Source organism: Spea bombifrons, chromosome 4 (genome assembly GCF_027358695.1).
Source record: "Spea bombifrons isolate aSpeBom1 chromosome 4, aSpeBom1.2.pri, whole genome shotgun sequence".
In the NCBI taxonomy this organism is placed as follows: domain Eukaryota; kingdom Metazoa; phylum Chordata; class Amphibia; order Anura; family Pelobatidae; genus Spea; species Spea bombifrons.
The window spans coordinates 69,523,854-69,595,692 of NC_071090.1; the positions used below are offsets into that span (position 1 = coordinate 69,523,854).

Consider the following 71,839-nt stretch of genomic DNA (forward strand, 5'->3'; position numbering starts at 1 on the left):
ATAGCATATTATTGTTTTATATATATATATATATATATATATATATATATATATATATATATATATATATATATATATATAAGAAAAATGCTATGTGGTGTTATTTGTATCCAATGTATATAATCTACATCATACCAAGTAAAGATCCATATCCAATACATTCATAGCCAAGTTTGGTTTCAGCTTTCTGAATGAACTGAAAATCTACTTTCCACAATGTAACTTATTCCTGATTCCACCCTAAAAAAATCCCATCTTTTGTTTAGAAATGATGTAAAGACCCTGTGATCACTCCATATTCTATGTACACAAGAGAGGGGAGCGTTTCCATAGAGAAACTATCAGAGCCCCTTCCATAAATGTGACGGGGGAGTGCTGGTGGGGGGAGCAGACTTTCAAGTCACAAGAAGCTTCCTGATGTTTTTCTTTATCCTCAGAGGCAGAGAGAAGACAACTTCACTCATCAGATCTGCCACATCCAGGTGAGTGCATCACACTACTTCTCACACTTCAAGTTCTCCAGCTACCAAATGCAGCTGACACCAAATCCTTCTTTCATTCTTTATGCCATGGACTGTACTTAGAGTACACTTTGGGGGATTTTTGGAGCATCTATGCCAAGTCGGGAATTATTTTAGTCTCTACTATAATATACTGCTGTATAATAATAAAGTACAATGCTAAAGTAAGGACTCACAATATATATTATATAATTTAAAGGCAGAAATGTGCATAGATAAGACTACAAACAAAAATACACAATTCGTACCATTTTTAACAACATTTATGTAGCATTGATTTAACCTACAGAGCACCAGGAAACAAACATAATTAATTGGTGTATTTTGAGACGAGGCAAAACATCATTTAAATGATGAAAAATATGTGTGGATAATTTTTTCTAAACCAGTTAAACTTTGTTCCGATTCCAAATTGCAGGATTTGTGTATTGGTGGTGTTAGAAGTCTGGAGCACAAATACTGAGAATGCTAATTAAATATCCAATATGACTTTTTATAGTGCCAGAACACTTATTTTGGAAGTGTTGCTATCTTTGTTTCCCAGCTGGGTAAGAGTCATCTAAGGAAATCTAAGCTTTTTAGATACATTAATCATTCTGCTAGTATGTTAGCTTCTTCTGCTGTACAGTATCTGGTCTCACTGATAAAGTTAAAGATATATAAAGACACTGCCTGTGAGTAATGGGAGTGGTACTAGCATAGGTTCAAATCCAATAGCATGTGTTTATGGAAACAAATTCTTATGTATGTTAATCCTTTGACTGCTAGAGGGGTAAACATAGATTATTTTAAATTTAGCACATATCAGGCATTAAAGGGTAAATAACAGTTTGGTGCATTGAAAGTCAGCTATTGAAATATTGGTTATAATTGCATCACATCTATAATACAAAAGGACATTCCTTAACATCAACATCTTTATAGGGAATGGAAAGTGCATTCCACCCATAATTAATATTAAATATCCAGCAAAATGTTCTTTTGTTGTGAATAATTACTGTTTAGTTAATATCTTAAAGCACATTAATTATCATTTAGCAGCTCCTACCCTGTTCTGTAGCTTATTTGCTGTTTGAGTAATTCTCCATGTGCAATACTGTACCCAACATTCAGAAGTTGTTTGCATTTTCCTAGATTTTAAAAGCTCTCTAAAGGGGTGTCCTGTGTAGAAAATGGCATTGAATGTAGATAAAAGGGATAGGATAAACGGGAAATTTGTAGAAGATACCTTTCTATAACTATGTTGCTTTTTATGTTTATTTAAGTAAATATTGTACTATCCATATGAGTTTCTAAAGTTGCAAGTTCTCTTGGGGGCTGAGTGTTTGCCATATAAATAATAATAATAATAATTGTAATAATAATGTTGTTAGCAAAAATATAATTTACATATTTTCATGTAAGTTCACTGGTAAATTCAGTTCATTCTTATATTATCACTTATCTCTGTTGGACAGACCTCTTTGTTGTTGATTGCAGTTTTACTTTAGGGTTGTTCATGTCAAATATCATGGTAATAAGGATTCAATCAAGTTATTTATTTTTACTTATTTTTCTCAATGTAATCAATCCTGTTTCCATAGCTGATTGTTCATTTCATACCTGGTGCTATGTATCAATAGGGAAAGGACAATCTGTAGCTCTGGAAGAACAGCACTCTTACCCATTAAATTAGCAGAAAAAGCTTCAAGGTGTGGAGCCACTGGGCTTTGGAGGTGGAAGCCCAGATACAGGTGTAACCCCCTTACATACTGTCCCTATTCTACCCAAGATGTATTTTGAAGTCTACATGGATCCATATGATATGGTGAAAAGCACACACAGTATAGTCTATGGTGGACCCAAATTAAAATCTTGCAGAACCTGTACGTGATATGCACAACATGGGACGGAGGGTACTACTCCACTTTTGTTGTTGTGCAACTGGCCTCCAGGTCCATATTGGTAATTACGTGACGACTTTGAGGCGACAATTCAATATATCTTACATTACAGTGGCATGTTTCTTCTTATAACTATTGCAATGGGGTTCAAGCTTTTACATCATATAACATAAGATTCATAAACAGTTTAAAATAATATTAAATTTCCACATTTATAGTATTTCTATGTATAGATTTAAATAGGCTTTAAGTGTCTTTATATAATTAACATGTTCTTGATCAGTTATGTGTTCTTAAAAAATCTAGCTGTGTAATATTTTACTGATAGCTGCAGTACATGTTAAAAATTATGTTTTACATAAATATAACAAGAATATTTGCCATTTGAGTTCAATCTCACCGTAGCCCTGCCTTACCTTAACGAATACCTTAATATTTAATAAGTAGTGGTTTGATAAATAGTGTTTTGCTAGGTTTAAACAGTCATTAGTATTACATGCATGTTTATTGTGTTACTTTTAATTATAAACTGATGGTGCATATTAATATTTGCTCACAATCTCACACCGGCTACTATCATTTGCAAAAATATTTGATTACATGTGAGAATATATTATATGAAATGTAACAGTGCATGCAAAAATGTTAACTGACCTAGAGTTATAATTTAAAATAATGTAGATAGTAGAATAACACTCCAAGTCATTATTTTCCTGGATGTACCAGCAAAAAGCCACCTCTGGACCCACAGCTATTGTATACTGCATTTCCATTATGCTAACCTTGGCATGTGATGTTGCTCCCATCAACATCTGGCAACCACAAATAGCTGCCAAAGATTGTTTGTCAGCAAGTATATCAAATATACAAAATATAAAATATTAATATATTGATTCTTATTCAATTGCCCAAAGAGTGTCAGTAATATTTTAGGTTATATAAGTATATGGACAGGTCTTTACAAAGGTTTTCTATGATTTTGTGACCTCTTCATAGTGTGCATTTCTCTTTATATAGACACGTGTAACTTTTTGGGTTGCAGGACACTTAATACACACTATGCAGTTGATCTCCCCAATTGGCCCTGTTCATACAGGCACCCACAGGGACTTCTTTTGCCTTCTAAGGTATCAGAAATACTAAGGCCAACCTTTCCTATAATCCTTTGGTCTCATAGTGGACCACCTCCCCCACACCATGATGACCACCAAATCAACCTTGTGTTCTCCCACCACTGTGCCGTTTCCCAGTTCTCCAACATTCACTTCTCTCTATCAGACCACCAACTCCTCACATTAAACCTCACTTCCTACCCCTTCTTCACCCAACATACCTCAACAAGCCTCAGTGACCTTAACCAACTACAACTTCACTGCAGTAAGCTATACACTAGGCTTACAAAAAAGCAAAACATCAGCACACACCCGGCAAATATTTAAAAACACCTTTCTGAAGCATACATATTTGGGATTCTGTCACGCTATATTGCTTAGCTCGCCACTACACAAAAGTTCCCCAGTTTTGGTGAGTCCTGTCTAACTCAACATGTCTATATTGCTTACCAAGAAGCTGAATCAGTGGGAGTGCACTGAAATATTCATGCAATTTAAAGCCCACTCTGGACACCATTTATCAGGCACCTGTGTGCTATGTGGGGTGCTTAACCCTAAGGTTTGGTCAGAACCTGCAAATAGGCGTAAAAAATAGAGAAAGGGAAGCACATCCTAAATGTATGCACATTCAGATTCCGGCGTGCTGCTGAACTGACTAACATGTACACACAACAAAGCAGAAGATCAGCGCACACCCATCAAATACTATTTTAAAGCACTTATCTAAGGCATAAATATTGAGGTTCCTCACTATATAGCCACTTATTGCTTAGCCCATGGCTACATGGCTATATTGCTTACCAAGGAGCTGATTCGTTGGGAATGCACTGCATTTTAACCCACTCAGACTCTCATGCAATTTAAAGCCCTTTCTGGACATACTAGGCTTACCAGTGGATACAGTAGGTTCAGCTGATTGTGTTTCCACCTAAGCCATAGCACTTCAGACAGACACACCACCTCCAAAGATGCTCTCATATTGCTAAGTATCTGTGGAGGAAATCACTGTTACCTTTTGACTTCCTACACTACAAAGTCATGGGCTGTTCTTATGCCTCTGCTCTCCACCTCACCTGGGTCTCCCCAGTGTCTCCTGACCTTTACAATCTATGTACCCAAGGCCTTGCTAAACACTTTAAAACTAAAATAACACACTTAAATGTAATTTATATCTTCATTCATAGCAGTGTTTATCTTCCCTGCCACTGTCTGTTGGTATGTCTCAGGCCTTTCTGTTACACTAAACTCCTCTCTCTCCTTCACCCCTCACATGCACTCCCCAAGGCCTGCCACTTTGAAAGTTCTAAATGACTTGCCTCTCTCCTCAACCTTTATCACTTCTTCCCACTCACATATGCAGCATTTCATCCTTTTACGCCTATTCTCTGGAATTCCCTATTTTACTATTTCAGATTGTAATGATTGTAGTATTTTAGGTAATTGAATTGCAAACCATTTTATATACACCTGTGTTAAAAATTAAGGTTAAGAAGGACCATTGTATCAAGCCCTATATGTGTGCCAGAATATTCCAGTAACATATGTTAAACATGGATAAGATATTTCAGCTTGTTCATAAATATCTTAGTGCGTTTGCCATTTTATTAACATTATTATGACTTTTACACACTAACTCTCAAACACTTTAAGGCAGTGTACAAAACATGCATAAAGACATTAATTAGAGAATTATTTATAAGTGCGTAAAATCGTTTCAACATTTTTGCAGTGCTCTATTTTGTATGATAAATGGAATATATATATATATTTGGAAAAGCAGCAGGATTATGTAGTGCTTAGTGAATATAGTAATATAAAATATGTCTTATAGCCACAGAGAAATAATTTTGGGTATTTTTTTTACATGAATTACATATTGAAAAGCACTCTCTTATCTTCTTACCTGCTGAGTATTTTCTTCATATACAATATAAGTTATCCACTAGGGGGAAACATTTCACTAAAAAAAAAAAAAAAGTTTCTGATGGAGCATTTACATTTTCGCCTGTAACATGTGCTTTTTCTTTGTCAATAAGTGTTATTGTTTAAAATTAGTTTGCCTCATGGAAGAAGATATCGGCTGCAGCCTGCTACAAAAGAATGAAGCACAATGTCCCTTTCCCAAGGACAGCTCTAGTTTTTTGGGGTATTTTCCATCACAATAATATAAATGTACATGGAATCTGTATCAAACTTGCATAGGTCTCTCCCCTTCACTAGCAAGCTTCACTATTAGGCTAGCATTAAGCTGCATGACACATCGCCAATGGGTTGAATCTTTAAAGTATCTGCGCATGCATAAGATTTGCATGGAAACACACATTTCCCAATTTAAGTTTGCATCACTAATCCAGAAATAAAAAAGGAAGCTTCTGATTATGTCTGGCTCTTGATTTTCAAAAATTTGACATGAATAAAGAGATTTGTATAACTTCAATGTAGTTTTTATAATACTTTCCACGAAATCTGAGTGATGTCTACCCTTTGTGGATTGTCTTAAAAATATCTGATCCTTACTACACTTTTTATTCAACATGTCCCATGAATGCATTTTGTTGGTGCAAACAAGGCCGGGATTCAAGTATATTTTACTTGCATCTCAGTGAATGGCTACAAGCTGTTCTAGTAAATATGGTACCTTTATTGGCCAACTGAATGGATGAAATACATACTTAGGACTACTTAAAGCTATTTATGTCCCCTTTCCTTTTTTTATTGACTTGCGTCCATCATTTCTTGGAGCTCATGTTTGTTCTCCTCTGTGGCTGCCATGCTCACTACAGAGCTCCGGGATATGACGCCATTGGTCCGCTTAGCCACAGCTCTAAACATCCGAAGTTAAACAAAAGTTTTTTGGTGATTTTAAATGTTCTGTACAGTCATGATCTTACCCATGTCTGTATAGAATAATGTTAGAAACAGTGACTGTAATCATTATTGTTAATATGGATCGTTGAGACATTTAGGGGGTTCATTCTGCTCCAACTACTCTGATGTTAGAGTACTACAATATGACTTCTGTTAGTGACCACATAGAAACATAAGATCAAAAGCTATGTAGAGGTGTTATTTGATAAAACTTGGTTTCCAGAGCGGCAGACCAGATTACATTTTACATTATATTTCCTAACTCAAGCACCATGAAACAAACCTTTTGCACTTCATGTGCACTTATTACTTTTTATTCATAAATCTGCAATCGTTTGAGCCATAACAACAAATCTTTGCAGAGCGTCACTGTCATTTTGTTCAAATATAATATTTGAAAGGTTGGGAAGGTGCAGCAATATCTTTACAAATTATCTTCCAGTTGTGCTTTCATTGATTTCTGCTCAATTATTAGCAATCATAAATAAGTGCTACATCTTTTCAGCATAATTTACCATTAGGCCATAATAACGATCAGTGAGAATATATAAAATAGATATTGCCACTGCTTTTCTTTTTTAAGCATTTTTTTTTGTAGAATTGTTCTTCATAGACAGGTTAAGCACAATAGGCAGTTGTGAAAACGGAAGGCATGGTAGACATCAAAAATGGGTGGAACACATTACATTCTCACTCCAGCAATTTGTGTAATTGGATAGGTTTCTTATCAGCCAAGAAGGCCAATGGAAATTTCAAGTCTTTGCAGTTTAAGGCCAATGGTCCTATACACCACTTTAGGTAGCTAGAACTCAACTCGGGCAAGTAATTGGCAGACATGGTAGATAATTCATTTTTCACCAAGTTGTTCAAAGTCTTGCCAGGTTTATTTCCAATGACCTCAACAGTGACCAAAATGTTTAGCTCAACTCAGTAGGAAACTCGATGGCTGTAAGTTAGAAACATTGGTTCTATCCTTCAAGTCCAACTCCCACCCCCACACCCCCGAGTTTATAAGGAAATTCATTAGTCTAAGCTATGTCATTAGGCATCAACATAACCATCTTGCTTGTAACTTCTAAAAATCAGCTGTTGCTAAAGGGGTCTTGAGTTTTGTTGATTTCTAGAACCATTGGCATGTGACATGTTAGAGCTAAATAATTGCTTGGTTGAATGTATCCTCAAGTTGCCTTATTATCCAACTCTGAATTACAAACTGGTGACGTCAATTACCAAGACCAAGGGAGTTCGAGCCAGCTTAACTTTAGCAAATACTTGATAACTTCATATTACGTTCACTGACACAAAAGTGTTCTCATTGCCAGCTGATGTATTTATCTGATCAGCTGCAAGCCAAGATGACAAAAACGTGGAAAACCTAAAGTCACGTGTTATGTGTTGACGTGAATAAATAATAAAGGTGAAGAAATATATTATTTCCCAAATAGGACCGCAGCTACCCACAAAAAGACACTCTTCCTCAAAGTGTAGAAATACAGGCAAACAAAAAGAAGTGTGGGGCGCAGATACATATAAGGGAGAAAACAACTAAAGTAAAATATAATGGTATCTTTAATAATAAAATATAAATATAAGACAAACTAAAAAAGTGCAGTATGTAGGTAAAGAGTCAATTTGACCAGCAAGATGCACTTACATTTAGTCCATGCACCCAAAGTGCATAATGCGTGTATATAGAAAACCACCGATTGTGGAATATAGACAAAGTTCAAATAAGTCCTTCCAGATCCTTCCAAACGCGTTTCGCCGACTTGGCTTCTTCAGTAGAGGTATACTCAGTCCGGTTTTTTAGTTTGTCTTATATTTATATTTTATTATTAAAGATACCATTATATTTTACTTTAGTTGTTTTCTCCCTTATATGTTTCTGCGCCCCACACTTCTTTTTGTTTGCAAGCCAAGATGAGCTTGAAAAAAGGACTGAATGTAAAAAAGAATTCATCTAGAGGACGGTTTTACTTTTATATACTCATCATCGCTGTCGAGGTGGAACATTTTATACCTCTTTCATTGGATTTCACTTCACAAATCAACTTTGCTTGCCTGTTCCAGTGAATTGTCGGCTCAGGTTAAACCGCTTGTAAACATTTGTAAAACTGCATTTCATTTGCATAGGCTTTCTTAAATTGCGTGTTAAAATTCTGTTGGATACTCAGAGACACTGAATGTAACAAAACATTTTATCTCCATAAATTAACTTCTGTCCTGAAAACATGAGGAATGGTCCTCTAATTTAGTTTATGGTCACATGACCCAAAAAGAAATAATTCTTCATGAGGAATGATTTATAGGTTAAAGACGGAAAGCATTTTATTGTATTTAATGTGCATCTTCAAGGCTCGACAGCCAACATGCAGCTTGATGTGGCATCAAGTTAAGTCAGGTTCTCATTGTGTTTCTTTTGTATTCTTTTAGGTGCAGGGCGGAAGGATGCCTCAATCCAGGCTTCTCCTGCTACTGCTCATACTCTGTATGGCCCGGTTTAGCATTCAATACAAGTTATATGAAGCAGAGTCCATTTTCAGCTGCCTGAAGGAAGCCCTTGAGGAGGCCAAGAGGAGAAGTTTAGAGGAAAACTCTGTGCTTATAAAGAGAGGCTATGAATTTGAACCAAGAGACGACCTTTTATCCCAAGAGGAAGAAGAAGATGAAGAAGATGAGAAAGAAAAAAGGACATTTCCTGCTGCACGTTACAGATACCTTTCACAAGCACAAGTAAAGGGTAAAGTCTATCAAAACAAGGCAAAAAGTGACCGTCGGACCAAATTCACCCTTTCATTGGATGTGCCCACAAACCTCATGAATATTCTGTTCGACATTGCTAAAGCTAAGAATATGCGCGCAAAAGCGGCAGCCAATGCACAGCTCATGGCCCAGATTGGTAGGAGGAAGTAAGACTGGCCAGGCCCTGTGTGGGCCACAAGGAAGGGTAAACAAGGTGGCACAGGACTAGTGTCGTATCAGACTCTTCCATTCCCACACATGGCCGCATCTTGGAACATTTCTTTGTACAATATATTGCTATATTCTGAGTCCTTCAAAGCTGCATTTAATTCCCATATGTCTATTCCCAAGGGGTGAAGTTTCATCCCAACTTTAATCTTTTTTTTTTCAGATTTATTGCTTTCATTTGCCCTTTTTAAAATCTTTGTGTTTTGGCTTTATCCAGTCCTGATGGGTTTTGATCTTTCTGATTTATACATTTAATTTACTTTATGTTTGTAAATTTTTCTTCCTTTGCAGGAAGATTTTAATGCAAGAAAAAAAAAAGAAATTATTAAAAAAAATGTTAGCATCTCTCACTGTGATGTTTTCATTTTTAATTAAAATAAGTAATTTCAGAAATCCTGCACTTTTTTGTGTGGTTGGTCTTTCAACATTTAGGAGAGGAAAAAACTAGGATATGTTTTTGAGTAACTAATTTTGAATGGATTCTATCCCTGAATATGTCCCATTATCAGTCAACCAAATACCACCCCAGCACCCTAAGGCACAAGATTTCCCATGCCCCATGTCCCATATTAAATACTGTGGTGGTACAATACCTGTTTAGACAATATATTGATTGTCTGTAGTGCAGATAATCTGGTGGGTTATACAGTGAGAGTCATATTTGAACAAGGGAAACCTTACAGCTGGAAATTGAATTAGTCTATGAATCAGGACAAATACTTGTGCTACAATATCAGATATCTTTTTTTCCCCAAGATTTAGATAATTTTTAATTAAATTATTTAGTCTTGGCACATTTAATAGATTTGAAGAGGAAATTGTAAAAATATCACACCCATATAACAAGATTCTTAAATGTACTCTTTATTTTTTTCTATCTCAGTGTAGCTATTTTGAAGACATATAATTTAAAAGGAAGGGATTTTACCCCAGAAGAGTTGAGCACTGTTGCAGATTTGGACACAGCTTACATATTTTATCAAATTTGTGCCACACTGTTATTTCCCATTTTCCACCATTACAGAGACACACGGACCAAAACGGCGAGGGGCCCCAATCAAATAAATAAAAACGAAGCAGATGGCTACAAATTTTCATCTGTATTTTGTTGGGTTTTTTCACTCTCACTCGCTCTCTCTCATGCACACTCACTCAATCTCACAAGCTCTCACTCTCTTTCTCACACGCTCTGTCAATGTGACCTTCTCCCTTACTCCTCTTTTTGTTCTTCTCTGGTGGTGCACTTGTCCCAGCTCTCCGCAGCATTATTCTGGCCTGGTGTAGTAGTTCCACCACAAGAGAGGAGCCTCGAAGCATACTCTCTTCCCTGATTGGAGGAATGAGGAGCAGCTGTACCCATGTTGTATGCTGATGCTCCGGCTTGTCGTGGAACTACTCCTGCAGGCCAGAGTAAGGTAGGCAGACCCATGCTGATCCATCTGCATTATTCTGGCCTGGTGGAGTACTTCTGCAATAGAGTGGAGTCACGGCACACACCCTCTTCCACAATTGGAGAAAGAGAAGTGGTTAACAAAGAAGGTAGGGAGATATTTAGAGAGTGTGAGCAAGAGTGAGAGAGTGTGAGAGAATGTGAGAGAGAGCGAAAGAGCATTAGAGAGTGGGACTGTAAGACAGTGAATGAGAGTAACAACAAATTTAGTTTCTGAATCAAAGAAGCCATCCAAATGTCATCCAAACTGAAAGGGCAGGAAACAAAAATAGTTATCTGAAAGCAACTGAACTAAAAACTAAACGAAAGCTTTGTCTGTATTGTTTTGGGTCCATTTGCGCAAGTGTACTAATAGTCATACAAACACTGGAAAATTTAGGATAAGGGAAAAGTGTGTTTTGTAAAACAAGGACGAAAATTAGGCAACCTGACCTGGGCGACATTTAAATATTCACACTCATTTGTTTAAAGGCTGCTTTACCCCACAGAATGCGTACTCACATGGCTACTGGCGCAGGATACAAGGAGGTAAATCCAGGACGCGCAAATTTGCCACTTTATTTTGGGGTTGTCCAAGTGTGTTTGATGTAAATTTCACACTTGAAATATTGGTGACTGGTTAGCACAAGGGGTAAAATACTATTTTATGCTACATTTCAAATTATCTATAATCCTGATTCCTTTATCTTTATACGAAATAATGATCGTGTTTTTTTCCATAAAACTTCATTATAAATACATAAATGACCTGTTACTTGTCTGGTATAGTGTATGAGAGAACTGACATCTATCCAACATTGCTTTTTATAAAGATATGCTCCATCCTCAAATAGTCAAAAGAATAGAGGAATGATGAGGATGCAAATACTCAGTTCTCAAACAATGAATACAGAATATAGGAAGCATGTTACCACGTCCTGCAAGGGTTGTAATAGAATTTAAACACAATCTTGAAAAACCCTGGAAATTTCTTTGATGAAGGCAAATATTTTTAAAATGGAGACTCAAAATCTGAAGAATGTAACACTAAATAAATAGTAAATGTTTTGTTCCACTAAGCTCATTAATTACCTAATAAACCTTAGCATGTCTGTCAGAGTAGGAGGAAAAACACCTTCCCACCTTTAGGACATACTAACACATACTGGAATAAAAGAGTATGTAACAGAATGCATACCTGGGAACTCCCCAGGTTTCACCTAGAGTCTCCAAGTGAAGCCCTGTTTCCTGTAGTCTCCGAATCAGCTTCTACTTTCTCAAAGCAGGGGAGAGTTGGTTGGCAACTTCCACTAGTTAAGATGGGTTAAGATGGCACAAACTGTAATAAATAGTTTTCAGAATGCGCTCAGGGCCGTTTTCAATATTAATGGGACCCAGAGTAAGCATCTTTTGCCTCACATCTTACCATCCTCACCGCATCATATATATAAGTTTTTTTGGTTTAGCCCAGTGTTTGGTTTAACATTGGAATGTTGCATTGACATCATAAATGGTTTTTCAATCAATGGGAAATGTGTAATTTACATATCAAGCCACCAGGTGATTTCATAAGCAGGAGGCACCATAGACATACTCAAAGGCAATTTTTCTAATACAATGTATTGATCATTTTTCATTTTTTTTTTATTCTCAACATTCACAGTATAAGCAGTCTTTAAAAATATATAAATTAAAATTTACCACACAAAACCCAGTCTCATTCAAACCCCATTCAATCTCACAGAATAGGCCACTTCTTACATACAACAAAGTACCAATGAATTTCATCTCAACCAGTTGTGCCCCACAAACAAACATTGCTCTAGGCCCCACGTTCCACCAACATCTTCTCCCTAATTTAATGTGCCATGTAAACACTTGACTTCACTATATCATAATCTTACCCATCACAATGGTATTGAACAACCACTGTGTAACCAAAATGTCACCCTTACCATCTTTGCATTGAATTCTGACCCTCCCAAAACCCCCAAAACCAAATGTGAAGATAAAAACTTTCTCTGCCAATGTACAGAACAAACCAAGTCCTTACTCCAATGTCATCACACCCTTTAGACAGGGGTGCACACTGTACCACACGTCACACTATTGCTAATCACAAATTACCAACACTCTATATTTGATTTGTTTCTCAAAACAAAATCCCACCCCAGAAGGGTGTATAATGCCTCCTCTGGCATTGAAAGATTTAAAATCAAAATAAATGGAGGGAACAGTACGAATGTGGTATAGAACGTGTTCGTCTTTTTTACTTGTATGTATGTTTTGTTTTCTTTTGTATACATTTATATATTTGGAAAATAAAGAGTTGGAAACAAATAAAAATAAAATGGAGGGAACAAACAGAAACCAGCCAATCCGTTCTAAATGCAGCTATGGGAGGGAAGCCAGTAGGATGAAAGGTGGGATCTAAGGGAAGCTAGCCATTAGGATGAAACACAAAGAGTAGACAGAGTTAATGACCAATAGGGTGACAGGGAGAAAGGACACAGAGTCAATAGCCGATAGGGAGAAGGAAAACATTGGTAAATGATAGGAGCTAAGGGACCCTGGGCTATGCCCTAATGAAGGGGTGTAATGGCAAGTGAAAGGAAAGAGTAAAATAAATTATATTGTAAACCAGCATCCTTTCATTTACCCTGGCTCAATTTATTTTAGGAATAAACTGAGAGAGACTTTGTCTCCCCAACTGTAAAGGTTGTACCCCCTGATGGTGGCTCTGCTAAGGTCTGCTAGCCACAAAGCTACTCCCCAGAAAGAAGCAGAACTCTGAGTAGCCTACTCGCTATTTTGTTGCGAGTATGCTGTATTTGTTTTAATATTGTATATAAATATACTGTAGGTTTATGAATATAATTTCATGCAGAAATCCCACCTTTCTGACGTACATAACTTACGTGGGTACACTAAACACGAAAAAAGGAAATTATGGTTGAGCAAACATTGAAAAAATACTGTGAAATGGGAGCTGTGGGTTCCAGCATTTTCCCTTATATGGAAGCTCCTCTTCACTTAGTACGGCATAGCCAACGCTAACATTCTGAATTCCTTCGTAGCTGATCTAATTGCCTAAGAAAAAGATCAGTAATAAAAAGATGAGATTTTAAGAATATGGCTTATTGGGGATGGTGTGCACAAATCATTACACATCGGAATAAGGAGGAAAGCAATTATTGAACTCCTTTTTGACCCAACAACTTTTAACACCAATCAAATGAAAGTTCTTATTGAGTTCCCTTTACACTTATTAATTACTACAGCTTTCCTGCTTTGTCACAATGAAGCAGTGACCCTGGTAAAGCTTAAGGTTAATATTGCACATTCTGTATAGGAATGTAATTAGAATTCTCATTGCAGGGTGCCCTAATGTGAAGTATTAAAGTCTTCTGGACATATTACACTAAGACATTATGGAAATATATCCTGGGCTGTACATCAACAATTTAAGAGTATTGTTAGTCGTGCCTTGTTTGATCTTCCTAAATATTTTGTTATTTACACTGAAAAGTCTGGGCAATGTTTATTGAAGCAGAGAGTTCATTTTCTATGTATAGATCTCTATGTCTTGTATGTCTTTGCAAAATTAATTGGAACAATTCCACAAATTAGCACGAAAAATACAGTTTTGTTTTTCATTATTTATATATGCTGACATCACCATCTGCCAAATACGGTGCTACGGAAAATGATAGTGCTATATAAAACAATAAATAATAATAATCATGAGCTACAACTGTGTAACAAATAGAATTTGCTGATTTTAAATAGAGACAGCAACTATAGCCCAAAAGCATTTTAATATTAAAATAACTATATGATTAAGGTCTGTTAGCCTAAATTGTCAACTGTCAGCCTGGAGGACACAGAAACATGAAAATACCTATTATTGGTGCATGAGTATTTATTTTAATAGATGAGTGGACCAAGCAAGGTCTGAATATAATGTACAATAGTGGAATAAATAAACCAAGGTAGTGCTATATTCTTATAGATTGCATTCTTAAGATCACTCTTGTGGAATCAATTAAATTGATGAAAGGTTATTATGATTTATGACATTATGAGTGATTTAGAGGCAAGAGCATCCCAAGTATTGAGTACAATACATCAGTGGTGCATCTGCCAGTACTAGACTAGGTGCCCATTTCCTTCTAAACCTCAGTAGGCATTTTTTTTCCTGTACTGAAATATATAGTAGCCTATAACAGGTAACATGAGGAACATGATGGGAGTACATATCCTAATCCATGCAGGGGCATACATCTGCCGTGAAACTGGGGGCAGATTGCTCTACTGGATGATCAAGCCCCCCAGTGTGCTGCTGCTCCTCAATGGGCTGGTTACAAGTGATATCTCTGATCTCCCCAACTGGGTTGGTTTTACACGATAGAGAACTGTGCCAAGCTGGTGCAGCATCCATATTATGCAGTACCTTGCTCTGCATGCCTTTTAAGAGGTGGCACCAACAGAGGGGGCACTGCCCTGGGGCAAAGCTCAAAGTTAATATATTTCTTGCAACAACTCATGATTTAGTGAATAGACCTAAGATTCGGGGGTGTTTCCCTATCTGATTATTGGCAAATACAAAATACATACCAAATTATAGGTGTACACACCCCAGAACTTGGATAATAGCCAGACATAGCCTGGGTATTCTTCTCTCTGAAAGAAATCGTTGAAACATCCAATAAACTTTTTGTGTTTTGTGTAACTGACGTACTCCTGAAGCCTTACTTTATGTCAGGTAAAGAAGTTAAAAAGAAAAAAAGAATCATAAGAATTTCCGGAAAGGAAATCAAGTTTGTAATAACAATAAAAATCTCCAATTAATTGATTTAGAGCATATTAAATGTATTACAATGAAACTTCCCTAAATAGTTTGACATACCACCACGGATGACATTTTAATTATCCAAACCACCTGCCTGACGAAAATAACCCCATGGCCCGCTCTGCTCCCATTGTCAGAGGTGACAGATTTGTGAATTAAACTTTAACGCAGGCCTACGTAGAGGGTTTGCATTTTAATGAGGGAACCAAGCTGCAGGGAAAACATCGGTGTTTAATTGTGTAAACACCTGTTTTGTTTTATGAATGCCCATTAACTTCTCAAAAGGGTGCTGAGTAATTTTGACAGCTGCAATATCACTTGTCATATCTGCTGTGATAAAGTACAGTGACTAGTTTACAGGCAAATACCACATACTGCCAAAATGTGCTTGGAAGCTCCCGGGACAGTGTAAGATACAAACAATGGTGACTTTTCTCTATGAGCCAAGATGTTAAATAGAACGGTAATTTGTCAGACACCCTGAAGGGTAACTATAAAGTGATGGGCCTCATGGCAACACTGAGCCACTGAATTGGCATTGTTTGTTGACCATTGAGTCGCTAACTCTTTGGCCTGTTCTATGTGATTTTGACCCCCTGCATACAATATGTATAGTGTCAAGCATTGTATCTACCTCTAAGGCAGGTAGAACATTTAGACATTGCCAAGTTGTGTCTGAACTCGATCCTTGCTCCTTGTATCCTGATATCCTTTTCCAGCTCCAAGACTGTTCTACATAATTGGGAACTTTTCCAGAGTAGGCTACCCAGAACTACCCGTCTTCTGTATTCATATCCTGTATATTGTGCACCATTTTAGCAGCCGTTCTTTGAACTTTCTGCAGAAAATCGACAAACTGACCAGAGATCTGCAAAAACCTATGATCTTACGTTGCTATCATTGCCTCTTCCTGTACAGCTCAACTCATACTTGCAATTCCCATACCTCGCAAGAGTGACTGCATACCTTCAAATCACCCAAGTCAATTTACTCCATTTTTACTGCTATTACAGTACCTTTAAAACTATATTATTGGGATTTGTCTTCCTAAGAACATTATTATCAAGCATATAGATGTTTCCGTAGGATGTTGTAAACTTTTTGGGGGCCAACCAACTTTATTTGTTATAAAGAATGTTTTACATGGCTGTGCCTTGTATCCTGGTTGAGTTTATTTGTATTAGATATAAATAAATGTATATAGCATAACCCTTTTTCATGCTATGCTACAGTATTGGATGCATACTTATACTTTTTTGATTTGTCATTTGTTATGGTAGCATGTAGAGACAGTTGGAAGGAAACGTTTTAATAAATAATCATGCCGTGAATGAAGCCCGAGTATCAGGAAAGTCAAACGGAGATATAGTTTTAGGCTGGAGGTAAGAGATGTGATATGATAGAAACATTGAAATGTGGACATTTTAAAAGGATGATATAAAGCGAGGACAAAAAGCTATAGTCTGAAATTAGAAGGTCAGGCTTTAATACAATAAAATAAATGATTTCCGTGAGGAATTTCATATTCGGAGGCTTAAATACTTGTTTTTAGCAACCTTAATTGTAGGAAGTGCTTTTCACCATAAGGACAGAAATCTTCAGCAACTGAGCATCAACAGCACCAAACGACTTTGTTGCACAAAGAGTTGGCCAACAGTCAGATAAACTATTCCAGTAGACAACAGTATAAAGGTCCGCATTCATCCAGTTCAAAATTTGGGAAATGTGATTGCTGTTTTCAAAATACCAATTATTAAAGGTTGGACCAGGATTGTCCTTAGTTAAACTACCCACAATGGAGTCATGTAGTCACAAAAGCCACAATGTGTGTTTACATAATTTTGTCTTATCCTTATTTGACATCCTAATAGATTGTAAGCTCCCAAGACCTCAGGCACAGACAGGTACATGGAACAAACACTTTTTTTTACATATTTTTGATACTAGGTACAGTGAAACGTTATAATGAGGTCACTTTACAGAATTGTATATTTTTGTATAGATTGTATCCTATAGAATGTTTATTGCGCAAGAGCACCGCGCCACTCATACTCCTTGCAACGAAACTGTTCATCTTGTGGGCGCGTTTTACAAGCAAGGCGGGGTTAAGTAATTTGACTGACAGAAGAGTAGAGCCTCACACAACATGGGGGGCGTAGCCCAATGGACCCGAGGCGTGGTTTTTGCTTGAGTGGCAGGCGTAGGTCCGGTGTGGCGTGTAGTGTCTTTACGTTGCGCTCCAGTACCGGAAGAATTAACCGTAACGCCTGGAAATGATCAAGAAATTTGATAAGAAGGATGAGGAGTCCGGTAACGTTACGTCTCTTTTACTGTTTCATTCATAATGGCGCTTAATATGGGGCTGGCTTTAGGGTAGGCCGCAAAGCCGCGATCTTTCCTGACACAGGAAGCCGCTTACGGCCAACATGATCAAGGAGCCGACTGTCAGAACAAGATAGACACAGATTACTGCATACCTTTTCGTATACGGGCTATTAAACTAAAACATGATATCTCTGTTCTTTATTAAGTTTATATGGTAGAAATACTTGTATTAGTTATATATATATATTAGTCCTTAAACAAATTTACTGTTTAAATCCCTAACCTAATGTATATGATGACAGATCATCCAAACATTTAAAGTTAGTGATTGGTTGATAATACAATGATTTAAAAGAACTCTTTAAATTAGGCTTAAGCTGATCACTATTATGGTTTAATTCTGCTATTTGTAGCCAAGAAATAATGTCTCTCTAAATGACTGTGTGTGTGTGTGTGTGTGTGTGTGTGTGTGTGTGTGTGTGTGTGCATCAAACAATTGCTATAAAAAAACAACAACCAATGTTTTAATTTGCATTGATTGGGATATAAGCCTAATGCACCCTTATTGTCTTTAACGTCCACCAGGAAGCGGGACCAATCCATACCAACATCTGGAGAAGAGTGCTGTCCTGCAAGAGGTAAGGCCTGTCATTGGTGATGTCTTCCTGCGCTTGTTACACATTTTCACTTCCTACCAGAGATAGAAAGGCCTGGAAGAACAATGGAAAAACTGTTTTTTGTTCTGTTTTTTCCCAAAGTCGTTTTTGTTTTTCCTGAAAAATTGAAACAAAATGCAGTGTGGAATATCTTCTTTTACAATGATAAATAATATATGTTTATGACATGACATTCAAACTTTATTACATGAAGACCATATACAGACCTTGTTGTTCCATTTGCAACAAAGAATAAAGTTTTAAAAAGCAAATTTAGTTTATTATTTACTGAATATGCTGTACTTTTATCTCAATCATGATACTTTCATGTTCCCAGTGTAACAAAATAATTTTACATTTCTACTCCACTCTGCATTTTTCTTTCAATTTTTTTTTTCATGGCTTCGAAATTTCTAGAAATTTTAAATCTCTACTCCCTACGATCGCCTTTTTCCCCCATACATAACCTTGTTTAGTCACATAACACGTGTTTCTCTGGCAACAGCATGAAGCATACAAAGCTGCAACTAATTTACCTTGTGTGGTTGGAGATCCTTGCACTTATGTTTCATCTCATGATACGTATTTTTAGAACTGATGGCTGCCTACGCATTCGTTAGCCTAAACTGGAAATATAAGCGATTACACTGATAGAAATACACTTTATAAATAATTATGCTAAATGTTTGGTTAAAAGAGCCCTTTGCTTGTTTTTTGCAGGCTCGATTATTCAACGAAACTCCTATCAATCCAAGAAGATGTCTCCATATCCTAACCAAGATTTTGTACTTGTTGAACCAGGTAACATACTTGATATGAGGATGCAGCCATGCATAGTTTTAATCCTATAGCTATTTGGTATAAGATGCTTATGAGTAGTGAGTATTAGGAGTTATCATAGGAAACATTGAACCAAGAATTATACAAGCAGGGGCGTCCAACCTGCAGCCCTCCAGCTGTTACAGGACTACATCTCGCATAATGCTCTTTCAACGAAGGGGCTGGCTGAGGAGTATGGGAGATGTAGTCCTGCTGCAGCTGGAGGGCCGCAGGTTGGACACCCCTGACCTAAAGGAACTATTACCAGAATTATTTAAAATATGTGTGTGTATATATATATATATATATATATATATATATATATATATATATATATATAGTAGGGTATCTAGGCTTGTGATGGACATTTCTGTTGCCTCCAAGAAAAGAGCGGTGTAAATTGGGTTAACATTAGTCAAAATAATTTGACATTCTGGAAGAAAACAGCCTTTGCTCTTTTCACCGATAAACAGGACTCGAGAGTAACTACAATGGGTTAGTTACATACATCTGATACATCTTGATTAAAACAAGAACAGTGTTTCCTTTTCAAATTGTTCAAATAGAATCATAATGAATCCCATTGTGTTTAAACACACAGCAATGAATGGAAATATTTTAGCGTTGCTTTGTTTTAATTACTCGGTTTATTCTTGTCTAAAAGTTTTTTTTTCTCTGCTTAGGGTGAGCACTTTGGAACAATGGAAGCTACTGAAGCATTTTTTGCAATGACCCGATTATTTCAGTCAAACGATGTAAGTTACTTTACACTTCAACAAAAGGCTGGAGTTAGAAACATTTTTCTAATGTATCAAGAACCCGGTTATATAAAATGTCATTTTTTTGGCCTCACTGAGACGTGATGTAATGTTGTCCATGCACACATTCAGACCTAAATTAAAGCCCCCATTATAATAATCTCTATACACAAGAATGCCCCCTTTGCAGGAATAATACCAGCAATTCAATTTACAATTTAGACAAAAAGTGTTCTGGTTAATTTTTGTTATTTTGTTGTGAACACTGTGTGCTTGTCACTATATGTGGTTAATGTATACAGTGTAATTCTTATACACAGTGCTAAATGTAGAGTGATCAACAGGAACATTTCATTGGTTTACGCGGCTATTGCTTCACATTTAGCACTTTACCATATACACTGTAATTGAGCTTTATAACTTTTTTTAATTCCAGCAAATCTTGCGGCGGATGTGTTACCTTACTATTAAAGAAATGGCCAATATCTCAGAGGACGTCATTATTGTCACTAGCAGGTAACTCATTTCATGAAGCTGATTTTTTATATTTTCTTATTTTATAGTAGTCAGTCATACACTGGCCTGTGTATTTGTATATATGTGTATAGATAATACGTGTGTGTGTATATAATAAATATATATTATAAATAAGCACTTGCATACAGACATTAATATTAACTATTAACTATTAACTATTATCAGTATAAACACCATGACACTTCTGTTTTGGGTGTCGGGGTTCTCAGAAAAATGATCTCATAGTATGTGACGCCGTTGACATTAAGGTATAAAATTATCCGTCATCTAAACAATTGAATAGATACTATGCGCGGTCTGTTACTTTTAGGAAATTAGAAGTACGTTTGGGAACCCAAATTCTTAATACATATTTCATGGAAGGAAAAAAACTTAAAACAAAGGCACTCTTTATATTCTTCCCATTGCATGACATTAGAGAACAGGACTTAATATTCCTAGTGTGTCATGGTTGTCTTGCACCAGCAGAGTTAACAATGTTAAATACATATACATGTGTGTGGGGAATGGATCCTCTTTATCACAGCGTGAGAGTATTCTTTTTGTGATAAAATAACTTTTACTACTATACTAGTTATTTGAAGCTGTGTCATTTCTGTATTAATGTCTGAATTTGAAGTAGTTTTTTTTAAACTACACTTAGCAGTTTTAACTTGAGGTGAAATTGAGAACCTTAAGTACCTGTACTTTTTTCCTAGACACTTTATACTTTTTTTTCTGCCTCGTGGCAGAGGTTGGGGCACGAGGCCAGGCAGTCTGCACTTTTGAGGTTGCTTATAATCTATTTATGAAACGTATCCTTTGTTAATAAATCAAAAAAGCCTGTACATGTTTGAAGTCTGGAAACAAATATAATTGATGCAGTTTTCCATTAACCTACGCAAAGAAAGTGATTTTATTAACCTTTTGGCAAATTTAATTGTAACAGCCTGACCAAGGACATGACTGGAAAAGAAGATGTTTATAGGGGTCCAGCTATCCGAGCACTCTGCAGTATCACTGACGTAAGTATTTGCCAAGGTTGGAGATATTAAGCTCGGTGTCAAGTTGGCTTTATTATTTAACTTTTAAAAAATATATTTGTTTCGACTGTTTTTATTTTAAGTGGATATACCTTGCAAAACACTCAATATTGCATTAAAGGAACATTCCATCTATCATGTGCACTTTAACTGCATGTACCGTTTAACCTCTCATGTAGTCTGTTTTGTTAATGCACGAGGGGGTTCTGAAGAATCCCCCCTTATGCATTTGCTCTTTTCCACTACCACCCCAGCTAAATGCCTCCACGTGATATACTCCAGTCGGCTCCGGCTCGGGTGAATGCTGCGTGGCTAGGATCCCAGTGCGCAAATGTGCAACATGCAGCCATTGATTTCAGTGGAAGCACTTTCCGGCCACAGATTGACTGCTTCAAGCAGGCAATCAGTAGCAAGAACGGTCAGATCATCTAGGAGGAGGGCAGCTGTTGCTGCAGGATAGCCTCTTCTCTGTCAGCTAAGTGTTATTTTATTTTCATTTTGTAAGAGAGTTTATTAAAGTACTCCCAGAGGGAGAGGAATTCATCATTTACTTTCCCACCATTAGTGACATTTTAATCTATTATGTAATGAAGTTTCGTCTTTTAGGTTCTTTATTGGGGTGTCAGGGACATTTAACACGCCATATTAAAATGTTTAAAAAAATTTAAAAAAAGAGAAACTCATATAGCAGATTAAAAAAAAAAGTAATTAATGTAAAAAGCGTATCACAGTTGAACAATGTTATATAACAGGGTTAATTCATTTAACATTCTGGTGTACATGTGTAGCAGTCAGATCCTTCACATTTGATGCATTCTGTGCCATTTTCCGATCTCCAAGTGCCTTTTTAGTAGTGAGAACAAACTTTATAGATAACATAGCATCATTGTTTCAGTACTTGCATAAATAAATAATAAAGTTACCATTTATTAGTCTTTTTGCAACAAATATTGCATATATGTTCCGTAGGACAACTTCTAAAGCTTATAAAAGTATGATGGGAGTTCCTCACTTGAATAGTGTGTTTCTCATTGCCTGGGTAACAGTTTATTAAATATATTACTGTTCATCTACGTTCCTCTACTGCTTAATCTTGGCTAGCTAAAATCAGATTTTTTTTTTTAATATATGGTGTTGACAAAAAAGGCAACAGCCACTGGGGCCTTTATCATCTAATATCTGGGTGCTATTTAACGGTTGATCAGTTTTTTGCAGGAAAAAACGCTGAGCTTTGACGCACATAATTACAGTTTTAATTATATAGTCCTTTCATTTAGTGCATTATTATTAAGTATTTTTTCAGAGCAGAGTTCATGGATTGTGTTCTTTTTCTTACAGGCCACTATGCTGCAAGCTATTGAGAGGTATATGAAGCAAGCCATTGTGGATAAGGTTCCCAGTGTATCCAGCTCCGCACTGGTGTCTTCATTAGTAAGTAGACGTTCCAACATGTGTGGTCGGGGTCAGATATGTTTTCTTGTTTTAACATTTCCATCTGAGAGAAGATGCATACACTCCATGTTTTCTGAGATAGTAGACATTGGAATGACTAGTAAGATTAGTCTCAGAAAATGACAGCATTCTTTTTTTTTCCCCACAGCATATGATTAAAGTAAGCCATGATGTGGTGAAACGCTGGATCAACGAGGCTCAGGAAGCTGCATCTAGTGACAACATCATGGTACAGGTATGTTTTGGGAATAGTGTTATTATTTCTGTTAAACATTAAATAAAATCTAACACGAGTGCATCCTATTAAGAATAAGCTAAATAGCTGGAACGTTGCTTCGCTCAGACAGGATGCCCATTGGGCCCAAATATGCCCAGTGCTCTGCACTTTTCTTCTTTCATAATGGGTTGTCATTGATTTCACTTTTTTGCACAGTATCATGCACTGGGACTCCTATACTACTTGCGAAAGAACGATCGGCTTGGTGTTTCCAAGATGCTTAACAAATTCACCAAATCTGGACTAAAATCTCCTTTTGCTTACTGTATGTTAATACGTATCGCTAGCCGACTTCTGGAGGAATCTGAAGAGGGGTGAGCTCATTTATTAACTAATAAATTATATGAAGGCTTGTTTTTGGAACATTTTCTTTGCAGAATATAAATGTTCCATATGTTGTAAATTTTATATAGTTTTATATATAAACATCATTTTATATAAATGTTGTAACTTTTATATAATTTTTAAGGTAGAATTCTACCTAGCTTGATTTCCTCGCTTGCATAGACATCTACGTCTGTAGTCTTATGTGTGTTTTTTTTTCTTCTTCTTTAGACACAACAGTCCTTTGTTTGATTTTATAGAGAGCTGCCTTAGAAACAAACATGAGATGGTGGTTTATGAAGCTGCCTCTGCCATCATCCATCTCCCTAACTGCACAGCAAGGGAGTTGGCACCTGCTGTATCTGGTATTGTTATTATTATTTATTGTTTTATATAGCGCCATCAAATTCCATAGCGCTGTACAATGGGTACCCAGCCTTGTGTGTACAACTTAGGGATGCTCTAGTGTCCCAGGGACCGCAGTAACACAATGCATTATGGAAGTACTATGTACTTTACCTTGTTCAAATTGGGGGGGAAAGATACTTATCTAAGGAAGAAACTGCAACCCTGCAGCTGCACTCCACCTCCATGGTCTGATATTGCCCTCTCTCATGTAATTATTTTAGTGGATTTGTGGATAAGAGGTGAGGTTGACAGCACATAGAACATTTATTATTGATACATTGTGTTATAGTCCCTGTTTTACACCTAAGGGGATGCTTTTTGAACTATTAATATTTTCTTATTTAAAATATCATTTAAACCGTTGACTAATAACAATATATCTTCCCTATTTTCAGTCCTGCAGCTTTTCTGTAGCTCTCCTAAACCTGCTTTGAGGTATGCTGCTGTGAGGACGCTTAACAAGGTTTGTATCCTCTTACTAACAGTAAAGTGCAGAAGTATGAAAACGCCAATTGTTTATCTGTTTGCTTGTGGGAGTATTATTATTATTTATTATTTTTAAAATAATAAGTCTAACGGAAAAATAACCTTTCACCCATATGACGAAAATAATTAATTGCTGGCACCAGATTACGTATTAAGATTGCATAAACTTGATGATCATAATCCTAATAATGGGCTTTTTGTTTTAGGTGGCAATGAAGCACCCATCTGCTGTTACTGCATGCAACCTGGACTTGGAGAACCTAATCACAGACTCTAACCGTAGCATTGCAACACTGGCTATCACCACACTTTTGAAAACTGGAAGTGAGGGCAGCGTGGACAGGCTCATGAAACAGATTTCAACCTTTGTGTCTGAAATCTCTGATGAGTTCAAAGTAAGAGCCTGCATGGCTATTCTCTGGCTTGTGTATATTTAATGTTTTGAGAAATATATTTTTTATAAGTAGTAACCCAAAAAGGTGGAAAGCTCTTTGCTGTGTGCTGTTAATACGCTGATACCCACTTTGCTGGTCTGTAAGAAGACGCATTACTTCATATAAGTGGTACCATGATGCTTAAAGGTGCACCTGTATTTATTCATAAAATTATGTGGTACTGTCTCCTTTTTTTATTTGTAATATCTTTTCAGCTAGGATTTCTTGGGTTCATCAGCCATAACATTGAAACTAACTCTTTTTCAATACTGCACTGGAATAACTCTTGTGATTTGAGAATAGCAACTTCGTCTTAATATATGACCTGTGTTTTTAGGTGGTTGTTGTGCAAGCTATCAGTGCCTTATGTCAGAAGTACCCACGGAAACATACTGTAATGATGACCTTCCTTTCAAACATGCTCAGGGATGATGTAAGTGCTTGCATGTCATTCTGTATGGCTGTTTCTTATCCAGTCCTTTCTAATGGGAATTGATGGTAATGTGACGAAGTAATCTGAGGAGGTAACAATCTGACCAAGTATATTAATGTGCATAAATGCATTTTCAAAATATAAGAAATCTAAGATGTCAATTATGAGCAATGACTTCAACTTTTATCTTTGAAGGCTTCTCGCTCTTTGGAAATATTTAACCCTGTGTAATCTGTGCTGTCTGCAGGGGGGATTTGAGTATAAACGTGCAATTGTTGACTGCATTATCAGCATCATAGAGGAGAATCCAGACAGTAAGGAGTCCGGATTAGCCCATCTGTGTGAATTCATCGAGGACTGTGAGCACACGGTACTGGCTACCAAGATACTTCACTTGTTGGGCAGGGAAGGCCCAAGGACACCCAGCCCATCAAAGTACATCCGCTTTATCTTCAACAGGGTAGTTCTGGAGAATGAAGCTGTCAGAGCAGGTAAGAACAAAAAAAAATATATATAATATAATTGGTTGCAAGCATGGGATGAACTGGCATACCGTGCACCTTGATGTCTTTTCTTCTGCCTTTACTTTTCTAAGCACTTGGAGCTCTGTGTATTCCCAAAGTTAACATAAGGGGGCCGCACCAAAATTATGGAATAACCTTTAATTGTCAAGGTTTGCACATTAGATGATTACAAACAAGAAAACAAAATCATCAAATGTAAGTTACTGGGTCAGGAATGTTCAGTAACAGCAGACACAGCTCTCCTTCAGAAGAGTTGGTTCCAGATACTGCAGCTACTTACCGCATTGGCTCGGATATAGGCCGCCCCCGTATATAGGCCGCACCCTAAAAGTTTGGTGCTTTTTTAAAGAAAAAGTTTTTTTCTTTAAAAAAGCACCAAAAAACATGCTGCCACTCTGTCCTCCCCCCCCCGAGATATGCTGCCACTCTGTCCTCTCCCCCCCCCGAGATATGCTGCCACTCTGTCCTCTCCCCCTCCCCGAGATATGCTGCCACTCTGTCCTCTCCCCCCCCCGAGATATGCTGCCACTCTGTCCTCTCCCCCCCCCGAGATATGCTGCCACTCTGTCCTCTCCCCCTCCCCGAGATATGCTGCCACTCTGTCCCCCCCCCTCCCCGAGATATGCTGCCACTCTGTCCCCCCCCGAGAAATGCTGCCACTCTGTCCTCTTCCCCTCCCCGAGATATGCTGCCACTCTGTCACCCCCCCCTCGAGATACGCTGCCACTCTGTCCTCTCCCCCTCCCCGAGATATGCTGCCACTCTGTCCCCCCCCGAGATATGCTGCCACTCTGTCCTCTCCCCCTCCCCGAGATATGCTGCCACTCTGTCATCCCCCCCCTCGAGATACGCTGCCACTCTGTCCTCTCCCCCTCCCCTGCCACTCTGTACTAACCCCCCCCCCCCCCGACTTACCAGAGCAGACTCCCGGGTGTCTTACGGGGCCGGAGGGGGACATCTATGCACATCGTGTATACAACTCCCGGTGCCGGCACTCAGCGGAAGTGCCGGAACCGGAAGTTGTATACGCGTATTGCGTAGATGTCTTCCGCCGGCCCTGCAAGACACCCGGGAGTCTGCCCTGGTAAGTCGGAGGGGTTAGAATGCATCGTGCGCACGTTCACCGGAAACGGCGCATCACCGCTGCCGGTGAACGTCCGTGCGATGCGCTTAGACAACCTCCCGTGCCGGTACTCCCCCCGTGGGAAGTGCCGGCAGGGGAGGCTGTCTGAGCGTATCAGACAGTAGGATACAGGTCCCCTGCACCGCTGCGGGGGATCTGTATCCTAACCCCGCTGCCTGCCCGGCGCCCGGGACTGCATGTCCCGGACGTCGGGCGCTAGACCCCGAATATAGGCCGCACCCCCACTTTAAAGACTTAAAGTGGGGGAAAAAAGTGCGGCCTATATTCGGGCCAATACGGTATTTTTGAATAAAAATGTGTAGATATATGATATTGTGTATAAATACATAGATATATGTGTGTTTGTTTCTCTTCACAGCTGCAGTGAGTGCTCTGGCAAAGTTTGGTGCCCAGAATGAATGTCTCCTGCCCAGCGTCCTAGTTCTTTTACAGAGGTAATAAATCACAGTTGTAGATAGTAGTTACATACAGCCATGTATGAAAATGATAGATAAGGTATCAATGCCTGGTGGATGGAATGCCACCTAATGTCCCTGCAATGACGGAAATACAGACTTAAGTCTCTGTCATATGGCTTGTGGTGGTTTTTGGGAGATGTAACACCTGCAGGTTTACTTGGCTATAGAGTGCAAATATTTTATATCTCTATGCTGTATTCTGGTTTGTGCAACTGACAATGCTGTGAACTAGTCGAATTTCTCTCTACTTACCTGTCTGTAGGTGCATGATGGACAGCGATGATGAGGTGCGGGACAGAGCAACATTTTATTTCAACGTGTTGAAGCAGAAACAGTTAGCGCTCAATGCTGCCTACATTTTCAATGGTTAGTAACGAAATGGGAAAATGTTGTGACTGATTTTATGTCCAAAAGTGAAATGAGTATTACATGCTACAATATTAGAGTATCTCTATATAGTATCAGCTGGGGCTTTTGTGCTCCCAAATTTCTTAAAATAACATAAGTGGAAAATGTCTATGGCCTATGACAGACTTCTTAAAAGTAGCATTCTAACCCCTGACAGTTTATACAAGGATATCCGTATAAACAAAATGTATCCTCCCTTACGTATTTCTTTATTTTATTATTCCAGGCCTGACTGTTTCTATACTTGGGATGGAGAAAGCCTTACACCAGTACACTCTGGAACCTTCAGAGAAACCATTTGACATTAAGAGTGTTCCCTTAGCCACTGTTCCTTTTATGGAACAAAAAACAGGTACAGTGAACTGTTAAATTTATGTTATTATGTAAAACAACAACTTCAAGCAGAAAGTATTGTAGTTACACAGAAAGTTAATCTTGCCTGTATTTTACCATTGCGTTGCATTGTATAAACCAAATAGCTAACCAAATACAGTACTTATAGCACTAAACTTGCAGGTACTGCATGTGTGTTCACTTACCAGTGTCATGTTTGCACAGATTGATATATTTTTAGACTTTGATGTGTTTCATTTATGCTGCTTGAAAAAGGTTTTGTCTTGCTTATGTAACAAAATGCTCCCCAAAAGGCATCATACAAATAAACTTTACATACCAAACAAGTATTCAAGCATCACAGATGGTGCTAGGTTCCTTATGGCTTTTGTTTAATGTTAAACAAGTTTGAGCAACAAGTGGAGAAATGATAATATTTTATAATAATGCAGAGTAATTGTGTTCTTGTTTTTTCTTCTTCTTCAGATCTGGCACCCATGACTAGTAAGCAACCTGAGAAAGTGGTGCCTGCCCGTCAAGACATCTACCAAGGTGAGTTTACTGGGCAAAAATTAAACACACACACACACCATCTTGTCCTCCATTGAAGAGTTACTCGGTAAAGATATGGGTTTCTGTGCCATTGGTGGTAGCATGGCAAACGAAACTGTATATATTGCTTTCTCTGCTTGGTTTTAATGAGACAAAAGTCGTTAAAACAGGGCTTGACAAATTTGTTGTGAATCTAGGCGCCAGGTAAAAAAGTTAGGAGCCAGGATTTTTTTAAACTAACAGTTGGTCAGGAGGGATCCGATCATCATCAGCCCACTTACTAAACTCACAGCGTTTGACCTGGAAGCACCCTGGACTTTCAGGTCAGTGCTGTTTGTTTTTTTTTTTTCATTTTTTTAACTCTTTCGATGCTGATGTTCCATTGGAGCACAGCATTGACAGATATTTAGTCCCCACAAGCTTGTGGGGACAAATGTTAACCCCTGCATTGCCACGGATGTGTCATACACAATTGTGGCATTGAAGGGGTTAACGCTGCACTGTTGCTCTCATGGAGTGATCAGGCAGCAGGGGGTGTTGGGGCTGGTCTCCACACTCATGGCGAGACCAAAGAACCCTCTCACCCTGTCCCTGAAGCTGCCTCTGGCAGCTGGGAAGCAATTGCTGGTCTATAGACCAGCCACTGCAGGGGGGAGTCTATGATGACTGCTGTAGGCTTCTATGCCTACAGGAATCATCAAAGGGCTTGTGGGGGCTCGTTTTTTTGCTGGTGCTGGTCTGGGCTTCCAGGCAGACCACCGGCAGCAGAGCCCCTTACAAAACCAGCCAGCCATTGCAGAGGGAGTCTCTTTGATGACTGCTGTAGGCTTCCATACCTACAGGAGTCATCAAAGGGCTTGTGGGGGCTCGTTTTTGCTGTTGCTGGTCTGCCTGGGCTTCCAGGCAGACCACCAGCAGCAAAGCTCCCAAAACGGGAATTAACCCCTAAATGCCGCGATCGCGGCATTGAAGGGGTTAACGCTGCGCTGTCGCTCCCATGGAGCGATCAGGCAGCTGTGGGGTGTTGGGTGAGGTCCCCAGACTTGTGTGGGGACCCAATCAACACACAAACCCCCTTCCCTGAGGCTGCCTGTGGCAGCTGAAAACACGAGTGCTGCTTTTCCAGCAACCGCGTTTTCAGCCTACAGGATCACTCCGTGGGAGTGATCTCAGGCTCGGGGGCGGGCTCGGAGTGGCTGTGCTGTCTGCCCAGACTTCTGGGCAGACATCAACAGCGCCCCCGTGTGGTGACTAAGCCTCTTACATCCACAATTTTTTCTGGATGTAAGAGGCTGAAAAAACCTAGGCGCCAGGACAAAATTCTCTGTCGCCATGGCGACCTGGCGCCTGGGATTTGTCGAGCCCTGCGTTAAAATATATGCAAGCCATTTAAGTTGGGTGATGCATTTGTTTGCCTTATCTGTCCATGAACAGCTCTGCAGAGCACTAGTTGGTTGCTTATTTACTCTTTGGTATTATACTTTGTGATTTTTCTCCTGTCTGATAATGATTGTTGCACCCCTTGTCTTCCGCAGAACAACTGTCTGCCATACCTGAATTCAAGAACTTGGGTCCCCTTTTCAAATCCTCTGAACCCGTACAACTTACAGAAGCAGAAACAGAGTACTTTGTGCGCTGTATCAAACATGTATTTGCAGATCATATTGTATTCCAGGTAAGCATGGCCCTTCTCACATTTAAATCATCTGATCTTTTTATTTTGTTTGTCAGATTGTTACAAATGTATAGGTAAATATTCCTGTACGTGATGTTTTAAGAAGCTGTGTGATTTCAGACATGGGTTTTTGTTTTGACAGTTTGACTGCACCAACACACTGAACGACCAGCACTTGGAGAAGGTAACTGTGCAAATGGAGCCATCAGAAGCTTACGAAGTGATTCACTACGTGCCCGCACAGAGCCTAACTTACAATCAGCCTGGAATCTGTTATACCCTAGTCAGGCTTCCTGAAGATGACCCTACCGCAGGTGCAGATATAAATATATTACAGTACGCCCTGATGTTTATGAAAATTGAGATGTATGTTTAGTTTAATTTAGAGTAATGTAAGTCAGCAAGGACTGAATGCATGTTGGTGTTGAAAGAGTAATACAGTGTACGTTATGTTCATCAAGTGAATCCATCTATTTTTTTCCATCAGTGTCTTGCACTTTTAACTGTACAATGAAGTTTGTGGTCAAAGACTGTGACCCGCAAACTGGTGTACCAGACCACGAAGGCTACAGTGATGAATATGTGGTATGTATAATTTGTCACAAAAGAAATTTGGTAAACGTGTTTATATTAGCTTCACCAACCATATTATACTGGGTCAACAAGGCCTGTCTAGCAGAAGATGCTTTCCAGCCATAGCATTATGAAGCCAATGTTTACTTTCACTTTTTCTTATCTAGATTTCACTGTTTAGTCCATAGACCCTAGTGCAGTATGTGTACCTTCTCCAATACATGTGTCGCTTTAACCTTCCACTTTAACAATCCTAGGTTTTATGTCATACATTATTTTGGCCAGCTGCTGGACCAAAAGTAATTTGTTATTCTCCAATGATTATCATATTTGACATTGCAAAAATTCTTAATTGATTATTTTATGTGGTTAGCCTATATGAAGCCAAATGGATAGAATACGGTTTAGGTTTAGAGATATAGAGATGTAGATGGATATAATTTCCACTGAGTATTACATGCCATGAATATTAGACTCCAGTTTTGGAGAATTGATGTATTTGTGTTCTGTCAGCTAGAAGACTTGGAGGTGACTCTTGCAGATCACATTCAGAAAGTGTTGAAGCCTAATTTTGGAGCCGCATGGGAAGAGATTGATGATGTGTATGAGAAAGAGGAAACCTTTGCCCTCAGCACAACAAAAACACTGGAAGGTAGGTCGGTCTTTACTAAGGTTGTCTGTGATTTGTGCACATAATGCTCAAGCAGCAGCCAAAAAAGGGTCACAGCAATAATACTGCCTTTAACCATGGAAAATCTTCATCTTGGAGTTCATTATATGATTTGTGCCAATGTCCTTTTTTTAGAATTCAAAGTTAATTTCATATCCATGTATGACATTTCAGTGAGATTGTGGTGAGCTGATACTGTAGTTTTAGAAAACAGGATATGACGTCAGATGCATCGAGAAAACTTTAGTAAATATGTTGATTTAAGCATAATGTTGTGGATCATTCCGTATAACTAACAAGCAAACACAATACTTTTTTCTCTGGATCTGCATTAATATTTTTTTCTTCCTTCTCTTTACTCTTCTCTTGCGCAACTCCTTGCCTGTGTCACCCAACACTGTATGGCAGCCCCTTGCCCCAACCCTTCCGCACATGACACATACTCTCAAGGTCCAGTCATAGTGCGCTTCACTCCCAGTGTTAACAGATAATTCCCACACCGACAAGGATTTTATATATATCCATGTGTATAATACTTACAGCTCTTAGTTGTTTGCATATATTTAACTTGAGGTGTGTGTTTCTCATGTGTCTTATTTGCAGTTGACATAACAAAAAATGCACTGTTTTGATTTTTAGAGGCTGTTACAAACATCATTAAATTCTTGGGGATGCAGCCATGTGAGAGGTCTGATAAAGTGCCTGAGAACAAGAACTCCCATGTGCTATATCTCTCAGGTGAGCAACAAACAGAAACTGTGCGCTTAGTCCTTTAAGATGTTTTGATATTTGTCCCACCAGCGCACCCCTACATTTTGATTACTTCTCATCTTGGACACCCTGAAAGAAAGTTATACAACATTGCATTAAAATGCTCCTAAAAGGAAATATTCATTTCTAAAAACAATACTAAATATTATTTATATTTATAATTCATGAGAGCTAGTTCTACTTTTAACGTTTCTGGTTGTGGTCATTTTTTTATTTTATTTATTATCAAGTATTATTGTTGTGGCAGAGGTATCAGTGATGTTTGAACTCTGTGACCTGATCTGCGTCCTTCTTTAATGTCTAGGTGTCTATAGAGGTGGTCATGATGTTCTGGTCAGATCTAGACTTGCCTTGGCTGATGGAGTCACCATGCAAGTTACAGTCAGAAGCACAGATGAAACTCCAGCTGAAGTCATTATAGCATCTGTAGGATAGATGTTTTCAGATACAACTCACCCCCTACCCCCAAACATTTCAGGAAAACATTTGTTCACACCCTTAAAATACCATTCACATGAGGAACCTTGTTTTTTTTTCTGTGTCTTATGTATAGCTAACCAAGACTGCTACACAATTTTTTGGCCTTGGAGGTCATTGTGGCAGTACTGTTGGTTCTGTTCAAGACCGTAGCAATTGCCCATTCCAGTGTATGTGTTTATGCGATGCATGAGAATGTTTGTTTTTATTTACGCCCATTGTTCTTTTTACAGAGTTTGTAGATAAAGAATACACCTATTTTCCCAAATGTGATATCCTTCTTGCAGCCTTGGAACTGTGACAATCTCTAAAGCATTATTATTTTTCCCTTTGAAAAACATGTTGGTTATAAGTAACACAAAATGAACTTAGACAGATGTTTCTAAATAACTTGGTCATTAGAATGTATGTTCCTAGAAAGAAAATTCTTGATTAATTAGAATTTCAAAGTGTACTACTTACATTGTAGTGCATCCTGTTAACATTTTAGCTTGAAATGGCATAATATATAATTTAGGTGTCCTAAAGCCCTACAGGATAAGCTGTTGACAATGTTTTTGACACCCTACAGTCTTGCACATTGAATACACTCCCAAGTTACCTGAATTGTATTTTATATTTTCTTAAAATCTCCTTAAATTCTACTTTTTTGAGACTTATTTCCTCTTGAAAATATAAACAGGATACCCCAATTAAGTCACATTACATTTTGAAATAAATGACCTTTGATATTGTGTACCATATCTCGGTTTAGAAGGTTTTTTAAATTTCATCAAGCATTTAATCCATTCCTTGCCCTATTGTTGCTTATTCACTGGGAATGATAAAAGATGATATGCAAGTTAACTCCAGGAATCATTGAGGTAAATAGGAAGTTAGTTAAGTGGAGTGAAAAGTATATGTAAACTTGGCCATAAAAAAGCCAAGTAAGACTTCTGTGCTACAAGCCTTGAAGGCTGGCTGAGGGACTGCAACACCCATCACATTTTCATGCATCCTCTACACAGACACACAAATTCTAGTTCAGGGGTGTCCAACCTGCGACCCTCCAGCTGCTGCAGGACTACATCTCCCATACTTCTCTCCCAGGTCTTTAGTTGAAAGAGCATTATGGGAGATGTAGTCCTGCAGCAGCTGGAGGGCCGCATGTTGGACACCCCTTTTCTAGTTGCGTGCAGATAAATCTGGATAGGACTGTTTCTGGATATTAATTGCAGTCTTCATTATTTTTGTCAATGATGTTTTTATTAAAATAAACATTCCAATATCCATGACTGTAATTGTTTCCTTATAATGATAATACAAATGCATTAGCTATGCAGGTATTTATTGCAGCCATTTTTGAAGGAATTAGGTTGATTTTTAGTCATTCTGAATATGAGACTCAGCGACATCCTGCAGGTCAAGTTGTTGATGGACATTTCATAAAGGGCATTCTGGTTCAATGGCATACTTCTGTATCTATTGACATTTCAATCAATCAGCGGATACTCCCAGAAATAAGCCATTGAACCAGAATAGCCTTTACAGATACATTGATGAGATAAATTGTTACATGTAACCACTGTAATCATGATCGCTTGTATACTTCCCTCGCTGGTTCCTGGCCCGCTGATTTGAATTTTCCATTTTATATGCCTTTAACTGGACCTGCGAGACACAAACAGCATTGCTGAAGGCTGGAAACTACTATCTGTAATGTTTATCGGTTACTTTTCATGGCATTTTGTTTGTTTGGTGCCTAGGTTTCTTCAGACATGCTGGCCTAGCTAAATATAAACAGCCTGTCCTGTGCGTTTTAAGTAAATGTCATGGTGTGAAAGCTATGACATGCAGCCATGAACCACTATGTGAATGTGAAATATTTGGTAAAAACTGAACTGTACACAACTTAAAATGTACTAGTGTCTGCTTTTTATAGGGGATGCTATAAAATGTGAAAGCCCTATTAAGAACAGGACCACACTTAAGAGCTTTTTAGTTTTGGGTTAAAAAAAAAGTTTATTTAAATTCTACTTAGTATGATTAACAAAATTCAATCGTTTTCAACTTCCATCCATAATTTCATGTTTTTATTTCCGTGGAAGAAGAAGCAAAATGCTTTCAACTACTTAGTTCATCAAGGCTGATATAACCAGTTATCCACTTTTACTGTTATGAAGAAAAATCAGATGCTGAGATGCACCAATGTGAAAGGCTACTGTTTAACAAAAAAAGGTGCCGCTGTTCCTGTGTCATTCTCTGACTTGCTTAGACTGAAAAAATAGGGTCTGTAGAATAACCTTGCCAAGGAAACATTCCGCATGCTAATACAGCTAGTGCTAAGGCTCTGTCGTTGGTTGAGCACCATGGTGACGGTTGAAAGATATTCCATTTCTGAAAATAAAATGTTCTGTTACCTCCTGGTTAATAAGAACCAAGCATCTGAGTACATAAGTTCAGTCTTTGCAGCTCTACGGTTTAAGGAACAACCGTGCATCATCTGTGACAGATGGAACTGAAATACATCAGGTTATCTATGGCTCGCTATTCAAGAACATAAAAAAGGGAGACCATTTATAGAAGGGTATCTTGATGTAGCTTTTAAGCTTGCAAGAGCATGACTCTTCTCCTGTACCAATAGATCTTATGTATGTTCACATCATTATGGTGTATTCCAAACACATTGTAATAGTGCTACAGAATTTGCTGGTGCTTTGTCAAATAAAATTGAAGTGAGTAAAATAAAAAATAAAAAAATACTCTCCAGCAGTAAACTGGGTTTGAGAAGAGTCTTCCCTGAGGTTTTCGGTGTCTGTCCCTGCTAGAATCTTTCTGGCATACAAGCCTTGCTGTTTTTTTGTTTTTTTTTTGGAGTTCCTTATATTCTTTCTGAAGATGGAGAAACTGGTAGAGAGCTGGTGACTGACCGCACATGGAATAAAAAAGCAGATCTCATATCCTCAGAATGAATTGATGAAGTTCAGATAAGCATTTAGGAAGCCAGTGGGATCCTCCAGCTGAGGATAGTGACTGATATGATCATCTAGGACAGAGAATGTTGATTTGGGAACCAGTTTCCTGCAGAAGACAGACATGGTAAAAATAAATAAATAAAACAACTTGGTAGGTGAGTGGGAAGATAAAAAAGGCAAAGGTGTGTGTCATACATTTTGTGCGTAAAAATAAAGGGATGTTCCAGCCTTCAAGTGCACTTCAATGCATAAGATAGCTTTAAAAAGGTCCCTATAAGTTTACTTGGTGTTTTTCTTGCAAAATATATGCTTTTGCTCTTTTCTCCCTAACGAAAGTAATACTTTTGTTTATACATACTTACAAAGTCCTTTCATATGCATTCATTGTTCAGTGGCACCCTGAGACTGTGTCCTTGACTAATGTACATGGAGGAAACATTTGTATCCTGTTATGCGCCTCTATTCACAAAACCATGAGTGCTTGTGAGTTAGGAAGTCTACAGAAGCAAACTGGTTGTATAAATCAATAGTAAAGTCAGTTCTGTGTTTTTCATACGTTCATACTCAACATAAACTGGGGCTCCAAGTGTTTAAGGTAGACTACTATTACTTGATATTTCTCGGTTTCGTTACCCACCAGTAACTAATTGATTTGGCTACCAAATCAATGTTTTTGGTAGAGCTTGAATATAGAATGACTGAAATCTATGCTACAAACTAGAGGGCTGGCTTCACCATGCACCCTACGATACACTTCTCTGTTAAGTGGTTTTACAATGGCCACAATATTGTTCCTCATTCAAACTTACGTATAATGGTCCAGAAATGCAGGATGCGGGTTTACAGGATCAAGCGGTCCATAAATCAAGTGTACTAGAAAATAATAATGCAAATTAGAAAAATATCCAATAAAAATCCTCCCATGATACTTCAGTCAGATGGTTTTTGCCAAAACACACACATATCAAAGCTCCTTCAGAGTTGGAAATTTAGGCGTGGAGCAATTATCCTTTCCTGAAACAGTTAAATGCTAAACTTGAAAATGATGATTAAATAGAGGTTAGCAACATGTTTAGGAAAAACCAATGGTTAAACTCACATGGAACTGATGCATTGACCAGGGCTCCTACCCAGCGATCTCTATGCTTCCTTCGCTGGTTTATATACTGCAAAATACTGAAGGGCCATGTTATGGTTAACAATAGACATGCCTGTACAATCAAGAGGTACCCAGCCTTGTTCTTTGGAGGCCACAGATTTCCCAAATGTGTAATCAAACAAGTAAAACGCATGCAATCGAGTGGGACAGATTACATATATTTACTAATTTTCATATTCATTCTACCACTCAAATAATGTATCCTAAACCCGCTGAGTGCATTGTCAGTGATGTTGTGATGCTCTAATAGTGCGCCGGACTGTCCAGATACCTCTACTTTACCTGTCCACCACCAGGTTCCCTTCATTACTCCTCAGAGCAGTCCACATGTCCCAGTACTCTGCTTCCGATGGCTGTGTATACGGTCCAAACACCTCACTAATTCTGTTAACAGCAATCATGATACTGTAGTCAGAGCTGGGGAATAGCTAGATATCTGCTTCTGGTAAAGCATAATCAATCATTTACAAATAAAATAAAGGTGAAAAGGTGATTTACTCTGTAAAGGTAAGATTTTGTTTTAAACATTTAAGGACAAAAACAAACTTCTGTTTAGTCTTTATTCATCAGCAACTCCCCTCCTCCTGATTTAGCGTACCCACACAAATTATATATTGTGCTTCTGCGGCAGGTAGGACTCATTTAAATACATTCCAATATAATATTAAATAATTTAGCGTGAAAAGAATCTAAGTGGCCAGTGATACTGGATTCAGCTGACGGAGAATCACTGATGCCTGATGATAGCCTGCTCTCCAACGCATCGGCAGGGAGACTTCCCCATCAATGAGAAATAATGCATGACATCCTTAAGGGACAGTCTTCAAAAATGTACTATTATGTATCATACTATCAACACCAATACATGCCCCAAAAGTGAGCCTCACCCTTTGCTAAAGAAATAGAAGTTCATCAGCCTTGTAAGGATTGGTGAAAAAATCCCAGCATCTTTCAACAGCTAAAGGAAGAAATATGAGAAATAAGAAAAAGCAAAGTTGTGAGTGACAGACAAACCATGCACAGTGGTAATAATAAAGCTATGTCATTCTTATTGTATTGGATGAATTTATATGATTAGACTAATTTCATTATGGAAAAGGCTACCCACAAACATACTTTTATTCAAAATGACAAAAAAGTGAAACGGCAAATTAATCCAATTCTTTCCTCAAGAAACACTCGGGGGTGGGGGTCGACAACATATGGACTAAAGGACACTGACAAAAGGAAGGCAAAGAAAATATCATGTTAAACAAATTTGTCCTAATATATATATAATACATTTACTTAATTAGGACAAATTAAGGACAAATTTGTTTAACATGATATATATATATGTATATATATATAGTTTTATTCATTAATAATAACTGAACTACCTTCTGTACAAGCCTGGGGTGGTGCGTCTCTGGGAAAATACCTGCAATGGCAAAGTATGTTTTTTCAGGCAATTGTTAGAGTCTCCTAGACCAAACGTGAATTAGACTAAGTTTTGTACAGCAGGATGTCCAGTTCTAGTGTATGCTCATCTATTATATTTCTAACCGGCTGATCTTATTAAACGCCAATGCTACATTACTACTGTAAAGCGTCACTGTGAAGTCATCTACTTACCTCCATTTGAAAGACATAAGCTGCCTATATTAATGTGTCCTGTCCTTTTGTGCTCATACCTAATGGAAAGAAACCGTAAGTTAAATATAGTATAAAAATAAACAAAATACGAAATATAAATATTTTTAACATGATTCCAATTTTGTGTCAATTAAATAGTACAATTTTATAAACACTGTGTAAAGCTACTATAATCAGATATAAGAGGACTGGTCCTCCGAGCACTTTGTGTTCTCACACGAGATTCTGAAGTAATAAGTCTGACCTGTGGAGCAGTTCTTGGGCAACAGTATCTCCATAGTCATGAGACAAGAGGTTCACTTTTTGGTCCCTCAATCCAAGATGACTAATAAGAGCCTCCACAATGCTGGCCTGCTCAAATATGGAGTAGCGATGGAACCTCTGAAAAGACAAAGAAGTCTATTTTTCAGTATTTTGTATAGAACTCAGAGAATGTATGGAGGTCAGTTTAGACTTTAAATGTATATGTTACTGATCACTCAGCGTGTAGCGTTGACATATTTTTCTAGTGTCTCATTACTACAACTGTATAATAGCATTATTAATATAATACTAGCCATAGTACATTATATCTAAAGACATTCATGAATCTAGTATATTTTCTTTAGGCAACATTAGGCTTGAGTTCAGTTCTACACTGATAATATAGTGCCGTTTGTTAATGCAGTCATTGGATTCATGGATCTTCATCTCATCTTTTTTTTAATAATCTGTACCTGTGCTATGTACAATTTGAAAGGGGGTACCTCATCCCACTCCAGCCCTAACCCCCAATGAGACGATGCTCATTTATTGAAAAACCCCATTGTGAAGCGATGCACTTACTGGTTTGTCACTGAAACCAAACCCAATGAAGTCCAGAGCAATGACTCTGTGGAATCTCTGAGATAGACCTTCCCAAACCTGTGACAGCAGTGGACAAGGGTTATAGGTTACATTTAAGAACGGGAACTTGTCTATCATAACATTTCAACGTGAAAGACTTATATTAAAAATATTTCCCAGGAATTTTATATGTTGCTATATAAGTGCTACAGTAGCCTAAAACAGAAGAGGTCCTGTTCATTACTCTATATTATCACTAGAGACCATCACTAAATCAAAATATATATTTGAATGTAGTAAAAAGAACCCACTTGAAGTGTGTCCTTTAGAAATAAAAGTGCATCATACATAAAATGCATTCAAAATCTATTTAGGGTGTAATGAGCTTGCATCAGAACCAAGTGTCCACAGACTTAACGCCTGAGTGCTGTCAGCCTAAGCTTTAATTTGACATTAGTGAATAAACCACTTTTAAGGTGCCATGGACACATTAAGAAATATAAGCGGAAAAATATCTACAGATAAGTAGTAAGACAGAGATTACCTTGTACCAGTCATAACTAGATGTTGGGAAGCCATGTAAAAGAACCACAACATCAGAGCTGCCAACAACTCCCCAGGACTCTGATTAGGAAAACAAAACATGCATTGTGAAAGCAAACGTTATTTCATATACAATAACTACATAGATACTACAGGGAAGCAAACGTAATTATTACTAAAAATACCATACTATACTATGTTACGAAAGACAACAACTAGGGTGTTATCCCCTTCCTGTGTGTATAATTACATTATAACCTCCGATAAAGATAGATATATTTGGATCTCAACTAACTTTTTATTCTTTTTATATATTTTACATTACACTTATTTGCATATCGCCAGCAGATCATACAATAAACTGGCACAAAGGAGAAGAGGGCCCCGCTCTTGCAAGCTTACAATCTGGTGGTCGAGGAGGAAGTGAAACAGTAGGAGAGGACTGCTTGGATATCAACTTCATTCTGACTCCATCATTTAACCAGCTTTGTATGCATTTTGAAAAAAAAAATAAGTTAATTAAACTTCACCTCTGTAAAAGATGCGCTGCCCTTGGAACGTGAAGAACATGCCAGTTGACCGCCATGAGATGAGAGCAGGTGAGAGGTTAGGAGGGGGGATGTTCAGATACACGGCCAGGAGGGGGACAGTTAGCAGCCCAACCTGGATCCACCATTCCTTCATTCTATAAATCGTAAACAAGCACATGCCTAATTAGAAGAGCCCAAAAGTCTGTATTATGGTGTTGATGTGACTTTTCCACTAACCTTGGAACAATAAAGCCATCTTTGCAGCGACAAAATATTGGATGATAATATTTTATTTAGCACTGGCAAATAATTAATTATATACATGAATTATTAAACACATTTAAAGACACTTGAAAAATGTATGAGTAGGAGAACATATTTAGAGGGTGATATACCACACTTTTTTGTAAACATTAGAAAAAGCATCTAAATCAGACTCAGCGACTTCATTTAAGTGCATTTCCATTCTTCATTATTATATTTACAGCATTCTTAAATGCTTTACCAATACACGGTAAGTATTTTTTAATTCCCAAATAGTATTTTTACTGTTCTTTACCTATTCCCTCTCATTTCTTCTTTATACTATAGGAAATTATCAACAAGCGATGTATACATAGATTATTAATGCATAAACTCTAAGAGACAAAGAATAAATACATTCATAAATCATGCAACTGGAGCCTCAAGAGATAAAACGAAGTAGAATTATTATTATTTATTTATTTTTTATCAAAAAGTAATCAAATTTGTACTTAATATTTCTATATCGATCCACATGTTCACCAGCAGACGTTCCTGTCTTGCCTGCACAGCTGTAAATCCCAGATCAGTAAAACTTATGCTTAGAAAGCTCAAATTGTTTGCTTTCTTCCTCTGCTTCCCAACATAGATTTATATCAGGATATATTCTTGCTCAACAGTAAAAAGTCTACTTTCCTGTGCATCTTATTTAACATCTGTTAACAAGCAAACTTTTTGGCATACTGGAAACTGCAAAATAATGGATATCTGTCAGTATATTCTACTAGGCTATAGGACAGCCGGACACAATGAACCTGATAAATATATTCACAAGTGGCTAGGATCATAAGATCATAAACTAATGAAGATCATAAACTCATTAATATCTGTTAAACATTATATGTTTACAGTGTTCCTTTACCCAACAATTGTTTTTCCTGCACGTAGTGTCATAAATAATATATTTAAAAGAGCTATCGTATAATAATAAAGAAATAGATCAATTTAACATATTTAATTCAACAAATCATGGTCAGTAGAACATCCTCCACCTAAAATGTAATTTTGCTTTCTGAAAACAGTAATGGGGATGCACCTATAAATGGCTAAAAGGAGATTAATAGACACAGATATTTAATCTTAAGTAACTCAGCACAATATAGTGAAGATACTTCTTACACACCCTGTGGGAAATGTAAACCCAAGCCTACTTTTCTTTAAATGAGAAAAAAAAAATGATTTCCAGTGTCATCTGAAATAAAATAATAAAAATGTCTTTGCTCACTAAACAAAATATTCACCCTTGGCTGCTTTGTAATTCAATTTATTACAAAAAATGTATCATTTACATTAAAAACACTAACACTACTACTGCTCTGGGTTGCCTTTGTAACGTTCCTAAGCACCAAACAGGAGTGACATTTGGTGTTTGTTGGTATGGAAAAGAAGCTAAGGATGTTGATGAACACAAGACATCCTTTAATTTCTATGATGTCATTTTACTCCATTTTTTCATAAATATGAATCCATGATTTTGTTCTTTTTTTAAACATAATCACCAGATATAAATGCTTTCCCTACACAAGCCAAGTGGCTTTAGCCGTGCGTTCCACCTCCAAAGTTTGTCGGGTTTTGTTTCTATCTCGAGGAATACTTGAGATACCCCGTTAGCAATAGTTTATAGACGTTTATAGACGAGTCCCAATTCATGTCAAATGGCTACATCAAAAAAATCAGCTTTGTGTACGATTTGGAAGGATAAGAGAGAAAATGCTTTGTTTCATCATGTGAACTAAAAAGGTCTTTTTTGAAGTGTTATGGTATAAGGACCTGATTGTAGTTCTGGAGTTTACAAAACTTGTTTTAACACAACTACACAACCGCCGAGATTATAGAAGGGGCAGTGCTGAAAAAGTATTCTGCAATGTTATAATCCTACCGTAAAAACAATACACTTTTCCAGCTTTAAAATGTTTTATTTTTGTCTGTAACAGCATGTAAGAGTGTAAATTAGGCTTTTAGAGATGGCGTTTCTCTCATTACTAGTCCATTTATATCAGGGACGCCTTATTGTTGATGCATGAAAAGAGAATCTCACTTCAAATAACTGTTCGCCCAACTTCTAAAATTCTTTTCACGTTTCAAGTGTATACTAAAGCGATCCATTTATGTTCTTGGCGGTGACTTGAACTGGATTGTGGGATTAATCATTACCAGAGTTCATTTGAGTGAATATAGTAAGGGATTTAAACATGCATAGGATTGGCGTAAAGCTATCGGCAATCTGAGACAAGACCAAGGACTGATTACGGTCGGAGATGGGCTGAACACATCTTATCTGCTGTCACATTCGATGTTTCATTGCGTCAAAGCGGATTATTATTACTGTGTAATATTTTTGTACCTTGCTACCACACCATGGGTTCGCCATCAGGCAAACTATTTACCACTTATATCACTCTGACCACATATTTAAAAAATATACACAAATTTTGCGATTTCTTGAACAATTCATTCACTGGACTAGCCAAATGCTTTAACACCCCACTTTCCAATCAAAGCTAAATATTATATTAACAAAAAATCCTGGAAATGGCACAAGGAACTGAGAAATTGGTGCAAATTCACAAAGGGCAAAGAGGAGTCCATTTTTCTACAAGGATATTCACAAAGCCCATTGGGTGGGTCCCACGCAAATTATTTTGGAACCATATGGGAAATACCTTCAACTCATCCAAGACGACCCTCTTGAGTTGTATCTGCTTTGAAATCAAAAGGCATATTCACTAAACACTAGACACACACATATTCAATACATGTAGGAACTGCAGCGAGTGAGCCAAGTAATCTCCGATGGACCACTGACTCCATCTTGAGGAACATGTGAATTCTCCAATAGCCCACTGCCTGGACCCAGGCAAATCTGATTTCCAGAAGGTTATTCTAAGATGGCAATCCAGTTCCTTTTACGAACAATCCGGTAGAGGTTTTACAGACCGTCTAGTTTGCCCATTTTTTCTGAAGTAAAAACTCAGACCTTAATCAGTCCTTTTGATTCTGGAGAGCCTTACGCGCCATGCATGCATTCTCATATTATTCTATCACCTCTGCTTGGAGGCTCTTCTATTTATCCACCACCTTCTCAGTAAAGTAAAACTTCCTTACATTACATCTCAGATTACAACCTCTTGTTTCTAACATTTCTTCTCATAATTTTTCTTTGGTAATTTGTTAAATCCCTTGAAGTATTGAAATGCTTCCATCATGTCTCCTCTCTTCTCCCTGATCCAAGTGAGATCTCTTTGTGAACAAGTAAATCTTTGCAAATCCGAAACTCTGCTGATCTGGAGCTTTTAGTTGTAGAAAACGAGCTCTAAATCTCGCCTTTGCCTCCTAATCCAGGTAGTGACAGGTCACACTCACCCCTGGATCAGGGCACTTGGAGAATCCTTTGTTAGTAAATCTCTTCAGTGCCACTTCACCCTGTGCAGTGTGTGCAGTGATTAGAAGGCATTAATATTATCCAAAGCCTGGCTATCTCTATGTCATTACATACCTGCTCCTTCCAGTAAGGTGCCAAGAACCCTTTCACATGCACCTACCCCGCTACAGCAACAGCCAAACTCCTTAACCTTCCCCTCCAAAGCTGTCACTCAGGGACTGCAGACCCGCCTCCTGTCACTCAGGCATGTAGTAATCTACACCGTCCTCTCGCCCTACTCAATGACACCCGCCGTATTCCCCTCGCACTCTGCACCATGAACCTCGTACCCCTCCGTTACCCTACCCGCGAAAATCCAGGTAGGACAGCCGGCCTCACATTCTACACAGGGAAATTCAGCGTGTCACCTTTTTTACACAGTAAACCCCCCGGTCTCGCCCTTACCTGCACCCCAGTGCCCGTGTGGCAAAACTCAAGCGGGTACACGATTAATGAATAATAGGCGTGCACGAGCCTACCACCGGCGCGACCCAGGAGACCGTGCACGACGCGAGCGGGCGGACATGTTTGTTCCTGGCAGAATTCCCGCTTTCAGGCAGGAAGCTATAAGAGTATCAGAGGTCTGTTATCCACTGGGAGGCTGTGCGTGGGATTATAAAAATGAAACGTTCATGCAGGTCAAGCATATGTATTGGGAAGGACGTAATATATTTGGATAAGTTCAGGTATACTATTGACAATAACATTAACATAACATTCTTATTTCATGCTTTTTGTTTTCCCCCCAAATTGTTCCATTGTTAGAAACCCAGTCCTGCATGGACCATACTCTTCAAAGCAACTTAGAGGCGGCTAATTTTTCAACAACAGGGTTTATTCACTAAAGGGAGCGTTGTGGTCAGATTATGGCAGTTCAACATTGGCAGGTTTTTCCAGTAAGAAGTCTGTGCTGTCCATGTATAATGTATAATGAAATGGGGAAACAAGGCTTTGAAGTCTTTATGTTTGTACTATACATTATAAAGAGCCTGCCAAGCTCTTCCTTGCTGGCGAAGCTCACTGGGGCACATAGAAGTCAAGTCGTTGAAACCTCAACTTTCCTGCTTATTCTCCTTTTAGTGAATAGCCCCAAAGACTTCTTAAGTTTTTAGTTCTTTGAACATAATTGGCAACTCTGGGTTTATAATGTGCTGATTCCACCATCGTAGATGCAATGGGGCACTTGTGTGCAGAAGGATGAAAAAAACGCAGGTGTAGAATATTCAATCAAATATAAGTAGTGTATATAATATATAGGGCGTTCACAGACTGGATTAGGGAGGCTCAATAAAAGCATGTTCTTTACTTCCACGGTATCTAAAACTTAAACCAAAAGCACACCAAAGGCACAGTAGATTGATAGCAGCACTATATATAGATATATATAGATATGTGGTGCCCTTGCAGGCTAACTTGCACATAATGCGTCTAAAAGCATTATATACCGTGCTCCTGGACCACACAGGTCCTTTAAACTGCTCAAGGATGTCTCAAAAGAAGTTCTCAATCAAAGTGCAGCAGCCAATAAAAACATAAATATAAAAAGAAATAAAGTTAATAAAAAGTCCAAAATTGCAATGTCTTGTTATCCTCAACATGTCTCACTGTTTTTTGGCTTTATTGGGAGGAAAAAATCTTCAGATTCCTCCATGTTACCCATCAAAGTACCAATAGTGAAGCACCTCAGCTGGTTGATTTCTCACTGGAAGTCCCTGCTTAACTTAATTCAGAATATTTACCTCCCGAAAAAGTAATGCCCCTCCAAAAAAGGACCATTATGAGAACCACTTGACCGCCGTTACAGGGTCACAAGAATATTCTATGAATGGATGTAGTTTCAATATCACATTACTTAATATAGAAGCCACATGATTATCAAAAAGTTATTTTTCTCTCATACATGTTGGTATCATGGGCCAATGCAGCAGGGGTCTATGTGGTTCAGAAGAAGAATTGTGAAGTAGAAATGTGCTACTTTGGTGTCTTCTTCCTGGCCTCATTACTTCAGGCTGTTCCATTAATATCCTTCTTGCTCACACAACTTCAGCTCTCTCATCCATGGAATTGTTGCACCCTCCTGCTATCTCCATTATGCTTTCTTATCTATCAGTTCCATAGGAAGCGACAATTCAAATAAACTGGACAAAAGGTTCACGGTACCTTTCCAATTGAAAAAGACTGTTGCAAAAAATTGATAATTCACAAAAGTTTAATTGAGGCATAAATTTGGGGGGGGGGTTCGGTACCAATGTAAGTACATAACCTTTAGGCAAAAAGCTTGGATCACAGCTGTGAGTAGGAAAATTACTCGGTGTACTATATAATAGAATTGTCCCGATTAAGGTAGACTTGAATTCCTTCACTCATTGAAGTTTCAGAATGTGGTTAAGCCTACAATATATAAATTGGATTATCAATAACCTTCTCTGGTTCAAAGCTACAAATTTAATTGCCACTGTGTGACAAACAGATCCAATCCTGTCTAGAAGTACTCATATCTAGAGCTGAAACAACGAATCGATAAAATCGATAATAATCGATAACGGAAATCATCGATAACGATTTCCGTTATCGATTAATCGAGTGATCAATTCGTTGTTGGAGCACTCGGCTCCTTTTACTTACCTCCGCGAGCGTTCCCCGCTTCTGCTACATGCTCTGCCGTCTCCGCCTTCTAGCTACGTGACGGATGTGACGCGTTCCGGAGGTAAGTATTCTGCACAGATCGCACAGAGCGAATCGCTCTGTGCGAATGGAGCCACTCGCACAGAGCGATTCGCACAGAGCGGTTCGCTCTGGGCGAGTGGCTCCATTCGCACAGAGCGATTCGCTCTGTGCGAGTGGCTCCATTCGCACAGAGCGGTTCGCTCTGTGCGAGTGGCTCCATTCGCACAGAGCGGTTCGCTCTGTGCGAGTGGCTCCATTCGCACAGAGCGGTTCGCTCTGTGCGAGTGGCTCCATTCGCACAGAGCGGTTCGCTCTGTGCGAGTGGCTCCATTCGCACAGAGCGGTTCGCTCTGTGCGAGTGGCTCCATTCGCACAGAGCGGTTCGCTCTGTGCGAGTGGCTCCATTCGCACAGAGCGGTTCGCTCTGTGCGAGTGGCTCCATTCGCACAGAGCGGTTCGTGAGTGTGGGTGCAGGGCAGAGTGGGGGTGCAGGGCAGAGTGGGGGTGGGGGTGCAGGGCAGAGTGGGGGTGGGGGGTGCAGGGCAGGAGACTGGGTGCAGGGCAGAGTGGGGGTGGGGATGCAGGGTGTGAGTGTGGGTGCAGAGCAGAGTGGGAGACTGGGTGCAGGGCAGAGTGGGGGTGGGGATGCAGGGCAGGGTGTGAGTGTGGGTGCAGGGCAGAGTGGGTGCAGGGCAGAGTGTGAGTGTGGGGGCAGGGCAGAATGTGGGGGCAGGGCTGGGTGCAGGGCAGAGTTAGAGACTGGGTGCAGGGGCACAGTGCAAAGTGCTGGGTGCAAAGTGCCAGTGCTGGGTGCAAAGTGCCAGGGCTGGGTGCAAAGTGCAAAGTGCTGGTGCAAAGTGCTGAATGCTGGGTGCAAAGTGCTGGATGCAAAGTGCCAGGGCTGGGGCAAAGTGCTGGGTGCAAAGTGCTGGGTGCAAAGTGCCAGGGCTGGGTGCAAAGTGCTGGGTGCAAAGTGCTGGGTGCAAAGTGCAAAGTGCTGGGGCAAAGTTTCTTGAACAGTAATAGTCCACCTCTTTTCAGAATGTTTGGGGTTATTTTGTTTCATAAATATTGTGTTTGGGTTCTTGTACTTTGAAAATATTGTTTTTTATTACATCATAACAAAATAAGAATGTTAATGTAAATTTTAAGTTGTTTTTTAACATCCAGTTCATTAAATTCTTTTAAATAAACGAAAAATTTGCATATTGTTTTTTTATCCGATTAATCGATTAATCGAAAAAATAATCGGCCGATTAATCGATTATTAAAATAATCGTTAGTTGCAGCCCTACTCATATCATTACCTTTTAAGATCATGACAGGAAGAAATTCTATTCAGCATCAGTCAGAAAATCTCTAATCTGAAATCTTGTTAACCTGTTGCCTGCATCTGTAAGGTAACTGAATAGTGGAGGAAAGTGAATATAGGCAAGAAAAATGCACTGAACACAAAGCAAGCCAAAGCATTTTCAGAATAATAAATGAGAAAAATGGGCATTGGAACCATAAAAATATAGATTTGAAAACAGTGGTTCATTACTGGCACCTGCTGTTCAGAAGAGGAACCAGTTATTACTATTTAAGGAAAACTTAATACACTGATCAGCCATAACATTTTGACCACCTGCCTAATATTGCATAGGTCCAACTTTGCCACCAAAACAGCCCTAACCCGTCGAAGCATGGAGTCTACTAGACCTCTGAAGGTGTGCTGTAGTAGCTGGCACCAAGACGTTAGCCTGTAAGTAAGCTCGCATGCTTTGGGCAGTGGACAGGGGGTCAGCGTGGGCATCCTGACTCGTCTGTGGCTACCCAGCCCCATACGCCACAAGCTGCAAAACACTGACACCTTTATATCAGAACCAGCATTAGCTACAGCAGCTCGTCTGTTGGTTTGACCACACAGGGCCAGCCTTCACCCCCCACATGCATCAATGAGCCTTGGCCACCCATGACCCTGTCTCCGGTTCACAGCTTTCCCTTCCTTTGACCATTTTTGATAGGTACTAACTAGACTTGTGCATTTGTACAATTGGTTGATGCCAGAGGAGGCCCCTGCAGGTAACCAATCGCCCGCGCGGCCCTTTAACTCCTGACGGTGGAACTTGGCCTGGGGAAACCATGGTCTCTCCGCTCCGAGAGTTAAAGGTCCGTACGAACAACTCTAGTGGTCGCCTGCAGGGGGCTTGTCTGCTGTCAACCAATGAAGTGCACTTGCACTTCATTGGTTGATGGCAGAGGAGGCCCATTGCCGGCGACCAATAAAGTCACTAGTAGACTTTTAAACCGAACCCAACACAGGAACGGGCGAATATTCATGGAATACGAAGATTTTTTTCCCCACGAAGACGAACGCGAAGAGTTGGCTGGCGCCCACGTCTAGCACTAACCACTGCAGACCAGGAACATCCCACAAGAGCTGCAGTTTTGGAGATGCTCTGACCCAGTCATCCAGCCATCACAATTTGGCCCTTGTCAAAGTCGCTCAGATCTAAACACGCAAGACAATTATTTTATTAAAATATTTTAATTGTTTTTATTAGAGACAGTACATACATTGCCTTTACTGCTTTTGGGGGAAACATACTTCAATAAGGATTCACTGAACTGACAATGTAACGGTGATGTCAATATTGGCACACAAACCTAAAGCACAAAATAATAGCGAACAAGAACTACCATTATAGGAACATAATTATGTTCCTAAAGTTTGAATGGTTTAACTGTTAAAGATATTCACTATTAAAGGGACAGTATGTTCCATTACATGTACATCCCCAGGGCAGTTTGGCCCTCCTTTACACCAGTAGACCAAATGTGTTAGGTGATATTATGGAAGCAACCCCCCCCCGCCCACATGTCTAATACTTCATAAAAAATAAAAGGAATGTAACAAAACACACTAGCATGTCCAAAGTCGGCAGAAATGTAGCACTGTTGAAGAAACATATGCTGATTTTCCTATGCAGTCTAGCTGACAGAACTGTAGATAAAGATTGTCTATAAGCTCAGGAGGTTGGCTGTAAGTATTTTTAAAAAGATGGACAACCTTTCTTTGGGTAGCCTTAAGAAATGTCAAAGCATAACTTTCATCCTTTTAAAGTCAATGTATATGGAAAGCAAGACGTATACTTTATGAGGGTTAAAAAGGCACATGGGAATCACAGTACATCTGTTTCGTACTGGAAAGACAGAATAAATGAAAAAAAAATCACAGTATACCACAGGGTAGTAGACTGTGGTCACAATTTTAATGCGGGAGATAAAATCTTCATTACGCGAAACAAAGCAGAAAAAAAAGCGGCATGGATTTACACCAGAAATGTAAATTACACAATGAGCTAGTATGTCCTATAATCATTCCTCAACAAAAAATGTTTACAGGATCTCATCACATTGCCAAAGATAGGCACAGATAACCACGAAGCACATGAAATCACATGGAGTAGACCCCCCAAAAAGTTTTTTTGGGGAAGGACAAGAGAATATTAAAACTAAACATGTATAACCTAGCAAATAAATAAACACATATATTTTGGTTTCAAATAATATTCAAAACTGCCCCAAAACACAAATGTTATAGGAGTTTTCTTTAGAGATTTATGAAAGTATGTATGTGTAGATCCACACAAAACACATTTAATCTATGATAGAAACCTAGTTACCAAGTACTACTATATTCTTCTGATTCATTCTCCTCCTCGGAATACTTCACAGTAGAGCGTTTAAACTACCCTTTAACGAACAGTTCCTTGTTCACATGGAAAATGATAAAAGGATATTACAACATCCCTCTTTATAGGTATGTGAAAAGATAAAAAATACGTTTGGTGATTTCAAGCTTAGATCTGAACTAAAGCTCAAAAGAATAAAAAAAAAAAGTCACTACAAATTCTGTATCTGTTAATGTCTCGGACATCTGAAATTAGCCTCGATTTGCAACATGGTGATAGGAAAAAAGATAACATTAAATGTGAGTATTTCCGCAAAGCAACTTTGATCTCTCCTGCTATAAGTGTAGCATTTATAGCCAAGAACTAGGTTTAGAATGCAGTAACCAATTACAGATAATGTTAGTGGCCTCGCATATAATCTCAAATATCTCTGAGTACAATCAAGCAGCAATCCGCTTCTACATATGACACCCACAACACAACAGCAAAAAAAAAAAAACAGAAAACATATTTTCAATTTTCTTTAAACAATATTCTACTTTTCTCGATAGCTTGTTCAGCCCCGAAAGGAATAACTGTCTAGCCTAGAAATACTGTTGGAGTCTGAATGATAAACTGCTCTACGGAACAAAGCAGATACAGGTCCAATGAGGAGTACTGTTCATTATGGGGAGTAACAAGCAGTTGGTCTATTTCCACGGCTTTGACTGAGGACTGGTGCTGCGGATGGACCTAGAGCTGACTGAAATGGCAGATGATGGAAATTGGCTGTTTCTGGATTTGGGTGTTTTTGAGTCCAGTCTTCCAGTTGATATACGGCTGAGTCGGCCTGAGAAAAGTCAAAGAAATCATAATTGAAAAACACAACCTGGAACTGATTATTGGACCTACATTAGCCTTGATCAATAGAACATGTCTGCGTTGGCTATTAAAACAACTTGCTATGGTGGCCTTTAGAATGTAACAATGAACATGCATGTGTCTCCATTAGCAGATGTACACTCTATTCAATTTTAAGCGTTGTAAATAAGATATTCATAGTTTTCTGCATTCTTAGGAAAGGATTCATAGAAAGTACAAAAGTTACAAGGTATTCCCACATACTCATGTGGTGAGAACATCTGACTTTTTGCCAAGCTCTTAAAATAGATGATGGACCACAGAGGTCCCTACACCAAATGCAGTAACTTCTAAAATAAACATATTACATGGACAAGAAAATCCAGCTGAGATAGAAAAAAGTAGATCTCAGATTTTGTTTAAAAGTATAAAAGGATATTCACATTTAATTGTATATATTGTACAACACTGTATAATCCCTTTGTGTTGCATAAATTGTAATAAATGAAGAGAATCATCCTTACTGGCAGTGTCAGTCGGCAGAAGCAACTTTTCAAGGTCTTGCTCTATATTTTCCAGATCCTGAGCGGAAAATCTCCACTTGTTCTCAGCAGGTATTATAATCTCTTTTGGGGTAACCCGTTTACGGCCAGACTTAATCTGGGTTGGCTGTTGATGGCATGTGATGGGGAATGTACCAGTGATCAGGCCTTCTGGAAACTTTTGTGCAATGACTTTCAAACCTACACAGAACAGACACATTAACCAGGATGGATTTATTGATGTACCAGTTATACAGTAAAATATGTGAAACCAACTTTATTAAAGGCCTGGAAGCATCTCACACTTCACCAAACATACTTACTCTGCTACCACCAAAATCACTCACAATCCTCACATTTACCCTCAAACGGATTCACAATCCCACAGGCAGATAATGTATCATTAGTTGTTATTATATGTTATATTTGCATGTATTAATTTTATTTATAATCGTTACTATCACAATCACTTACAGGCAATTTATCCCAGAGAACGTCTAGAAAGTGAATACTCCTATATTGCTCTATTTAACCTATAGTTCAGCTCAGCAACAATGTTCCACAGATGTGATAATAACAGCGAAATGTCCTTACCTCCTGACAACATAAAGAGGTTCTCAAATCCTCTCTCACACATAGTAGTGGCTGCTTGGCTTGCCATCCTTTCATCTTCATCATACAGTATAATAATTTTACCATGAGAGTTTTTCTAAATTCCAGTGATCAAGGACAATAAATGTATTTAAGTGGAATATTTGCTTTCATTTACTTGTTTTGTGTTAACTATACAACAATGCTGCATGGAGTTATTTTACAGATTGTTACATAGAAATACAAATTTCAAACAATAGTGTCTACTTTCCTTAAATCTCTCTAACTTGTTCTTGCTTTACAAACCGTCTACAAAGCTGAATGGTTCCCCTTGTGCCTTGACGATACCTAAGTTCATCCACTTTTCATTTCCCATTCTAATTTAACAGCATTATAGAACTTGGATTGTCTTCCTTTCGGCTCTGGAGAAACCCACTCCTTTTATATGAACCTCATGTCCCCATCGCCTACTCAACATTATAACTCATTGTTAGAGGGAATGATATTAGGAGCTCCAGATACCAAATCTGTGACATACGTTATGGTGGCATATACTATTAGATGCTTTTTATGTAAAGCTTGCAGTCTGGATGGACCGAGCACAGGTCTGGATGCATGGAACCTATACTGGAGCTTGAGCACCAGAAATCACATGTTCTCATTTTGAGACAGGACATGAAACCAACCAGAGGGAAGACAGAAGTCTTCTACTGGTAATCGGTACATTGTAAGTGCTTCCCTTAGTATTGCATAAAGGATACAAACTCCAAGATTTCATGGGTGAATGAATTCATAGTTCTGGAAAGCATTGCTATTGGGTAACTGTGAGCTGCGGAGACAAGATAGTAGAATAGAATCACTTGAAAATGATTAGAAAGCCATATGTGTGCATGTCACTGTGGATGTGTTGTAATATGAAAAAGTTACCTATTTACCATAATATGACCCTTGTAATTGAATACATTTTAAAACACTGTTAGCCAGTTATCTTCCAGGGTTGCCCTCCTCCAGAATACCCACTGTTTACATAGCACTGTTTACGTCAATTTTAGTATGGCCAGTATCTACTTTAAAACACTGACCTCCAATAATATGGCACTGTTCATAGCAGTCCCTATCTCGCACATCAAGGAGGAGGTAAGGGCAATCAGGGTAAGGTTTTTCCAAAGACCTTGGACTTGGTAAGGAGTCATCGACCGATGTTTTTGATTGACGATTTCCCAAATCCATTTCACCCACACCACTTATTACACTGGAGGAAGAATGCAGTTAAATGAAATAGAAGTCCGCATCTGCACATCAAACGCTATAAAAAGAAAGATGTCTAATTGCCTCTTTGTGAAATTACAAGCAATGTAGGTGTTATTCAAGAATAAAAAGGCCGTCCAATGAAATGCAAAACACCTCAATAATGTTACACAGAAATTAAAGCATGATTTACCAATTTGTTTCTCCAATTATAGCATTGCATGGTTTGAAGAGAGAATGTTATTTTTATGATCTACCTGCATCTACCAAACCTGCTTTTGTATATCACACAAAAAATGTATCTTTTAACTTTGTGAAACACCTTCATAAAGGCTTGTCTGTGTGTCAAAGGTATACTTGTGCAGGTGTTTTGGCAATCAGAAAATGATATGATTATTATTGCTTTGTTAAAATATTATATTTCTACAAACCATAAAAAGGCCTGGCTTAGCAAAATAAAATACCGTCAGTAAGTGGAGTTTTTATTTTTTTTTTAAACTTCTTTTTATTTCAAGTTTTTTCTTTTTTGGGGGGGTTTTCTTTGTTTTTCACGTCACAGAAAAAAAAAAAGGGGGGGGTTACAAATAATGCACCTTCAAGTCCATGGCAAATCTGGATTTTTTTTTATTATCAATGGTAATATTACAAATCATCTGCATCCAGCGATGAGTCCAAAACACAATGTTGCTGTGAGTTTCCCTTTGGTTTACTTACCCATGCAGAGTAGAGCGTGCAGACTGTACGGATTCCCCATCTCCGATGTTATCAAGCAACTGGACTGCACTCATGGGTACAGTGCTAGGGCTTCCTGTCCCATTGGTTCTGTCTGTCACAAGATCTGTATCAGCCTCTGATATCACTGAGTTACTGTCTGTGAAAGATAGTGAATGAATATAACATGCAGGGGGGGGCATGTGGCTAATAAGACAGAATAAACGTGAATAAAGAGGGTCATAAAAGATATTAGTAATGAAGGCAGGGGTTACAGATCTAAAAGGATTTAATTGTTGCTAATTGGTTTTAAAGACATATTCAGAGATGGCATGCTTAAAACATAATTTTTAATTTTTTAATTTTTTAATTAATTAAATAATTGTATAAAAACATTAAAGCTGATTTGGCTCCAAACTAATGTGTATAAACAGAGAAACTGTCAGTAAAACAAAACTGCAAATCCTCACAGTACATTTCGTTCTCACGGCAGAACTTTCCATGCAGACTTGGTGGCTGACACTACTAACAATCAGGTAAACGTTACCTTCCAGCCTCTGGAGCTCTTCACTGGTCATTTCAGCTAGATCACTATCATTAGACACAGATGCAACTTGAAGAACCTGCATATAACAGAATGAGGGTCATCTCCAAATATATTTTCATGCATTTTTGTCTCATACATAAATGTCCCATTGTTTGTAAAATACATTTAAGCAACATTCACACAGACAAGGTGAAAACTGCAGATTATGGTAAAGATTAAAGCACCCCTTTTCTCATTTGCCAAAAGCATTGTAATCACCTATCATTGCTTACGAATCTGCGTGCACCAATTTATTTCACGAACATGAGCCCACTTGAAGTGTCCCCGATATTACTGCGCAGTAGCGTACCTAAAGGGGGCCAGGGGGTCTGTCCCAAGTGCCACTCATCAATGGAGTGCCCGGTGGCCCGGCCTCCAAACTCAGGCCCGCAGCTTACCGCCGTGGCGCCGAAACACTGTGCAAGGAAGGTTTTTCCCCACCCAGGTTCCTGTTCCCCCTGCGTGGGAAATGAGTTTCCTCACACAGTGCATGGGCGCCACAGCAGTGAGCTGCGGGCCAGTGTTAGGAAGCCCTCGGGCCGCATAGACGTCTGCTCAGCCCCGGTGATGCTCGGCCGCCCCCTGGACCAGTGAAATCTGCAAGAAAGGTTAGGGGGGTGCGGGAGAGTGAATGGGTGTTTAGGGGCAGAAATGGGACAGTCAGGCTGAGGGGTAAAGGTCTACCACGTCTGAGTGTATAGTGATGGGAGTTATGCTGTACCATATCTGTTCAGTAAATGTTATTTATTTAAACATTAAATTTATATATATATTTTTTTTTGGGGGGGGGGGCACATACAGGATCTACCCTTGGTGCCAAAAATATTTGCCCCTGTTAATGCACCAAAATCCCCATGGATGGTCTGCCACCCAGCACTAGAACTGCAATTATTATTATTCATGCTTCAAATTAATTGACATAAACTGCAGAGGTGCCTCAGCTCCATTTTAACCCGATTCATAGAATTATATTATGGCAGTCAACTCCACTGTTTGGGGCTGAAATAACATGGGTCTTCACCCAAACAGGACCATATGTTTAGGAGTTTCATTACAGTAAAATGACCCCAGAAACGAGATAGCTGATACCCTGCTGACAGACAGATGCAAAATAAAGATGCTTACCAGCTGGGCAAAAGTAGTAACTTTAATCCGTTTGAACAATTCATCTTTTTTGTACCTATAATCTGCATAAATAAAACAATAAAATATTAACAGTGATAATTTGCTGAGAAAACTAATGATATTTACAGACATGGTCTCATTAACCAAGGAGAATTATTATTACAAGAGATTGTTCATGCATAGAGAATGGGAAGGAGCACAAAGCTTGTTGAGTTGACTTTACTGATCCCCACTCCACAGTGAGAACACCAAACATTGAAAGCAGCTATTGAACACAAACTGAGTTTATCAGAGCAAAGCATGATGCATGCAGATACTAATGTTGTTTATGTAAGCTAAGGAACTGCAGATTTGCTAGTTGTGTGGCATATATATTAAATCATGAGTGCTGCTGACTCTAGTTGTTGTTAGTATAGTAAGATCTGTTAGAGGGGGACAGATGTGTTTAACAGCACCCACAGCATTGCCCTTGAGCACTAGGCATTATTAGTGTTTGTTTGTTTTTTGCAAAAATATAATACATTTAACAAGACTGGTATAAATAAGACTGAATTACACTGAAGAATGTCTTTAAATGAACTAAACCTGAATACTAAGTCATCAGGTATCACTGTACATTCATACACGCACACACACATAGGGTAGCTCTTCACCTAAAACACCTAGCACCCTTAGCCAGCTTGTGCCTAGCCAAAGGTTGTCTAAGAAACATGTGAGCTGCAGTTCAACTTGACAGCTGTTGTCCAAGTGCAGTCTACCACCGGATCAAAACAATAACAAAACAACTAAGCCCATCACAACGGAAAAGGAAAGGCAACATTCTGAATACTGGTCTAATAAAATTAATCCAATGTAGACTCCTACCTGGTTCTCCATGACCAGAAGCTTCTTTAGCATTTTGGGACATCATAGATTAGTTTTGATGGTTGATTGCAAAGTGTAGAAAACCCTAATGAACAGTCAAAGCCCAGAGAAGTCCTCACAACTACGAGTCTAGCGAACGATCTAAAAATTGTCCCAGATTCTCACATACTGGCAAACCCAAGGACAGTAGGGTCTTTTGTTCAGTCTAATCAGATCCGTATACTTTTAGACATCATATTATCAGAGGTGTTCATAAAAAAAAGACAATAACTGTACCAGGTGTTTGATTTCACATAGATATGGGGAACCCTAACCAATAGGTACAAAATTACCCATTCTAGCAGGTCCAGAGATCCTGCATTATAATGCGAAAACAGAAAAGACAAAGATTTGTGTGTCTACTGCTGAACCAAAATTGAAAAAAAAGGAGATTGGATGAGCCCTGGGGGAATTAGATTCTGGACAGCAACAAAACATCATTTGTTAAGCGAGAACTAATGGGAGATTCACCAGGAGTCTGGCAAAATAAACAGAGGAACAATTAACTGAAATGATACCTTAAAGGGAGAATGTCATAAAAATGTTGTACGCGTTAAGAGAAAAAAATAAAACACATACAACATGCCTCATTCTATAGATGTATCAATGTATCTAGTTCAATTAAATAAATGGGCAGTCAGAAGCTTCCCATCCATGGGCTCAGCACTCAAGACTGTCCCACAGCACAGCAAGTTTCAGCAGGTTCCTCAAGTAGCAGCCTGAGCAAGATGGCTAACAATCGCACAGCAAAGCACTAAATGTCAGCCTTTCATATTTTTCCTCATTGAGGTACATAGACCCAAAAAATCCCATTTGCCATGGATCCTATGAATACAACTGGGAACAGCCACACACTATTTATTTATTATGGGATCAGAGAATCAAACCCTTTTAATTGACAGGATGCTAGATGTGTGGAACATCCTCCAATTAGAAGTGGTAGAGGTTAATATAAATCAGGGAATTTAGACATGCATAGGATAGACATAAAACCTGAATCTAAGACAAGGTTAATGACTTACATCAGGAAAAATGAGCCGACTAGATGGGTCAAATGGTTCTTATCTACTGTCACATTCTAAGTTTCTATGTCACATTCTATGTTTCTATGTAACCCATGTGTGCACCACTGTCCCCGTCTAAATTACAGTGACACTGATCATTGACCACCTGGAAGATTCCAAGACATTGGGAGTCATGAAATGAATAGTTAATACGCCAAACTTAGGCAGTGTTAGATATATTACATGCCCTTCCACTGAGTTTCCCCTGCACCTGGGTTCAAGAACACAGCACCATATAGCCAGTCTCCCATTCCAGGCTCTGCATAATGAGGAACCAAGGAAGGAGGCACGCTAGCCATTACCCTGCTGACAATAAATCGCTATATAAAGTCAGCTGATGCTAATCTGGCACACTAAACCAAAAATACAGTGCACCCGACATATACTGGCAAAATGTAAGTAGCAGCTTCATCTTTGCGCTACCTAATCATCACTAATAAGTATAATTACACTTTAAATTCTGATTTAAAGGTTTAACAACCGGACTAACAAAAAAAAAAAACCCAAGACTGACAATTAGAAGCTCTACGTATTTTTACAGCCTAACACACTTGAACTTAATTTGTCTATTACTTTGATGTTATTGGTTTGCTTTTATCGTGATAGCTTCCACTTGAAATCACTGCGTTGTGATTCTAAGACACGCTGGCTAAGCTTGCATGAATTTGCGCTCTGGGAATTGAATTGCTAATTGAAGAGTATATTAAGTGTGCTATCCTCTTTTTCAGAAAAAAAACCAAAAACATGGATTTTTAGTTTTATTGTCTAGAACAATCTGCAGCCAGGTGACCATGTTAACGTGTTCCCTTTAAATGGTTCCATGGGATGTATTGATTCCCCACCCCCCCATAGGTTTAAATAATAATAGGTCTTCTTAGAGACAGACAATTCAAGCAGTATAGGATTCTTATGAAAATTGCGGATAGATTCACTTACTTCTCTTAATCTCTTCAATCTTCTCCATATACTTGGTCATGCTGTTACCTTGAAATGAAGACATTGTATTAATGCATTGAACAAAATTCCAAAGGCTTTAGGAAATCGTGTGTGTCTATATGATACTTTTTCACGCCGCTGTACTCCTACATTTTCTATACAAGCAACAAACATTTTACCACTTTAAACATACAAACAGAATTTTATCCAGCACCCGCAGTAAGAAAAGAAACATCTTTGTATTGACATTTCAAACAACAGGTGCTTTATTTACGAGCCAAAAAGCTGAACTGAAGGGATATCATTTCTTAAGTCACTTGTTGGCAGAAACTCCAGAACCGAAGCTATCCTACGATAAAGGCTAAGTAGGATATGTGTACTTTTGCTCTGCAGTCAGTTATACCCCATTTACTGGACTCTTTAATGATTTAAACTAGCAACGGTAACTAGTGACTATTAGAAAACATCAACAGCAGTTCTCACAAAGGTTTCAACCAAGCAGAACGGAAACTGATCCATGGTTCTCAGACTAGATTCCTAAAAGATCACACTTTACAAGATCAGCGACTGACATTCACTAACCTTTAAAAGGGAGGATTCTGTCCTTGAATTTATAGCTCCCCCGAAAAGGAACAAGATCAACTCACTGCCAGCACTGAAGCAAACTTATGATGACCATTTTTTGCCTCACCAATGCAGCCTCAAAAACGACAACCACATCTCACTGTACAGACCAAACTCCCATGTCCACTGATGCGCACTCAAAATGAGCACTCCATCATATACTCAAACATACCACTCCACACCCTGTTGGAACCTCTAAAGGCTAAATCCATGCCCCCCTGGGCACAAGGAACAGGCCGTGTACGAAGCACCAGCATCCCACACTGCCTGCGAGCCTGCCTATCAAGCCCCAGAACATTGAACACCAGTAGCTGAACTTTCATCTTATTTCAATCTGGTGGGGAGTGCTAGGGGTTTATGTATGCTTGCTCAACAGTGAGGAAGGAGGGAGTCGGTACCAAAGGTGAGAGAAGTTTAAAGACAGGATGATTCTCTCTAGTGTAACACTAATCCACTGAACACCTCATCTGGGTTGCCCCTGTTCTTCCCAATCAAAAAGCACCACCTGTATGGTAGGTCTAAAATGTTAATACAAAATAGAGGTAGCGTACATTTTACACGTAAGGTCCAATTTAAAACTATTACAAGAAACACAGGTTATCTCATTTCCATAATATTGAAGGAGATTTTGAAATGTAAGGTTAGCTCTACTGACCTGTATCAAGTCTTGATTTAATATGCAGGTACTTAGGATTCTGGGGTATTTTCTTCTTCAAAACCTGAAAACAAAAAGGTAAAATGTCAATTTTCACTGCCCCTCCCAGTAAAATTGATACAGTGTGCAATAAATAAAATGCAGTGTAGAATCCATGATGTTCTCTCTTCCCGATATAGAGCAGTAAGAGCACCATTACTATCAACAGAACTTAATTTGGACTACAGCAGATTCCAGTTTGCAACATTGTTTTTTTTTATTTTTTGTTTGTTTTATTTATGTTTGTTACTCTCATTGTTAAACCAGTGGTTAAAGATTTATCTTCCTTGCATGTCGCTCTTCTTCTCCACTTTATGAAGCCCTCCACTGGCTACCTATTACCTCAATAAATTACATTTTACATAATTCTAAAATATAAAGCCCTTCATATTACTGCATCCTTAACCTCTCTCTCAATATTCAAGAAAACCTCAAAATCTGCTATTCAGAGACACAAACGATCTTTACAGCTAGAACTTATCTGCCGCTGATACAACCCAAACATCCATCTATGGCACTACCACCCCCTTTCTCCATACCCCATTCCCTGTTGAGTGTAAATTTGTGAACGGGGTCCTGAATAATTAACGGAACAGGTTGTCTTAATCTGTCAATTCTAGTTTTGTCATACCTCTAGAATGTCTAGTAAGAAGTGCTGCTTAAATTGTGGACTCAATATAATAATAATAATAATAATGTCTAAAAACATTTTACAAAAAACGTTATTCTAATAAAGAAAATGATATTATATAAAAAGGGTAGGTATTCCCCTTTAAAGGCATATTCCACTATCCCCCCTGAACAACAAATGTATATGAAAGTACTTCGCATATGATGGTTGGAGTGACCCCTAACAAAATACTTAATGCTTTAGGGTTTGTTTCAGCTAGTAGCAGCTTCCACATCATCGCTATCTATTTTGGGATTCTAATTATTGTTTCCATGACAATTATCTGTTTTATTAGAACCGAACAGCAGCCCTTAAGCCCAATAACCTATAATATTTGATCCCAATTCAACATCTGCTTCAATCACATAATACAATAAATGAATATTAATAGTTCAGGTTTACCAGTAATCCCTCTTGCGTGCGGGGATCTTAAAAACTTGGGGTTTCTACAAAACATATAGGAAAGGCTCTAACATATATTTTTGCCCACAAAAATAAATAAAGAAACAATACTACCCTCCATGGTACCTATTAACAGATCACCTTTAATAATGGGTCATATGCTGTATCTCACATATTTCTGCTAATGCAAATCGACGGAGTGATTATTTGATTCCATATTATTCTGCTATGCAATGAAATGCCAAACTATGGTTAGGCACGTAGGCTATCAACAAAGGATACTGAATTAAAAGCAGATGTGAAACTGCGTAGATACAATGATCACGTATCCGGTAGTTACACAACCGAAAAAAACGGCGGCTTATCGATATACTTGGTCTACGTTCTAATGTACTGAACATAACAACCGATTTATACAAGCTAATAGTAAGCGTATCGTCCATTAACCACCCAATACAAACATGTCTCTAATTACGGGAAGGGGACGGCAGTCACACAATTGGCCCCACGTTTTACCTCAGGGTCCCCGATGTTCCGTCTTGCCGACATGATCTGTTTAATTCAATCTCAGCCCGCACAGCTCACCGTTTCACCTCCGCTCTGCCGCTTCAGCTTCAACACATCCACAAACAATCCATCCTGTGATTGGTCGACCGTTGATAGAAAACCAATCGCATTTGCCCTTACTCGGGTAGGGGGTGTGTCTTGGTGATTTGGTGACAGTTCGCAGTGGTTGCTAGGCGACAAAGGACGCCGTGTCCATTCGTGCGGGTAGTTAGTCCGGTTCCCGCCAGCCTGGGAGGTTTGGGTTATATTTTATATGAAGCCATTTCAATTGGCATTCAAGTTGTCTGGTTTAGGAGTTTAAAAGTAACTGGTGACACAGAAGGACCCATACAGTACGATATATCATAATGCCCCATATTCATTTTCAGGCCATACCGTTAATTAACAACATGCACCTGTATGAGTCTAGCAGGGCATCATGGCTACAGTTTAAGCAATTAAATGAATTAGCACATCTTTTAAAATATTGTGTCTGCAAGCAGTAGAATTTGCCCTTCCCCCCATTTAATATAGGGGCCACCCCCATATTACCCCTTTGACATGGCTAATATTTTGCTCCACTTTAAATAATGTCTCTAGATGCCCACATAAGAGCTAGATGTACTTTATCCATCAACAACCAGGAATCCCTTGTTATTTTATTTTACGATTGCATTTTAACCAATATAGTTGAGATAAATATTGAATACCAAGTATATTTACAATCAGATAATTATTTAGTGTTATTTTTTACACTTTTGTCCATCAGCCCTACAGAAGGAATCAGGCAAAGCCATCAAGAATAAACTACAACCATTTTTCTGATTTAAAAAAGTGTGAAAAAATATACAAAATAATAATTAAAAAAAATCAATACCAAACCACCAACATTCTTATTGTTGTGTTATAATGTTACCAGCACTACAGATGAGTTGATGTATTGAATTAATAAGGTAATAGAAAGTTTACAGAGAGTCTATGTACTAGATATTACTTGCAAAGACAATACTATCTAAAAAAAAAAAAGTCATTGACAAATATCAGAAAAGGTATGCTTACAGAAGACTTTAAAAATGTGCAATCTAACACAAACTTTTGTATGTTACCAACCAAAATATCCATTTAAATATTGCATGTCCAGGCAAACAAACATTTTATGATAAAGTAACAGATATAATCAAAATAAAAAGGAGGTGTGTTGTTGTTTGGAATTACATTATATACAGCAATGTTTCCTATTTATCTTCTAGTGTCCATTGAGGGGGGGGTTCGTTTGTCAGATCGATGGTATTTTAGGTAATGGTTAAAGTATGGAGCACTTCTAAGGAAACACTTTATACTGCAGTAGTTGGTAATGGACATTAAAATGGACAACACGATAATTTGGTTGGCGAAGTTTGAAGAACTTGAGGATTTATGTCACCATGGTGTGACCAGTGAGTACTGGCATGACAATTATGATTAAGACACTGGTCATATGCAGAAAACCACAAACCTTATAAAAAAGGAGCAAGTCCTTGTTTTATTTCTGTGAAAGAAAGATTAACGTCTAACCTATACAAGAACCAGTAAGGCCTCCTGCTCACCATGAGGCAGAAACACAAAAAAACGATCTATTGCATGAAAATTACCAGATCGAACTATCATGATACATGACATTTTTTTAAGAATGACAAAAAATATAAAGATATAACAAACCTAATAAACACGACTTAGTCACTGATTTATGACTGTTAACCTATATATACTAACTTGTCTTGGTCATTTGATCTGTCCCGGAGATAATTATCCTGTAATACGTGAGATGCAACACAACAATATACATCATAACTATATCTGGCCACCAATGTAGCCACCAACCACCTTACCCCACCCACTCAACAAAGAACACAGCACTCTATTGTGTGTCTGTCTAATCCTTTGTAATTGGTCCTCTTTTCTTCAAAATATCAATTTATGCCGACGATGGCTTTATTTGCAAATTACATCTTGAACGCCAGGGTCCACTGCACTATGTGCTGGAAATTTTGTCGGGGGAATTATTATTATTTATTGATTTATATAATGACATCATATGCCACAGGACTGCACTATTGGTAAACAGAAGTGATGCATCACATCATTTTGGGCTTACAGAAACAAAAGGTAAGGAGAGCCGTGCTCAAACAAGCTTACAATTTGGAATTAGTAAAACACTTATGAAAAGGTAAATACTTATGAAAGGTAAAACTGCATCTTAATCCACCTTATAAACATTTTTTTTACATATTAAGCCAAATGTTCTTCTTACAAACCAATTCTATAAATTGTTTTTTACACATATATTTCCTGATATTTGATAAATATTGGCTGTTTGTTTTATTGCATGAACAATTATGTGTTCCAACTTGGTTGTATTTCTTGAGATGATCTTGTGGTTCTATTCCAGACTAAGTGCTGCTTTGTCATTGAAACCAGGGCAGCATAATGCAGCTGAGCCTTTGCGTACAAGTGCTTTAGTAGGTAGGAAATCTCAGGCGTTCCTGTGTGTGCACTTAAGCAAGGCAACAACCTCAGTATTCTGTCTCTGTGTAGATACTGCAAATTATGAGGTCTCCATGTATCATTTTGTTTTTCAAATTATTATCACTGGAACGATTTTTATGCGTTTTTTGGTCAAACTCAGTGAAACTTGCTTTCATGTCAGGTACCATAGATGTTTCATATGTTTGCCTAATCCGGCCTATCTAGTCTGCCCATGGTTATATCCAGAGCATTTCGCAGTGCACCACAGCTCAGAACTATTTCTGAAGCCAACTGATTTCTTTCCTAACTTACTGTTTGACAACCCAAGAATACCAGACATTAGCATTTAATAAATCAACAGAATACAGTGCCATCCATGTTTAAATGCATCACCATACCTACAAACTCTTAGTATTTGACCCTCAGAGTTTTCGACCCAATCTCTGGGTGACTGGGCAGATTCACAGGGTCACATAGTCAGGAAATTACTACTTATTATCCTACACTGATGTGATCATATAAGACTCCAAATTTGTGCTTTTGCTACTGGTGTGTTATGGATAAAATCCCTTCTAGAATGCAGGTGACTCACTCCATGATGTCCATGGGGGGGCGTCATTGGAGCCGTTTGGGTTATTACTCATCATTGGTTATTAAAGGTTAATATTTCAAGAGTCTCAGGGTCAGCTCATTAAGAAAGTTTCCATGTATTATGTTCATACTTGTCACGGCTAAAGAGTTAGAACTTTAGGTGATTTCCTGTACAACATGCCGATGACGCATGTACAGGGGAGTACACTACTTCTTGCACTTTTTACGTATTAAGTTTGTAAAAATGAGGAAACATTGTCTTGCTACCAACATAATTTTTGTAGAATTATTTAGCTGATAGATTGTTTTAAAAAATAGTATACTTTACATGTAAAATGAAACCAATCTGTGATACATGTTAATGGTCTGCTTAATAACGTCATGTTTTCTATCTTTTATCATTTTTATTTTGTGAATTAATTTATTTTGATTTCACATTTAAGTCACATTAATTATGAGCAATGAGAGCATCGATACAGATTATATACTGAATGTGTGAGAAAAATATCTTAAATGTAAGTAACAAGCTTTATTAATACAGGGCTTAGTAGAGGTTGTCTCGGGTGTGCTCAATGAGCTTAGTGAGAGCCAGCCAGGTCTCCTGGGCGGTGGGAACGATCTGGGTAGCAGGGAGAGCAAAGCCATAACGTCCAGTGTCACGCAGCTCGAAGGTGTAAGAATACTTAATGCCCTGATTGTAGGTCCAGTCAACGGTGCCACCACTAGCTTGGTCTACAATAAAGAAATATTATTAATGAATTTCACAAACACAATTTAAAAATACATAACTTGGTCTACAAAAGGAACGCACTAAGATTAATAGTTTCTATAGCAGCCTATAGAATTTTGTGAGAAACAATGAACAAGACAGAAATCTTAAGTTAAATACCATAATGGTAGTAATTCAATTATTTGAGGTATATAAAATTGTGTGTAAGTGCGAACATCAAGCCCAATGGTGGAAGCTTTCTTGAGTTACTCACTTTAATGACATAGCAGAAATGACTGGTGTACAAAGTTAGATACTTACAGATGGTAGTGATGATGCTGCCATAAGTGTATGCTGTACCATATAGGGAAGTCAAGGCGTTTACTGCACTTCTGGCCAGATTGTCCTTGTGGGGAAAAATATGTTTTATAGCTCAAACATATAGAACTGAGTATCAGTAATACTAATAGAATACTACTACTAATAATAGTTATATATTACCAGTTCAACGTGGTCAGCTGCTCGGGCACTGGTATATCCATATGGGTAGAGCAGCATTTGGGAATAACTGTGAATCGAGACAAATCCTTTAATGTTTCCATGACTTCTGACAAAATCCACAATGGATTTCACCTCGGGCTCAGAGTGGGCAGCACGTCCTCTGTAGGTCTCAGAGCAGGGGTTTGAGCTAGATCCAGCACCTGGCAAAATACACATTGAATATACATTACATTTACATTTACATTTACATTGTGGGACACTTTAAAAGGGTTTTGGATATCAGAAGTCCTTCGTTACCTTGTTAAAAGTTAAAACAAAGACATACTGATACTTGGTACATTTCCATTTTAAATTGTTAATCTGTTAGTCCGTACAACACGGAGAAAAAAAATATTACATCCTTACAAACTCTATCGCTGTTATCAATGGGTCCACGTCATTCAGGCATGTGGCGTCAAGTCTCATAGGTTTGCTAGATTTTAAACTCCCTAAAAGTAATTTACTGGTTCAGAATAAAGATTTATAAATACCTAGATGTGTAACATGGTAATTTAGTAATTCAGGCTGAAAAAAACACAAGTCCATCAAATTCAACCCTGCTGTTAATCCAGAAGAAGACAAAACCCTCACACTAAAGACATTTCCATCTGTGCCTCAAAAAATGGAAAAATCCCTTTTGACACCAAAATGCTTTCATTTCTAACTGTTCTTTCTTTGGGATTCCTCATGCTCCATACAGTTAAAGCAAATCATGGATTGTATACAGACTAATTTGTACATCTAGCATTCATACATTGATCAATATTCATAATTTGTTAGATGTTACCTCCAAAACCAGCATCCCAGTTCCTGTTGGGGTCTGTACCAACACAAGTGGAACCAGTATTGGGAGATCTGGTTTTACGCCACATACGGTTCTGTAAGGTGTAATAAGAATAATTTATTATTTCAGAAATTTGTTTTCATGGTTTATCATTGTGTAAAATGTTTTAGATTGTTAATGTCATATGCATTAATTCCTGAATTAGAATCCACAGTTTTTTTTTTTGTTTTTTTTTTAAATGTCATTATACACATTTAGATAATGAAGAATATTCTGGTTATCAAAAAAAATAACTGCAGTAATGGCTTTATACATGGTGTATAACTTCCACGCTGATGGACTTTATCAAAAATTAGTTTTATGCAAAGAAAAGTTTTGCCCCTTTCAGTCTCTAGGCATTTCTAGTACAGTGTTGCAGTGAGTTGAAACACTAAACATGAAATGCCAGTCCTAGGAGGAACTAGGCCAAGTTTGCCCTGTAAAAATGTTCTTGTCAACGCTACTCGCCCACAAATGTAAGTTTAGTCAACACACCTCTGTCTCATCAAAAGTGATTATTATACCTGGGAACCTTCCATGTTAGGCCACCTAGAACTCTCTCACTTCAAGGAAAGTGACTTCATCAAGGGGTTGGGGTAGCTTCAGAATGCCTTTATTGGGTGGTCAGTGGATGGGGAGTCAGCATGGCCAAACGCTGCTCCTCTACCCAAAGAAAGAAGAAACTCACCAAGAGACCCAGGTAAGCGGGGCTTTACTTGCAGACTCTGGGTCAAACCCAGTGAGTTCCTAACTATGATAATTATAATTCTGTTATTTACCCCCTTAAAGACAATGGGCGGTCCCTAAACCCATTGAAAACAATGCATTTTGAGCCTGTACATGTACAGGCTTTGTCATTAAGGGGTTACAGGAGTATTCGAAAATCAAATCCAACCTAGGATGATTTCACCTAAATATCTATATGCATATGATACCAAAGCGCAGACTTAATCATCTAGATTGTAAACTTGTTTGCGCAGGGCCCTCCTAACTTGTTACTTCTGTAAGTGAAATTGTTATGTTATATACTGCTTGTTATGTCCTGTCTACCCATTGTACAGTGCTGTGGGATATGATGGCGCTATATAAAACAATAAATAATAATTGGATAGATTAATTCACATTACCGTGGTGTGAGTGTAAACATAGCCATCAGGGTTGGTCACAATTTCCAAAAAGATATCTAGTTTATTCAAGGTGGCAGTCAAAGATGCATCCCGGCCATAATCAGAAACAATCTGTTATCAAGAAAATATTTATTGTTAATATCATATATGAATACCAAAAACCTACTGTTGAAAACTGGAAACCTACTTTTTGAAAATAAATTCATATTTTGTGTGTTTAATTATCTGTTATCAGAAGGTCTACTTTTACCAGACTGGACTAATGAACTAATTGTTCTCAAAATATGGGGACAATTTGATGTAGCTCTATGGAAATCTACAATAAGTGATATGTCCTTTTTATCTTAGTGATAAATGATTATGCATTCCAGCATTTGTGCTACTTCCCTCAACGTAACAATGTTACCTAATCTGCTGGTGTTTTTTTAGGTCAAATGCAATGAAATCATATAGATGTCTTTATTATACCTCAAAGTAAGCATATATCATACCTTTTTGGCAAACCATATTCCACTGGCCTGAGTGACCCACTCACGGGAATGGATGCCAGTGTCAATCCAGAAAGCTGGGCGGTTGGATCCAGTGCTGAACTATTATAGAGAGAATAAGACACTGTCTTAGTAAAATGGTATCTTTGTAATTTGATCCTCTGTGGTCTGTGTAGACTGATGTTCTATAATTTATATTACAAAAAACATCAAGTGTATCCTAAATAAAGCCTGATTATATCTAATATGCTATAAATAATTCTACAGAACTATGGAACTTAACACTGTAATAACCACAAAATACTTGACCAATATATGGGTGAAATAAACAAGCAAAAACATGGCAAGATATTTTACTGAGCAATGAGATCCAGCTTACCTTCAGAACATTAAGTGAACGACCTTCATAACTTCTGCCAATGACAACTTTGCTCACCAAACCTGGGTTTTCAGCCACCAAAGTGTCAATGAAGCCGTTAATCTATAGAATAGACCAATATTTATTTTACATGTAATATTAATAAAATACAAGTAATATGTACAATACACTGTCGCCCTACAAAGGCATTCTTGCATGTGACCTCCTATATATTCTTCTGGCATTGGCGGATCCAGAGCATTAAAGGCCTTCATGGTAGTGCAGAGCACATACTTTTTATAGCAATAACCACTATAATGCCAAAGGGGTATTTAACTCCAATTTCTGCAAGATAAGCAGATGCTGCTCAGAATTATAGATTTATGTTTTGGACAAAAAAGGGCCATATTACTATATAATTAAAATTTGACGCTTTATTGAACTAGTTTAATATCACTTATGTCACCTGATCTAGTGTGTGGTAAGTAGCATAGTTAAAGCTGTCGGTAGAACGTGCATTCTCCATGGAACGACCAATTTTCATTTCCCGTCTCTCTTCTTCCAGCAAACCCTATGACACACATCAAACAATGAAAATCTTGTGCAATCTGTATTTCTCTTTTCCTCCCAAATACCCAAAAATCTATTTAAAAAATCCATAAATCATTAGATGAATAGACCTCTCTTCATGTAAAAAGGTTAATTTGCTGATCACCTGCAGGTCTTGGATCATGATGTTGTATTGGATGTTGTTGGACTCAAGGTAGACTTTGACAGCTTGCAGACTGGGGAATGGGACACGGATATCAATGGGATAGAAAGCTGTTGTGGGGCCCCTCCAGAAATCCAGCTGAAAAACATAAATTAGTTAGCTCACTGGGTAACACAACTGTAGAGAGAGTGTTTTCTGTTGTATTATATATTGTATTGTAAGCCTTTGAAAGTACCCATGGGTAATATCATTAGTTCATTTATAAAACACTGTTTATTTCTTCTATCTCATTATAACATCTATAGTAAGGTGCTGCCTAGATGACATTGGTAGCCTTATACTTGTTTTTGCTTTCCTCCACGCAAAGAGGATGGATTTCCCATAAGGCAAACAGGCATTACAGATTTTACTAAGATACCCTTATGAGTAAGTGGTGAAAAAGAAGGATAAATTGATATGAAGCAGAATATTACAAAGAGATTTTACCTGCAGATGTTCCAAATTTTCCAGTTCTCGCACCAGATTCACCTGATCCTCATCAGCAGGCAGGACTCGCAGGACCTGTTGTCTGACAGTACATAAGATATCTGTAAATCATCTGCATACAGGTGCATCAGGCTTCTGATTCAATCAATATAAAGAAGCTGGAAACTGTACTATTTCTTGGTGCAATATCCTAAAAACCCTATTTCCTTCTGATTTTTGTTAACATGCTGGTTTGCATGGGATGTACAAGCTTACTGAAGGGAACCAAGTACTCTTTTATACATAGATATCACACGCTGCAGGACAATACATTACACGTGCTGGTTGGTAATATGTAAAATGTATGAAAGAGTAGAGAAAGTAGTCACCCTGCACACATTGGAACGTGTGCTAAAAGTTACATAGACCTTATATGTACTCTTTAAAAGAAATTATCTTGTTAAATTTCAAAGCAAAAGAAAGAATCTGGTTACTTAATAAATGTAGGCATTCTAGAGGGATTCATATGTGGGCATTGCAAGTATTTATTGATATTGTTGAAAGACACCATGTGTTTCTATTTTATAAAGATAGAAATTATGGAACATTTACAGAAACATTGCTATATATACATACATAGTGGCAAACGCTATCCTTAATGAGATAACATTGTATTATTTGTAATATTAGATTACCACCATTAGTTATATATTAAGTTGGCCAGTAATCATGGCTCTTCTCTATTTCCCTTGCATCCTTTGTGTTACAATTGGCAGTTTTGTAGTAGTCAGTTGGAGAACAAATTAATTGACCAAATATTAAAGCAAAAATGTAATAATGGAGCATATTAATCTCTGTTTTCATAAAGTAATGTATATGTCCCATTAATTAAACAACAATGCACTAATAAATGCAGGGTTTCAGCTAACAACTATTATGATTTTTTATTATTCCAATGTATATAATGTGCAAAATAATGAATATCAATAATAGGTGTGAAGCTGCATATGGTAACATAGTAATTTAGGTTAAAAAGAAGAAGCCAAAAAATAATAAAAAAAGAACCCACATTAAAGCAATTTTGAAAAAAATCATTCTTTACTCCAAAATGGGATCCTAATATCTTACTGGATCAACAAGCTATAACTAATCATGTACTAATCAATTATATCCA

At 38.2% G+C, this 71,839-nt stretch overlaps 5 protein-coding genes across 6 annotated transcripts in view; 2 read left to right on the top strand and 3 right to left on the bottom strand.

Annotated features, from left to right (window-relative positions):
• Window positions 1-414: 414 nt before the first annotated feature.
• Window positions 415-9,702, top strand: UCN3 (urocortin 3). Its single transcript, XM_053463291.1, has 2 exons — window positions 415-482; window positions 8,818-9,702. The coding sequence occupies exon 2, from the start codon at window positions 8,833-8,835 to the stop codon at window positions 9,295-9,297; it is 465 nt and encodes a 154-aa protein (XP_053319266.1). The 5' UTR covers window positions 415-482; window positions 8,818-8,832; the 3' UTR covers window positions 9,298-9,702.
• An 8,061-nt stretch (window positions 9,703-17,763) lies between these two features.
• Window positions 17,764-33,894, top strand: COPG2 (COPI coat complex subunit gamma 2). The gene is made up of 24 exons (XM_053464347.1): window positions 17,764-17,945; window positions 18,546-18,598; window positions 19,337-19,417; window positions 20,119-20,190; window positions 20,630-20,709; window positions 21,659-21,734; window positions 23,091-23,183; window positions 23,353-23,439; window positions 23,638-23,795; window positions 24,037-24,170; window positions 24,609-24,676; window positions 24,906-25,094; window positions 25,471-25,566; window positions 25,814-26,057; window positions 27,593-27,668; window positions 27,955-28,058; window positions 28,327-28,452; window positions 28,920-28,985; window positions 30,521-30,660; window positions 30,803-30,974; window positions 31,148-31,245; window positions 31,747-31,885; window positions 32,543-32,641; window positions 32,979-33,894. The coding sequence occupies exons 1-24, from the start codon at window positions 17,909-17,911 to the stop codon at window positions 33,107-33,109; spliced, it is 2,619 nt and encodes an 872-aa protein (XP_053320322.1). The 5' UTR covers window positions 17,764-17,908; the 3' UTR covers window positions 33,110-33,894.
• A 2,111-nt stretch (window positions 33,895-36,005) lies between these two features.
• Window positions 36,006-45,043, bottom strand: MEST (mesoderm specific transcript). 2 transcript variants are annotated; one of them, XM_053462080.1, is made up of 12 exons: window positions 44,927-45,043; window positions 40,798-40,952; window positions 40,269-40,348; window positions 39,725-39,802; window positions 39,144-39,280; window positions 38,879-38,937; window positions 38,644-38,684; window positions 38,152-38,222; window positions 37,547-37,648; window positions 37,205-37,281; window positions 36,915-36,978; window positions 36,006-36,211 (listed from the first exon to the last, which is right to left on the bottom strand). In XM_053462080.1, the coding sequence occupies exons 2-12, from the start codon at window positions 40,949-40,951 to the stop codon at window positions 36,094-36,096; spliced, it is 981 nt and encodes a 326-aa protein (XP_053318055.1). In that variant the 5' UTR covers window position 40,952; window positions 44,927-45,043; the 3' UTR covers window positions 36,006-36,093. The 2 variants fall into 2 exon arrangements, with proteins under 2 accessions (XP_053318055.1, XP_053318056.1); XM_053462081.1 differs by lacking the exon at window positions 44,927-45,043 and adding an exon at window positions 44,597-44,659.
• A 6,331-nt stretch (window positions 45,044-51,374) lies between these two features.
• On the bottom strand, window positions 51,375-62,431 carry CEP41 (centrosomal protein 41). Its single transcript, XM_053462078.1, has 11 exons — window positions 62,318-62,431; window positions 60,691-60,754; window positions 59,412-59,459; window positions 56,509-56,570; window positions 55,345-55,420; window positions 54,801-54,957; window positions 53,921-54,090; window positions 53,600-53,667; window positions 52,842-52,956; window positions 52,230-52,448; window positions 51,375-51,694 (listed from the first exon to the last, which is right to left on the bottom strand). Exons 1-11 carry the CDS (start codon window positions 62,348-62,350, stop codon window positions 51,555-51,557), a joined length of 1,152 nt encoding a protein of 383 aa, XP_053318053.1. The 5' UTR covers window positions 62,351-62,431; the 3' UTR covers window positions 51,375-51,554.
• Window positions 62,432-65,827: 3,396 nt separating this feature from the next.
• The window catches only part of LOC128490259 (carboxypeptidase A1-like), a 7,918-nt gene continuing 1,906 nt past the window's right edge, over window positions 65,828-71,839 (bottom strand). The window contains exons 2-11 of the mRNA XM_053462077.1: window positions 70,687-70,768; window positions 70,204-70,338; window positions 69,955-70,059; window positions 69,510-69,611; window positions 69,134-69,232; window positions 68,643-68,753; window positions 67,480-67,570; window positions 66,654-66,853; window positions 66,474-66,558; window positions 65,828-66,175 (exon numbers count right to left, since the gene is read on the bottom strand). Coding sequence (XP_053318052.1) covers window positions 65,988-66,175; window positions 66,474-66,558; window positions 66,654-66,853; window positions 67,480-67,570; window positions 68,643-68,753; window positions 69,134-69,232; window positions 69,510-69,611; window positions 69,955-70,059; window positions 70,204-70,338; window positions 70,687-70,768 — 1,198 coding nt within the window. The 3' untranslated portion in view covers window positions 65,828-65,987. The remainder of the gene's footprint in view (window positions 66,176-66,473; window positions 66,559-66,653; window positions 66,854-67,479; window positions 67,571-68,642; window positions 68,754-69,133; window positions 69,233-69,509; window positions 69,612-69,954; window positions 70,060-70,203; window positions 70,339-70,686; window positions 70,769-71,839) is intronic.

What these genes read in the sequence shown, in the direction of transcription:
- UCN3 (XM_053463291.1), top strand. Translation starts at nt 8,833, where the DNA reads ATGCCTCAATCCAGGCTTCTCCTGCTACTGCTCATACTCTGTATGGCC.
- COPG2 (XM_053464347.1), top strand. Translation starts at nt 17,909, where the DNA reads ATGATCAAGAAATTTGATAAGAAGGATGAGGAGTCCG. An exon ending in GCTACAGTGATGAATATGTG is followed by an intron (nt 31,246 to 31,746) that starts GTATGTATAATT and finishes GTGTTCTGTCAG; the next exon opens with CTAGAAGACTTGGAGGTGAC. An exon ending in CCATGTGCTATATCTCTCAG is followed by an intron (nt 32,642 to 32,978) that starts GTGAGCAACAAA and finishes TTTAATGTCTAG; the next exon opens with GTGTCTATAGAGGTGGTCAT.
- MEST (XM_053462080.1), bottom strand. Translation starts at nt 40,951, where the DNA reads ATGAAGGAATGGTGGATCCAGGTTGGGCTGCTAACTGTCCCCCTCCTG. An exon ending in CTAGTTATGACTGGTACAAG is followed by an intron (nt 39,803 to 40,268) that starts GTAATCTCTGTC and finishes CTGCTGTCACAG; the next exon opens with GTTTGGGAAGGTCTATCTCA. An exon ending in TTCTATTTCTTTAGCAAAGG is followed by an intron (nt 37,649 to 38,151) that starts GTGAGGCTCACT and finishes TGCTGTTAACAG; the next exon opens with AATTAGTGAGGTGTTTGGAC.
- CEP41 (XM_053462078.1), bottom strand. Translation starts at nt 62,350, where the DNA reads ATGTCGGCAAGACGGAACATCGGGGACCCTGAG. An exon ending in GATTGAAGAGATTAAGAGAA is followed by an intron (nt 56,571 to 59,411) that starts GTAAGTGAATCT and finishes TTATTTATGCAG; the next exon opens with ATTATAGGTACAAAAAAGAT. An exon ending in ACAGTGCCATATTATTGGAG is followed by an intron (nt 53,668 to 53,920) that starts GTCAGTGTTTTA and finishes TTGTCTCCGCAG; the next exon opens with CTCACAGTTACCCAATAGCA.